Source organism: Quercus lobata, chromosome 5, assembly GCF_001633185.2.
Source record: "Quercus lobata isolate SW786 chromosome 5, ValleyOak3.0 Primary Assembly, whole genome shotgun sequence".
NCBI classification, from domain to species: domain Eukaryota; kingdom Viridiplantae; phylum Streptophyta; class Magnoliopsida; order Fagales; family Fagaceae; genus Quercus; species Quercus lobata.
The window spans coordinates 13,188,308-13,260,241 of NC_044908.1; the positions used below are offsets into that span (position 1 = coordinate 13,188,308).

General features: G+C 37.3%; 5 protein-coding genes and 1 pseudogene across 10 annotated transcripts; 3 read left to right on the forward strand and 3 right to left on the reverse strand.

The window, feature by feature from the left end:
• Positions 1–743: 743 nt before the first annotated feature.
• Positions 744–2,469, forward strand: LOC115989456. Its single transcript, XM_031113146.1, has 3 exons — positions 744–863; positions 940–1,340; positions 1,420–2,469. Exons 2-3 carry the CDS (start codon positions 942–944, stop codon positions 1,954–1,956), a joined length of 936 nt encoding a protein of 311 aa, XP_030969006.1. The 5' UTR covers positions 744–863; positions 940–941; the 3' UTR covers positions 1,957–2,469.
• Positions 2,470–12,239: 9,770 nt separating this feature from the next.
• LOC115989453 (vacuolar sorting protein 3-like) lies at positions 12,240–23,958 on the reverse strand. 6 transcript variants are annotated; one of them, XR_004091933.1, is made up of 9 exons: positions 23,660–23,958; positions 22,710–22,822; positions 20,450–20,561; positions 19,577–20,343; positions 19,316–19,406; positions 18,803–19,195; positions 17,610–18,316; positions 17,361–17,488; positions 16,985–17,245 (listed from the first exon to the last, which is right to left on the reverse strand). XR_004091933.1 is itself a non-coding variant. In XM_031113144.1 (8 exons), the coding sequence occupies exons 2-8, from the start codon at positions 16,980–16,982 to the stop codon at positions 12,445–12,447; spliced, it is 1,278 nt and encodes a 425-aa protein (XP_030969004.1). In that variant the 5' UTR covers positions 16,983–17,245; positions 17,361–17,436; the 3' UTR covers positions 12,240–12,444. The 6 variants fall into 6 exon arrangements, 5 of the variants coding, with proteins under 5 accessions (XP_030969004.1, XP_030969005.1, XP_030969001.1 ...); XM_031113144.1 differs by lacking the exons at positions 17,610–18,316; positions 18,803–19,195; positions 19,316–19,406; ... (2 more) ...; positions 22,710–22,822; positions 23,660–23,958 and adding exons at positions 12,240–12,629; positions 14,049–14,121; positions 14,229–14,501; ... (1 more) ...; positions 16,021–16,217; positions 16,391–16,666 and having other exon boundaries at positions 16,851–17,245; positions 17,361–17,436; XM_031113141.1 differs by lacking the exons at positions 16,985–17,245; positions 17,361–17,488 and adding an exon at positions 16,531–16,666.
• Positions 23,959–29,014: 5,056 nt separating this feature from the next.
• Positions 29,015–34,079, forward strand: LOC115989454 (annotated as a pseudogene).
• Positions 34,080–44,151: 10,072 nt separating this feature from the next.
• Positions 44,152–53,899, forward strand: LOC115989984 (receptor like protein 21-like). The gene is made up of 6 exons (XM_031113847.1): positions 44,152–44,566; positions 47,914–48,035; positions 49,247–49,334; positions 49,616–49,690; positions 49,822–49,968; positions 51,624–53,899. Exons 1-6 carry the CDS (start codon positions 44,152–44,154, stop codon positions 53,897–53,899), a joined length of 3,123 nt encoding a protein of 1,040 aa, XP_030969707.1.
• Positions 53,900–58,292: 4,393 nt separating this feature from the next.
• On the reverse strand, positions 58,293–59,330 carry LOC115989985. The gene has a single exon (XM_031113848.1). It carries the CDS (start codon positions 59,328–59,330, stop codon positions 58,293–58,295), a length of 1,038 nt encoding a protein of 345 aa, XP_030969708.1.
• Positions 59,331–62,407: 3,077 nt separating this feature from the next.
• LOC115989986 (protein MAIN-LIKE 1-like) lies at positions 62,408–63,268 on the reverse strand. Its single transcript, XM_031113849.1, has 3 exons — positions 62,787–63,268; positions 62,591–62,678; positions 62,408–62,416 (listed from the first exon to the last, which is right to left on the reverse strand). Exons 1-3 carry the CDS (start codon positions 63,266–63,268, stop codon positions 62,408–62,410), a joined length of 579 nt encoding a protein of 192 aa, XP_030969709.1.
• Between the last annotated feature and the right edge of the window lie 8,666 nt (positions 63,269–71,934).

Genomic DNA, 71,934 nt, shown 5'->3' on the forward strand with positions numbered 1-71,934 from the left:
AGCACTGGAGTCCGTTGTGGGTGCTGATGGACTAAGGCAGTTCATCATGTTACCAGAGTGGACAGTGCATAGGTTCACGTCCGTCATCCGGGAGAGACACTTCAGTACCTTTAGAACCAATTTTCAGATACCAGATTACATTCCAATCCGTCTCCCCTACGTGTCGGAGAAATGTTATTATGACGGGGTAGAGGGCGTTGGAGTGTACGAGCAGGTGTTGAAGGCTGGACTTCGGTTCCCGCTCTCTACACTCCATAGAGAACTCTTACATTACCTGGGACTGTCCGTCACCCAGATTTCTCCGAACGCCTGGAGGGTCTTCATAGCAATGGAGATTCTTTATGGTGCATGGTCAGACGGAGAAAGGAGATTGACGGTCCGTGAATTTCTTCACTGTTACCGTCCAGATGAGATTGACAGATCAAGGGGGTTGTACCGTTTTGCTAGTCGAAGTCCCCTGTTGAAGATTATCTTTGAGACCCCAGACTCAAATAGAGACTGGAAGAGTCGCTACTTCTTCCTGGAGGGTGACAGATGGATGAACCGTCCAGGAGAGACGGAGTACATGCCCGTCGATACAACTTGGGGAATAATAAACCAATTACGTATACATCCGTCTTACTTGTCCTTTTTTACATATCCGTACACTTTTATGTGCGTATTTTGACCGTCTGTCTTTGCAGGTAGACAGCGTCCGCAGATTAGCCTCGAGGAATTTAGTTTCCTTGAAGAGATTTGCAGAAAAACTAGGCTAGAGGAAAGGACCTGGGCTAAGTTAGTGAATCCAAAGACAATACACTGGTATTGTGACGGTCCAGAACCTACCCGTGAGGCCATTGCATACGACGAAAGAATACACAAACGTGAGTCCGTCTACTTTTACCCTTGAAATTGAAATTTTATTTTTGAAAAAATATCATCATCCGTCCTGTATTGCAGAAATGGACGACGCCAAGAGAAGGGCAATGATAAAATCTCTAGCCGTCGAGCAAAAGAAGACGGGTGAGATCGTTGTTCCCAGTGTGCCGGGGTCATCGGGTAAGAGGAAGCAGCCACCAAAGTCCGACCGTCCACTCAAGCAGCCAAAGGTGTCAATGGAGCCCGTGGTGGGCTTGATGGCTGAGGGCCCTAAGGCCGTCACCCAAGTTAAACAAGGGGCCGGTAAGGGCCTAATGCATGCTCCACCCGTCAGCGGGGAGAAGCCCCCTCCCCTTCTCCGTGAGGACTCGAAGTTCGCTTTGGAGAAGCTTACGTCCATACTTTCTGCAGAGGATTATGAGGATCTTGGGAATCATTCGACGGAGGTGATGGGGGAGACGGGGTTATTTGCCGTCGGACAGGTAACTTTCCTTATCCTTCAGTTTATGTCCGTCCACTCCCTAGTTTCATTTTTGACACTTCTAATTTTGTCTATTTCAGTCCTTGGTTATGATGAAGGGCTTGATGGACCGCTGCCTCAACCGTGAAGCGGCTCTGGAACGGGTACGGTCAAAACTTGGGCAGACGGAAGAGGAGCTTAGCCAGCTGCACAAGTGGAAGGCCACGATGGAGCAGAAGTTCGAACTCTCTGAGAAGACGAGAGAAGAACTTGAACAGAGGACGGAGGAGGCTGGGAAGGCCTTGAAGGTTAAAGCAGACGAGGTGAAGGATCTGAAGAAAAAACTCCGTCATGCAAGGGATGACGCCGTCAGCGAATATCGCAACTCCGAGTCTTTGTTGAAGGAGCTGGCAGGATCGTTCCTTCAAGGCTTCGACGATTCGCTCCGTCAGGTGAAGAAGGCCTACCCAGATCTGGACTTGTCCATGATAACACTAACTGATCAAGGTCAGACGTCTGCTCTACCCGTCGCCTCCGAAAATACGGAGGATCTCTTTGGAGAAGAGGCAGCTCAGGGTGACGGAGAGTCCGCTATGCCGAATGAGGTCGCTGTTGTCGACCCCAATAAAGCAGAGTAACCCATATAATTGTTGATGAGGATCCGTCTCCCTTTTTATGTATTGTTAATAATTTGTAGACGGTTTGGTTGAAGTTTCATTTGTACTGAACAATGCTTTTCATTCATTGTCTTTTCGTGATCTGTATCCGTTAAGGATTTTCTCCGTCTACTTTTATTTTGAATTTTAATTTGCACAAGCTCGTCTGTTGATCCGTCCACTTATAAGCTAAACTATTGAAGCTGACTTATATCGTCATGTTGTCCGTCCACCTTGTGGGCGTTTTAGAGCCGTCTGCTTTATGTATGTACGTAATTTATTCACCGTTTTTGCTATGCCGTCCATTTTACAAACACGTAGTATTACTAAACGTTTTGTTGGTCCGTCCGCTTTTCGGACATGTAGAATTATTCACCGTTTTAGGTGCGTAAATATCTCTAATTTTAATTACGGTGATCCGTTCGCTTTGAGACTGATACCGTCTAAATTATGGACTTGTATAATTATCACCGTCTTGGTGATCCGTCCACTTTATGGACATGTAAAATTATTAAACGTTTTGGGTGATCCGTCCACTTTGAGGAGTACACCGTCCAATTTGTGGAATTGTGTAACTACTCACCGTTTTGGTGATCCGTCCATTTTATGGACATGTGGAATTATTAACCGCTTTAGGTGATCCGTCCACTTTGAGGAGTACACCGTCCAATTTGTGGAAGTGTTGAATTGCGGTGATCCGTCCACTTTGTGGCGGATACACCGTCTAATTTATGGACTTGCATAATTCTCACCGTCTTTGTGATCCGTCCACTTTGTGGAGGCTACACCGTCCAATTTGTGGACTTGTATAACTACTCACCGTTTTGGTGATCCGTCCGCATTATGGTGCATATACCGTCCACTTTCCGGCCTTGTAGAATTTACTCACCGTTTTGGGTGATCCGTCCACTTTGTGGACTTGTATTATTCTCACCGTTTTGGTGATCCGTCCACTTTATGGACATGTAGAATTCTCACCGTTTTGGTGATCCGTCCACTTTGTGGACATGTAGAATTCTCACCGTTTTGGTGATCCGTCTACTTTGTGGACATGTAGAATTCTCACCGTTTTGGTGATCCGTCCACATTATGGACTTTAAACTAGCATTCGTTAAGTTCGAGGACAATTGTAGTGACATCAAAGTAGAAGAAGATTATAATGGTATCTAATTGCGTAAAGGAAAAGTGCCTGCCCCCTTGGGCTTAAAAAAGGCACGACAGGATTGTAGCAAGAGAAACACATGTTAAAGAAAAAACTTATAAATAGTTAATAAAAAAGCCAAATGGAAAATTGGTTGCCGTTCGCCGTGTTACTATCACTGGTAGTATTTCCTCAAATGCTCCGCATTCCATGGATGCGGTAGCTTCTCCCCCTCCGTAGTCTCCAAGTGGTATGTTCCTTTCCTTTTCCATGCCGTGACTCGGTAAGGTCCTTCCCAGTTGGGGCCGAGCTTTCCCTGTGTAGGGTCTCTAGCTGCACCCATGACCCTCCTGAGTACGAGGTCTCCTACTTGGAAGTCTCTGTGTCGGACCCGGGAGTTGTAATGTCTGGCCATGCGTTCCTGGTATCTTGCGATCCTTTGCTCCGCTGCCGACCTTACCTCATCTATCAGGTCCAGCTGTAGCCTCATTGATTCGTCGTTCCTGCCTTCGTCATGGTTGTGAACCCTGTAACTTGTGAGGCCAACTTCTGCGGGGATGACCGCCTCATTCCCGTATGTCAGTCGAAATGGCGTCTCTCCTGTCGGAGTCCTCGCCGTTGTCCTGTACGCCCACAGTATGCTCGGTAATTCTTCGGGCCATATTCCCTTTGCCCCCTCGAGCCGAGTCTTGATAATCTTTAGCAGGGATCGGTTCGTGACTTCAACCTGGCCATTGGCCTGAGGATGGGCGGGTGATGAGTAGTGGTTTTTTATTCCCAGCTGTGTGCAAAAATCCCGGAAGTGGCTGTTGTCGAACTGCCTCCCGTTATCCGAGACAAGGACTCTAGGAATACCAAACCTGCATACGATGGACCGCCAAACAAAACTTCTAACGTTCTTTTCTGTAATGGTGGCCAAGGCTTCCGCTTCTACCCATTTTGTGAAGTAGTCAATACCCACTACCAAGAACTTGAGCTGCCTTACCGCAGTTGGGAAGGGTCCCATGATATCCAGTCCCCATTGTGCGAACGGCCATGGAGCCGTCATAGGGGTCAGTTCCTCAGCTGGCTGTCCAATAAAATTGCTGAACCTCTGGCATTTGTCGCAGCTCTTAACGTACGACTCGGCATCCTTCTGCATGGTCGGCCAGTAATACCCAGCTCGTACCAGTTTGTGCACCAACGACCGCGATCCAGAGTGATTCCCGCATATCCCTTCGTGCACTTCCCTCATTACGTAGTCTGCCTCTTCAACCCCGAGGCATCTTAGATAAGGGCGGGAGAATCCTCTCTTGTAAAGAACGTCTCTTATCAAGACGAATCTCGCCGCTTGGACTTTCAGCTTCCTCGCTGCCTCCTTCTCTTGTGGCAGTAACCCGTCCTTCAGGTATGAAGCTATCTGGGTGGTCCAGTTTCTTTCGGAGCGTATCTCCTGCATATTGTCGGGGTCTATTAGTGGAAAGAGTTGAACGAAGGAAAGTACATTACCCGGTGTCATCACATGTTCTGCTGAGGCGGCTTTGGCTAGCCGGTCGGCGAGCTCATTTTCTCCCCTGGGGATTTGGACGACCGTCGCTTTTAGTCCGTTGACTCTCGTTCTCACTTGATCAAGATATCTCTTCAACCTTTCCCCCTTGCATTCGTAGTCTCCGTTTACTTGATTGGTCACGACCTGAGAGTCGCAATGGACGGCCACACTTTCAGCTCCGGCGGCTTTGGCTAGGTCGAGTCCTGCCGCCACCGCTTCGTATTCTGCTTCATTGTTGGTAATGGGGAAGTCGAGACGGACCATACATTCGATCTTGTCCCCTTCGGGCGACAGCAACACTATGCCGGCCCCTCCAATTCGCCGATTGGATGACCCGTCGGTGAAGATGCTCCACTTGGGGGGTTCTTCTGCCCCCTTGTCCTCGTCACGCGTAAACTCCGCTATGAAGTCGGCTACAGCTTGTCCTTTAATGGCCACACGCGGACGGTACTTGATATCAAACTCACTCAATTCTATTGCCCACAGTGTCAGTCGACCTGCGGCTTCAGGATTACTCAGTGCCCTTCGCAAGGGCTTGTCGGTCATTACGTTCACGGTGTGGGCTTGAAAGTAATGTTTGAGCTTGCGAGCCGCCGTTATCAATGCGAAAGCGAGTTTCTCCATAGGTTGGTATCTTTCTTCGGCGCCGCGGAGCGCCCGGCTGGCGTAGTATACAGGTTTCTGTGCATTATCCTCTTCTCTAATTAAAGCAGCGCTGACGGCGACAGAGGAGACAGCCAAGTAGAGGAAAAGTTCTTCGCCAGGTTGCGAGGGACTCAATAGGGGTGGTGAGGATAGGTATGCCTTTAGTTCCTCGAACGCTCGCTGACACTCGTCCGTCCACTCGAATGATTTCTTTAATGTGCGGAAAAAGGGCAGGCACTTGTCCGTGGCTCTCGACACGAATCTATTTAACGCCGCTACCTTGCCGTTAAGGCTTTGTATCTCCTTCACATTTCGCGGGGGTGCCATTTCTAGTATGGCTCGGATTTTGTCCGGGTTAGCCTCAATCCCTCTCTGGGATACCATGAAGCCTAGGAATTTGCCTGCCGTTACGCCGAATGCGCATTTTCCCGGATTGAGTTTCATGTTGTAGGATCGTAGCGTACCGAACGTCTCCTTAAGATCTTCGAGGTGGTCTTCCTCCTTCTGGCTCTTCACCAGCATGTCGTCGACATAGACTTGAACATTCCTCCCGATCTGCTTCGCGAACATCTTGTTCATTAGCCTTTGGTATGTTGCCCCCGCATTCTTCAGGCCGAATGGCATTACTTTGTAGCAGAATAGTCCTTGGCTGGTTACGAACGAAGTCTTTTCCTGATCGGCCTCGAGCATGCGGATCTGATTATAACCCGAGAAAGCGTCCATGAAGCTTAATAATTGGTGTTGAGCCGTCGAGTCTACTAGGACGTCGACTCTTGGAAGGGGATAGCTATCTTTAGGGCACGCTTTGTTAAGATCCGTGAAATCCACGCACATACGCCACTTACCGCTCGCTTTCTTTACCATTACCACATTCGCCAGCCAATCGGGATAGTAGACTTCCCTGATAAAGCTTGCCTCTTGGAGTTTGCGGACTTCCTCCGCTATTGCTTGGTCTCGTTCCGTTGCGAACACTCTCTTCTTTTGTCGGACGGGTGGAAATGAGGGTAATACATTCAATTTGTGTACCATGACGGAGGGATCGATTCCCGGCATATCGTCATGGCTCCAGGCGAACACATCCTTATTGCTCCTCAGAAAAGCTACGAGCTCTTGACGGATTGCGGGTTTGGCAAGCGTTCCGATCTTGGTTGTTCTGTCCGGATTGGAACTGTCAAGAGTTATCTCCTCCAGCTTCTCTGTTGGTTCCGCCACCGTTCGGTGCTCTTCTATGTTCAAGGCCTGGATTTGGTCTTGCATCTCCATCATAGCGACGTAGCATTCTCGTGCGGCAACTTGGCTTCCGCGTAGCTCTCCTACCCCATACTCCGTTGGGAACCTGATCATTAGGGCGTAAGTTGATGTTGCCGCCTTCCACGAGTTGAGCGTAGGTCGTCCAAGGATAGCATTGTAGGCGGACGAGCAATCGACCACCAAGAATGTCACGTTCCTGGTGATGTGTTGGGGGTAATCTCCTACTGTCACCCGTAACGTTACCGAACCCAGAGGGAATACCTTACTCCCTCCGAAACCAACGAGCGGGGCGTCTGTCGGTATTAGCAGGTCCCTGTCAATCCTCATCTGCTGGAATGCCGGATAGTACAATATGTCGGCCGAGCTGCCGTTGTCGATCAACACTCGGTGCACGTTGTAGTCTCCTGTCCGCACGCTGACGACGAGGGCATCGTCGTGTGGATGGTGTAGGCGCCGTGCATCCTCTTCCGTGAACCCAACAATAGGTTCTTCTCCGTTTGCTATCCTTGGCACTCTGCTCGTCAACTGGACATTCTGTACCATCCGAAGGTATGTTTTGCGAGCCTTCTTTGACGATCCGGCCGCAGTAGTCCCTCCGACTATCATTCTTATGTCTCCAATTGGGGGTCTTGGTCGCTCGTTTTCTCGGCGGAGGTGTTGTTCTTGTGGGGGTTGATCCGTTCTCCCCTTGTTGACGAACTTCTGCAGCTTCCCTTGTCGGATAAGTGCTTCGATTTGCTGCTTCAAGTCGTAGCAATCGGCCGTATCGTGGCCGTGGTCACGATGAAAGCGGCAATATTTGTCTCTGGACCTTTTGCTGGGGTCACTCTTCAGCTTTCCTGGGAACGTCAGGGACCCTTCGTCCTTAATCTGCATTAGGACTTGATCAATTGGTGCGTTGAGCGGGGTGAAATTTGCGAACCTTCCGCTCATTGGTTTTGGACGTCTGTCCTCCCTTCGGTCTCCCATCCTTCCTTTCTTCCGCCCCTGGTCCTGTCGGGAATCCTCCGGTCTGTCTCTTTTCTTGGGTCTATCTTCTCGCGATAGCAGTGCGTCTTCAGCGTTCATATATTTGGTGGCCCTGTAAAGGACCTCCGACATGGTCTTGGGGTCGTTTTTGTATAGTGAGAACAAAAACTTACCCCCCTTCAGCCCGTTTGTGAATGCTGCTACCAATATCTTGTCGTCGGCTTCGTCGATCGAGAGTGCTTCTTTGTTGAAGCGTGATATGTAGGCCCTTAACGTCTCCTCTTCCCGTTGCTTGATATTCATTAAACAAGCCGTGGATTTCTTATACCGATGTCCTCCGATGAAATGCGTAGTAAATTGAGCGCTTAGCTCCTTGAAGGTGCTGATGGAGTTGGGTGCTATCCGGCTGAACCAAATCCTTGCTGCGCCCTTCAGGGTTGTAGGAAAGGCCCTGCACATGATCGCGTCTGCCACTCCCTGAAGGTGCATCAGGGTCTTGAAGGTCTCTAAGTGATCTAGAGGGTCCTTGACTCCGTCGTAACTATCCATACTTGGCATACGGAACTTACTTGGCAGGGGGAAGGAGTTGACGGCTGCCGTGAATGGCGAGTCAGTCCGGTTGACAAGGTCGTCAAGATCACTTGACACTCGCCCCTTGAGAGCGCTCATCATCACATCCATCTGCTCCTTCATCGCCTGCATCTCCGCGATGATGGATTGTGGAGCAGTGTCCGTCGGGGAAGGGATGCTTACGTCCCGTCGTACTGGTTTGCTCGGGGCGTTACTCCCCTGTGGTCCGTCCTGATTTCTCCTTTCGGCGCTGTTCCCCTCTTGATCCGCTCCTTGGTTATTGACCGCGGCATTCTTTTGGTTCAGCTGCTCTTGCAGGTCGTGGTTTTGCTTGGTGAGGCGCTCCACGGCTGCGGCGAGCGTCCTGACCTGTCTCTCAAGGGCCGTCGTAGGGGCTTCTTCCTGAACGTCATTCGTGGTTGCCATTGAGCGAGTGAGTACCATGTAACTCTTTTGTCTAGGAATCTAGGGAGTACTATACGTCTCTGATTCCCACAGACGGCGCCAACTGATGACGTTGAGAATTGTCACCAATAAGTCACACCGTACTCGCGAGTCAACGAACCTGCACAACAAGAACAAACGGAAGAAAAACCCTTAGAGAGCACCGGTGTGGTGCCGGCCAAAAGCCCTCCGAAGGTCAAGTCAGAATTCGTCCCTTGAGTTATTTTGAGGCGTTAGAGAGGGTCAAATCATCTTACCTTGATTTGCGTGAATATTACTCCTTTTTATAGTGGTAGAGAGTTGCTTTTCTTCTTAACCTCCAGATCTTTCCAATGTGGGACTTTGATACAATTTCCCTTATTGGATCTTAGGGCTTTTCTAGGCAAATAGAGATTTCGGATCATGGGCCCTTGCCATGTCTGTGCGATGGGCCTTCAGAGCGCGTGGGCCCATCTTTACAAAGACCAAACAGTGCCCATCCGTCAAGCCCATTTAGATAGGCCCATCAGACTAAATTTTACTATCTTCAGCCTTCATAGGTTAAAAGTTATGCTACATGGTGTATGCAAATTAAAAACCAGCAAAAGTCATTTATCAAGTAGAAGTCACATTACGTATCTTGAGATATCGCTCAAGCAAACATCTAATTAATGAGAGTCAGGAGAACTCTCTACTTGGCTTAATTCCTTACTCAATTGTATCCAAGTTCGGATTAAGCAAAACTTGCAGCTGTGCAATTCTTCAAGCAACTCTTCACAGTGAATATCATTTAACTTAAACATGCTTGTTACAAACCTTTTTAATACAGAATTTGTCACAAGGAATTCACCAAAGCTAAACCCTAACTAATTGTTTGATTGAATGCATAATTATTTTAATTATTCCCTCTAATTTAAGTGTATAATTATCTTTTTATTATTAATATGCTTGTGCGATGCATGGCTTAATCAGAAGATATATGTAAACTAAATAAAATCTAATTAATTTTATCAAGAATGTTCTTGATAAAATTAATTACATTTTTCTTATGTTATTATAGTTTTATTCTATCTTTTTGTAATATAAGTAATAAATTTACTTATATTTGCTTCCTCTTTAGGCCATTCAAAACATATAGATGCTGAATCATTTGTAAAGAGTACTAAAACAAATTTCAACCATACATTACATTATTTACAAATTACCTAGTCTTATATAATAATTGAATATAAAATGCATTATGTTAATTTTGAAAAAAAAAAATTTCAAATATCAAATATAGATAGTTAATTATAAAATCTAGTATATTATATCAACTATATATTGTTAGAAAATAATCATATTATTTTAAAAATGGTTTGAGACTAACACTTATAAGTCTTACCTACTATTTTCTTTTTTCACTTAACAAAAAAATAAATTGTCAATTTTTCCCATGTATCGCACAATTCTGCGACTAGTATGTAATAAATTATGAATTCCCATGATCCCTTGAGGTATGTTCACTGCATTGGCCGAATAGGAAGGGTTGTGGTGTTTTCATGCATGCAATGTGTGTACTTGATTACTGAAATTGACTGTTTCAATGAATGTTAATCAATCAGGTCATGGGGGTTTTCGAGATCATGGGAGGGGTGGTCGCTTATGGAACTAATTAATGAAGGTAAAATAAGCTCACACGTTGTATTTTGGTGGTCAAAATTAAGGTTAACATGTATGATTAGAGCATAGGAGATTAGGAGTTTAGATGTCTTTTGTCCATTGAACTTTAATTTATGTTGATTTTTTGTTTATTTACGTAGAGGACTAACTGTAGTTAATTAGTGTACTGTGTAAGAGAAAACATCTGTTTATATTATTAAAGGTTTTGTGGAAGAACATAAACAATTGTATTGTCAATTTGCTTTGCCCTTATGTAGTTAAAGTATGCATACAATGTTCTTTTCTTATTTAACTTGTCCAAAAAAGAAATTGTTGCTGCCTTTGGTGATGGGTAGAGGGATGTTCTTCGTTTGAGGATGGTGGACATTCTAGTGAGTAGGCAAGGCATGCTTATTTAAGATCCTTGCTCAATGTTAATATGGAGCTCTTATCATTCAAGTCCCAGCCGCGAGTCTCTGTTTTCTTGCACACTCTTGAGCAATCTTCACTCTATCTCACTCACTACCCTTACATCAAACCCACCTAAATACAGGGTTACTAAATGCTGAATTACAAGCAAATTTAGCACGGAGTAAAGCTAATTAGATGGTTGAATAAATTCAACCTTACATTTACCTATTGGATTGTTTAGGCCTTCTGAATTCTATCTTACATCTTATTGATATAATATTTATATTATGAATAAAAACTGTTACACATTTTTTGAACTGAAATCATTAAATGAAAGCAAGATTTCAGTTTTTTTTTTTTTTTGAGAATACAATTTCAGTTTTGAAATCGTGTTTTCAACTTCAATTAAAAAAAAAAGGGTGTGTAACAATACATGTGTAACAAACACTACCATAATATTATATTTCTTTTATTTTGGTGGAAAATGTTTCCTGCATTTTTCGATGTTTGGTACAATGGAAAACGCTAGGCTCTTACTTGGGCCACCGGCCACCTATTAGAACGTTTAAACTATTTCAATTTTATCTTGCAGCTCATTGACATAATTTTATTACTTATTTTTTTGGTGGAAAATGCTAGGCTCTTGCATGGGCCCTTTTACCTATGGGATCTTTTAAGTTGTTTGAATTTTATCTTACAACTCATTGACACAATATCATTACTTTTAAATTTTGGTGGAAAATGGGTCCTTTTTACCTATTGGATCCCATCTGTTTATACAAGAGGCACAGAGTATGTGTTTGTGAATTTCAGACTAGATTTGTTGAAACTTGAAAGGACTCCTCCAAACTAAGATTGAAGGAATTTTCTTTCATCTTCAATGCGACGGTTTATAAGACTTATGCTTGTATAATTTGAATAAGTCACATGACTTATTCATAATGCCTTTTTTTTTTTTTTTTTTTTTTTTTCTGAATTAATGCCATTTAACTAAAAGTACACATGGATAGATCATTCAACTGTCATGTAGTGGGTTGGAGGAAAATTCCACCAAATCATTTAAGGCTCCCTCTTTTTTCTTTTTTTCTTTTTAAAATGAAATTTTATTAAAAAAAGAAAAAGGGAAGGTCAAGTACGAAGATGTTAATCAATCCCTTTCCAAATACAATCACAAAGACAAAGAATTGAGGCTACCTCATCAAAGTAACCTGCTACATGCTCATGATAGATGAGAAGGGCAATTTGAAGCAGTACTATTTTCTGACTTTCCCTTCATATATCATTTAAGAAGGCATACAACAAATTCTGGACCAGCATATTGGTGCTCTGACACCAGTCCCAGAGTCTATGGATCTTCACAATTCATATAATTTAGCTGCTCTCTTAAGTAGGCTGGATATCATGGCCCCATATCCAACCTACAAGTTTCTTAATGAAAAACACACAGCCACAAAAAAAAAAAAATGGCCTTTTATATTGAAAAATTGAACATCAGTTTTGACAGCAAGGTTTCCTCCCTCCCCTTTTTTTGAATAACGAGTGTAGAAATCCAGACTTGGCCAAAGGCTACCCAACAAGCTTCATTTTTATTTTCTTTACAGTTTTTTTTTTTTTTTTCATCAGTCTTTACAGTTATTGTTTCTTTACCAAAAATCAAAATCAAAATAACAAAATAGAAATTGTAAACAATATTAACAAGCATCATTGCATGTTTACAGCAATGGCTAAAGCTTATGGATCTGTAATCGGGCAAATAATAACACACAAAAAAAAGGAACAGAAGTAATTAACTTTTTACGAACATAATTCTTATTTTACAAGTATAAATATGATCTATTAGCTTTAGTTCCAAGTGGGAGCTTTGTGGTCTATCTATCATCGTTTTACAAAGCTAAAAAAGTGAACGAATCAAAATGAGAGAGATCCCAAGCAGGTGGAAGATGAGAGGTTGAGCACCCTTTGATATAAATAACTTCATACAATTATACTGCAGCAAAGCTGGGGTGCAGTGTATGTGATGAACATACCTTTGAAAAATTTCTACCTTTCTTGGATCAATTGCTGGAATAACTTCATCTGTGATAAGTAATGAAATAATATATTAGACCGGTTACAACAAAAACAAAAAGGAAAGGAAAAAATTTACATAGGCCTGCAGCTAGCAAAATTTAATGAACTCTTTTTCCTTTTTTTTTTTTTCTTTTTAACATGATGATATCTGTATTAATAATTGAAGTGTAAAACAATCTAGGATGACAATTTAAGCATACAGGCTATATACTCAACTGCTGCTAAAAAATTTAAAAATAAAATTAATCCAAGAAGTGACACAAATCAGAGGGTCGACACTCATCTTGCTACAGCCAAGAAAATAAAGTGATGAAAATGCAACCTTTATCTTATTGAGTTTTCATAAGATATTGAACTATCTTATCAAGTTCCCTATATTTAGTTTGATGAGTTGCTTGTATAAAAATATTAGCAAAAGTATTGGCCAACAGACTTTAGATGGTGTTAGGGAAGTTAGTATCTAAATATCAGAATACTTTTGTCCGAGGATGACAGATCTTAGATAGCTAATGAGTGCCTAGACAATAAATTAAGGGACAGGATACCTAGAGTGGTACTCAAATTGGATACAGAGAAGGCTTATGATCATGTGAAATGGAGTTGCTTATTGTGACTATTAGAACGAAATGTTTGAGCAGTTGTTGCTGCATTGCACCATTGCTAGGGAGCTGTGGTCTTTTGCATTTATGGCTTTTGGGGTACTTTCGGTGATGCCAGGCCAGGTCATTGATTTGTTAACCATCTAGAGAGGGGCATTTAGAAGTCATCGTAATAGGGTTGTGAGGTAAGTTACACCACATTGCATTATGTGGACCCTATGGAGAAAGAGGAAACATCAGATCTTTTGAGAACAAAGAGAAATCCATACAAGATATTAAAAATATCTTTTTGAGATCTTTGTTCGAATATTGTACTTCGATTGGCGGGGTGTCTTGTAGTTCTATTGTTGATTGTTTGGACTTCATGAGTGTCTGTTTATAATTCTTTAAGGGCGCTCACATTTGAGATTTCTTCTTCCTAATAAATTATTCTCCTATCCACCACCACCCCCCCCCCCCAAAAAAAAAAAAAAAAAACAGTTCCCTACATTTAAAAAATAATTATATATTGGTACAAAGTGATGCTTACAAAAATTTTCACTGAAGGATTTATAAAAAGAAACAAAGAGGAAAACCAGTGTGATGTGAAATAAATTTCCAAACATTACAAAACACAAAATAGGATGGCATGAACCACCTGTGATATCCACATGAGAAAACAAAAAATTATTGGCTAAAAACCCATGGCAGGAGAAAGAAAGATTGGCGCCCATTTGAATCAATATACACAAACATACATTCATATGTGTGTGCGTGTATAATAAATATATAACATCAGAACTAAAGTTCATCATGACATGACCATTCTTATAGGCATAGGGCCCACCTGGGGAAAGTTGATTGGCTCTTTTTTCCGATGTTAAAACTTGAACAGCAAGCACCTGGTTGATATTAGCAACCTAAAAAGAGACATCAGGAAGATCCTGATTAACCATTGAGTACATCAAGCACATTCATTATTAGGCTTCTTCAAAGATCGCCAAACTCGTATAAGAAATGTGCATACCCATCCAAGATGTTGTAGAACCAAATCTTGATCAGAAGATTCCTCAAGAATCTTTGATGCCTCAATTGCAACAATCTCCTTACTGGAGATACCATTATTACTGGTATCCTGTATGTCATTCTCCAGAGTGGGGTCTTTCCAGAGACCAGTTGAATAATTCCTTGCCAAAACGCGCCAAATAGCAAGAGCTTTTGAGCTAATCCCTTTACTTGCATAGAGGAAGGCAAGCATCCGTAGGTGGCCAGAGTCATCTAATAAAGTTTCCAACTCCTCCTGCACCGTCCATGCAAGTTGACCGGTCATCCTTCAAGCAAGCTCCAGACAACGGACTCTGTTTTTCAATGCATTGGAATACTAAGATTCCAGTGTACCACCAACCTCACATATTGCATTGTCTTGAGGTCTATAAAATAACTTGATCCAGACCCAACAACTAAACAAAAATGCAATGTTTCCAAATCCATAACAATTTTAGATGGATCTGATGGTCAACCCTTCCAGTTCAAACCCTATACTGTTTTTGAAGAAAGCGCCCCCCCCCCCAAATTTCTCTCTCTCTCTATCTCTCATAATTGTTTGTTTTTAGAACATTAGCATGAACACAGGTTCGAATTCAGGCCACAGGGACCAAGCTGATGAGACCACTGTATAGTTGTCTGATAAAAGAATGTCAGTTGACTTAATCTCCCTCTTCTTTTTTCCCAGTACACTACTGCTTAATTGTTTTGTGTTCTCATTCTTAATCAAATCTTATTAAAAACTTCATTTCGTTTGTTTGATTTACAATATACATCTTAATGGAAAAGCCAGGCATAGCTTGATTAGTGGTTGAAATCTAAAACTGTGTAAGAAAAGCATGGATCTAGAGTGACAAAATTAGTTTTTGTTTGTGATCTTACTGTTCGTTCAGTCACTTCTTCCTAGGATTTTCTTATCTAATAAATGTGAATTTTCTGATTTTACTTTCTTTTTGTTTCTCCTAGAAAAGGTAACCAGAATAACTGAGAACCATTTTTCTAGACAAGTAATTTCAGAGAACTTTTCTCATCCATTTTCCTCAAAATTCTATTTTATTAGAAACCATAATTCAATGTTTCCAACTTCTTAATGCTCAGGTTTTCTAGTTCTTCTTTGACTCCCCTCAACAATTATTTACACATGAAGAAATCAGTTTTTTTTTTTTGGAAAGGGGAGGGGGGGATGCGGTTCTGTCATAAGTCCCCTATTAGTCTGGACAAATAATGAATATATTAACTTAAGAAAGCAAAGGATATACAAAATGTATGTATGTGTGTGTGATCAGACAGGTTTGTGTGTGTGATATGTATATATTGGTACATACCACGATACAACTGTTTTCTGAAGATGCCAGCTTTTCCATGTCATTAATACGATTTAAAGCTCTATAAAGGTACATTAATAGTGTGTCAACTCCCTCTCTCACTGGCAATGTTAACTCTTTCTCCCGACAAACTTCCAAATACCTATAGTAAGAGCAATAGAGTTAAACAATGACACCACTACTCAGATCACATGCCACAAAAAAAAAACATTAAAAAAAGTATTAAAACAATCTGATGAGGGAAAAAAATGTGGATCATTCTTATCTGAATGCTAGCACAATTTAAATTGAAAACTAGATAATCCAATACCTGATCCTGCAACACCCTCCCCCGTTTACTTTACCCCATGGCACTGCAGTGGTTAGGGAGAGAGGCATGCTGCAGCAATTACACAAGGAAAAAAAAAAAAAAAAAAAAAGAAGACACACCAACTCAAGAAATGTGAGCACCTGATAATGTTCTTGATTGCTGACTCCAATAAATCAGCTCTACTTGGTGGATTCAAAAGAAAATCATCATCTATTAAAGTTTCTACACCTGCTTTTCTCAGGAAGGTAGCTCTTTGGATAGCCAACAACCCATCATCTACAACATCTTCAACAGGTTTAGGGGGTGGATGCAAACCCCAATATCGGTTTCTAGGAACCTGAAAGTATGGTATCATCAATTATTAGGCAGATATTGTATTTTTTATTTTACATTTTTGGTTTTTTTGAGTGAGTTTATAGTTAGAATAATCAATGGTATGAGGTAGAAGCAATCTTTGACAACAGAGTACGTACGAGTAGACCAAACATAGACATTAGAAAAGATGTATACCAGCAATGACCAGTGATTTGGATCTCGCATTATAAATGGAAATATTTCAGAAGGTTGCATTGTCTCTGACAGCAAAAAGTGATTTACTGCTTCCTCAAAATGCAGGTCAAACAGCAATAGAAACCCCACTTGAGCATGAACAAAGGAGAGCATATCCTTTGACAATTCACCATCACACTCAAGTTCCTCCACCAAGGCAATGGCTTCTTTAAAGTTCTTCTTTCTCAAAACGTCTTTGATTTGTTCTTCAGAAGGTAATTTACGATAGCAAATAACCTAGCAATCATTTAACATGAAACAGGAGAATTTATCAAGACCCCTCGAGAACAGAACTAAAAAAAGCTATTGGTTAGGGCATAATGTGAACATCTAAATACAATACAACATGTACCCTTTACATAACAAAATAGACCATCAATTGTAAAAATGGGTGAAGCCCCATCAAGCTCGTTTTACATACTTTGTTGGATGTTGCAACAGCAACAAGTTTCCCACTCCCAACTTCCTCATCAACAACAACGCTAGCTCCAACTCCCCCACCAAAACTTATCGATTGAATACACCTACCCGACTTCTTATGATACACCTCCATTTTCGTGGACCTTAGAGTAGGGTCCAAGGAAACTAATGAAAAGGCTGATGAGGTTCTAAAGTAGGATATTTTGGATTGTTGGACTCCAGAAAATCACTATAAATGGTCTAAATCTAGAAATGTTTAACACTTAGATTCAGTCCATCGATAGTGATTTTCTGGCTTCCAACAATCCAAAATATCCTACTTTAGAACCTCATTAGCCTTTTCATCAGTTTCCTTGGACCCTACGTACAGAGCAAAGTTCAAAAATAGATACGGTCCTGATAAACAACATAATCATACAGCACATTTTCAAACTCCCCAACTTCATGAGGCTTAGCCCCTCTAATTGGCCGCAGTTAAATACATCACAAATTAATAAGTTAGAATCATTACCAGCCACTTCAAAATCGACCTAAAATCCACCTTCTCCAAGCTTATTGGCATTAGAAAAGTTATTTGTTGCTACTTTTATTGTGCGAACTTGAATTTCAGTGCTTCCAGCCTTTTCATAGCATCATCATCTTCATGAAAGTAACAAGCGAACAAACCATAATGATTAAGTAATTTCCATCGGAACAAAGAATGCTTTTTAGCTACTCATATATTGTAAAATAAACTTTGAAAATGTATCATTTCAGTTACCTTTTTTGGACCTTATGTCGTCTCGTATAATGAGGAAGAGGTCTTGCATGTCCTTCGTCAGATGCCTCGGGCCCAGCGTTGTATCCATGTTTGTGCCCCCCTGTCCCACAAGGAGGTGCCTTTGATATGCGTTTCGGCCGACCTTCTGGTTGAGCAGGTAACCCACCAGCCTGCTCAACCTGAACATGGGGTGGGTTGATGGCTGATGAAGGGCCAATAGACGTACTGTCGGAGGGGGGCTCCTGCTGCATGTCAGGTAGGGTTAGATGAATACCCAAGTCAAAGGATGGAATGGGTGACACCTCGGGAAATGACCGTGGGGTGGGTGGACGAATGTCAAACCCAGGACAAGGATGTGGAGTCGGTGGAGGGATGGTGGGACTACGGGATGGATGTAAGGTGGGTGAAGGGATGGTGGGGCTAAGGGATGGATGTGGGGTGGGTGGAGGGGGATTAGGGGTAGGGACAACTCGAGGGGTAAGAACAAGCAGACGTCTGGTAGGAGTTGTGCTCGTGCTTAGGCTCTCAGTAGTGCTTGGCCTCTGAGTAGTTGCTGCCGCAGGAGTAACTGCCTCCTCATTCGGGACCTTAGGGTCTGGAGGTCGTACACGGCCAATCGCCTGCACTACAGTCAGCACATTAGTAATGTCCTGGTGGTCCTCCGTGCCCACCGAGTGACGGCTCAACAAATGGAGGTATCCTTCAATCTGCACATGGAAAAACCAAGTATATTAGTAATGCAATACGAAATCAACAATGCGAATGAATAATAAAATAATAGTTTGAACAGTAACTAGTTCTACTAGCAAGAATTGCAAATTATAGGGAGACCAAGTATTACCTTTAACTAAATTTAAATTATCTTTTCTATTAAAGATGTAGACAAAAATGCTAACTAAAAATTCAAATGAGCAGAAAATAAAAAATGATAAGAATGGGAAGAAGAATGTATACCATAACTCTAAAGGCTGAAATAAGAAATATGACCTTCGATTTTGAAATTAGATTTTGAAATCAACAAAGTTCTCTATAAGGTAAATGAACAAAGTTCTCTATGAGGAATCTTAAGTAGACAACAGCTTTATGCTGCTTCTTTGATGCTAAGCATACATTGGACCACATATATCATGTTTTATAAATAGTGGTTTCATGCTAAGAAGTACGGTAATATGTAGAAGACATGGAAAAGTTACCATTAAAATCAATGTAGCACCAGGAATATCGATGAACCTCCGAGTTACCCTTTTGAACCAGTCGAAGTATTGATGCTGTGGAGGCATATCATCAAGCACTGCTTGACAACACTGTTGAAGGCGGTTACCCCAATGCATGATATGCAGAGCATGTTTCCGCATCCAATCAACGCCCACCTTCCCCCTCAAATCAATGGCATGAAGTACGGTGTCAGTGTCAACATTGCCGAGAATTTCTTGGATCATCCCAAATTGACGAACGACACGATCCGATGTATGTATCTCTACTAAGTGGAAACATACAAGCGGCACCGTTGCCGTCCACACAGCCCTCCCTACAACGCACCATGGCAGAAGGTCCTCAAAATCGGCTTCATACAGCTGCCACACCACCTACAGTAGCCCAAAAACAAGTACGCGACACATTAGACAACTATGTTTATATTTCAAAGTTCACCAAACATATATTTTGTTCCTAAACATGTTAACATGTTAAACAAGGCATTTTCATACCTGGTCTAGCAACATTGAAGCTATTTGCTGGCGATACCTATCCCTAAAGATGTGGGCAGGCCTGTTTTTCTTGTTTGGGACCCACAACCACCTACAACAATCAAGAACAAAGAATCAATATCTAGAACTTTCCTACTAAGATAATGTCATGACTAAAACTATAATGTTATCACATATAACTACTAAGATAATGTTATAGATATTTACTCAATTAATAATATCACTAGAATAAGAAACAATCCTTATAAGGTAGAGACTTACTTCAGGTACAGAGGACCACGCACTGGAGGACCATAAGCGCCCACTGGCGGGCCACGCTCAACTGCCGGGCACAAATAGGGGAACCTGGCCCATACCCAATACTGGACCAATAGTAAGCAACCACTAATTTGACTGGTGTCCTTATGGCTTGCCCTGCATAGCTCTCGGTACAACCATGCAAGGCAAGCACTTCCCCAACTGTACCTTCTTGGGTTGCGAAGGTCTTCCAACTGCTGCACCGACATTAGATGCACCTTATCGCCGGATTTTGCCATGAATATTGTGTCCCCCAGTAGCGCTAGGATATAGCATCATGCATACTTATGCAGCTCATCCTCTTCGACATTAGGCGGCAATGGATTAGCAACTTGCTCCAAAAGTCGTTTGATGAGAATCCTTTGGCCATTAAGTTCCTTATGCTGCTCTTGATTTATAGGTCGAAAGCCAAGGAAATCCTCGCACACATTCACCCAATTTTTCTGTGTGCTCCCTATTATAGCGTCACCATCAACAGAAAACCCGAGAATCACCTCCACATCCTGCAATTTGATGGTGATCTCACCATGTGGCATGTGGAAGGTGTGAGTCTCGAGCCTCCATTGCTCCACTAAGGCTGTTATTAGGCCATGGTCAAGCTCTCTGCCCAGTTGCCTCAGGGGTCCCTCCAAACCCAATGCCTTAATGATGTCAACGACTCGATCGTCCACCATTGGCTCTCGGTTGGAGAACTCTTCAGTACGGCCACGGCAAGTAAGGGCCCCTAGATCCTGCACAAAATGGAACCCTGGACTAACATATGACAAACGTCTGCATGTACATTGTATGAATTAAATACGTGTACATTTGACATAAATATTTACTGCTGTGTTGTACCTGCCCATTCCAAATAGCTTCTGACCAATGGGTGGGTTGCAACTTTAACACCGACATGTCAATAGGGCCAGGCTGAGTATGGTCAATCCGTCCAGCATTTGCAGCAGCCATACTGCACAAGAATGATAAGCAATTAGCACGTAATAGACAGGATTCCCAAAAAAAAAAAAAAAAAACTAAGAAAAATACTCAAAAAACAACTTATATCTGGCCATTACATTATTTTCAAAACTTACTATCCAAGTTTATAACAAAACTCTAAGTTCACAATAAAACTTATTATCCAAATTCATATAGCGTAAAGAAGTCAAACTTTATTAATATTTTCATACAATATGTCTATATCAAAACAAAACTCTAATGATCACTCATTTTACTATTCTGGAATACATGAATCCCTGTTTTCAGGCCAATTTTTTTCCATCTTAATGATCTACCTAGATTGATTCATGTCCAATTTTCTTGCTTAGATATTCACAAGGAAGCAATGAAGAAAAACTTTGAACCACAACTCAATGAAGAGAACAAGATGTCAACAAAATAAATGATTCTAAGGGAACGATAATGAAGACATATAGGCAGTTCTTAGATTCTATGGCCACTAAAAAGTTTATATTTTGATTGAAGACTCAAAGAGAAGTGATGTTTCACAGCCAAATAGGCAGCCACATGCTTCTCAAACAGTAATCAGTATTCTCAAATACACTCATCTGTTTACCTCATTAAAACTAAATGCATAATTCCTGTACTTGTGCAACAGTTAGTGTTGTCAATATTTATTCATCATATATCTCACAATGAAAAAAACTGTTCCAATCTGCCTTGTGGTATATTACATATGCAAAAAAAAAAAAAAAAAAAACTGTCAAAAATTCCATATTGAGTGTCCTACAATTCCCATTGGAAACACTATCAAAAATCATATGTTATCTTCCCCAATCCCACAGCTGTAATCAGTGTCTTTTTTCAAAATAGATCACATAGATTCTTCAAATCAGTGCACACCACATTTCTACTCTTGAAAAAGTAGTACTCTAGCACAGGTTCTCAAAAAGAACTATCAGCATTTCAGCCAAAAAAGAAAAAAGAAAAGAAGAAGAAGAAGTAACTGCCAACAGTCTCACACCTTAAACCAACCCACTTATCAGGTAAGTCTTTTTTTTTTTTTTTTTTTTTTTAATGTGGGGTGGGGGAAGGGGGCCGGGGAAGGTGGTCCAAAATGAGGTAAGTCTTTAGTTCTAGCATATTCTTAGCATATAAGCCTAGGAATTGGCTTCAACATGATGTCTACTTTATGCTCTTAACACAAGGAAAGCTATACATGCTCTATTTTATTTTAGATTAAAAAAATAAGAATTTCTAATTTAAAAAGTGGAAGCTCTAAAGGAGAAGCATCCAAGATCTTACAATCAAAGGTGTAAGGTATCACAAAATCAACTATAGATTTACATACACAACTACCGATTACAGCCCTATAATTTTGTTTCCATTTAATCTACCATAGAAGTCATTGCTATTATAAAGGAGAAGCTTCCAAGATCTTACAATCAAAGGTGTAAGGTATCACAAAATCAACTATAGATTTACATACACAACTACCAATTACAGCCCTATAATTTTGTTTCCATTTAATCTATCATAGAAGTCATTGCTATTATACCCCCATATTTTATATTAAAAGATATTCTAGAATTCTCATTCGCTTCAAAAGAAACTCAAAATCATAGAGTCGGTTTACAAAAAAAAATGACAACCCAGCAGCTGCAGATATGAGGTTCTAGGCATTGACTAGTTGTTGGGTAAATCTAATAAAACACATTGGTGACTGATATGCATTTCACCACCTCCAAACTGACAAAAAGACCATTTATCTCTACTTGAAATGCAAGATGCAGTGCTTTTGACAATGTGAACTCATCAAGGGGAAAAATGTCAGCAGTAGCAATACCAAACAGTTCATGCTTGCATCAAACCATTGAAGAAAATGGTAAACTCCATCACAATTAATGATGTAGGAGTTGCTAAACACATATGGAATGACTTCATTTTAATTTGTAATGTAGAACATGATGATTCCCATGTAATATAATGACACTAAACTCTAAGTGGAAGACAATTGTATGTAGCAATTGAAATTTCATGGGATTTCAAAATAGCCTTAATGAATGAACAAAAAAAAAACTAAACAAACAAAGTGAGGGACTAAAACTTCAACACAATCACATGACAGAAAGTTTTATGAAGCAGAGATTTTTATTACCGCAATAGCAACCGGTAACAATGGCCAGATTAGTAGCACAAGTAGCACAAATAATTGCTAGACCATGAACGTTTCAATGCTTTGACACCAACCCAACTCCTCCACCAACAATCCTAGCCCAAATCCAAAAAAAAGAGGTCAATTTCTCAAATTGTCAACACCAAATAAATTCCTTTACTTTGAGCCTAAGTCCCTAAACCCAACTGAACCAAGTATAGCAAATTGGTTTAGAAATGTTTCGCTTGTTTTCAAGTAAACAGAAATATAAAACTTAAATTCAATACCAAATAAACTACCTTTAATCTCAGCCTAATTCCATAAACCCAATGAACCCAGTTTAGCAGTATGATACAAATAATTGGTTTCACTTGTTTTCAGGTAAAAAGCACCAAAAATATTTCATTTACTCTGAGCCTAATACCCTAAACCCATCTGAACATTGCAAGTTGGTTTAAAAAAAAAATGGGTTTCACTTATATTCAAGTAAACGGAAATATAAAATTTAAATTCAATACCACATACAATCCCTTTACTATGAGCCTCACTCCCCAAACCCAACTGAACTATATAGCAAATTGGTTTAGAAATAATGGGTTTCACTGATTTTCAAGTAAACAGAAACATAAAACTTTAAATTCAATACCTACACTCCCTTGACTCTGAACCTCACTCCTCAAACCCAACTGAACCCAGTATAGCAAATTAAATCCTCAACAAATATAAGCAAACCAAGAAACATAATCCGATTCCACAGCAAACATAAACAAACCCAGAGACATAATCCGATCTCAAAAAACAACAACGCTTCGATCTTTTTTAACAGTTCTATTAGAAATTCAAAACAGAAACCAAAATAGAAAAAACAAATTGAAACCAAAGTTTCTTTGATTTTTTCCACGGTTTCCCGGCAACCAAACGGTGAAAAAGAAGAACACTTTGAAACAACTCACCTTTTATTTTAGTTTTGAGAAACCGCGTAGATTGAGGAACTCAAAGCCGTTTCAGTGAGAGTGGAGACTTTATCAAACCTCTGTACACCTCGATCAAATCTTTCGAGCTAGGTGATGAATGTCAAATGGACTGAGTGAGAGAAGAGGGTGATCGGCGAACTGATGACTGTTTGACAGAGTGGGAGAAAGAAGACGATGATCGGCGAAGTGATGACTGTTAGACGGAGTGGGAGAAGAGGGTGAGTGGGAGATGCGCTGAAGAGTGAGAGGGAGAGGGTGAGACTGGTCTGGTGTGTGTGAGAGAGACAGTGAGTGAGACAGTACTATTAGTGAGGCGTTAATTTAAAAAAAAAAAATACCCCTACTTGAAACCGAGTCTCTAAGACTCGGTTTCCAGGTCATCCACATGATTCGCCACGTCACAGCCAGATCGCGACGTGGACGCCACGTGGGAAATCGAGTCTTTAAGACTCGCCAAACCCAACTGAACCCAGTATAGCAAATTAAATCCTCAACAAATATAAGCAAACCAAGAAACATAATCCGATTCCACAGCAAACATAAACAAACCTAGAGACATAATCCGATCTCAAAAAACAACAAAGCTTCGATCCTTTTTAACAGTTCTATTAGAAATTCAAAACAGAAACCAAAATAGAAAAAAACGAATTGAAACCAAAGTTTCTTTGATTTTTTCCACGGTTTCCCGGCAACCAAACAGTGAAAAAGAAACACACTTTGAAACAACTCACCTTTTATTTTAGTTTTGAGAAACCGAGTAGATTGAGGAACTCAAAGCCGTTTCAGTGAGAGTGGAGACTTTATCAAACCTCTGTACACCTCGATCAAATCTTTCGGGCTAGGTGATGAATGTCAAATGGATTGAGTGAGAGAAGAGGGTGATCGGCGAACTGATGACTGTTTGACGGAGTGGGAGAAAGAAGACAGTGATCGGCGAAGTGATGACTGTTGAGAAACAAGACGGTGATCGGCGAAGTGATGACTGTTTGACGGAGTGGGGTAAAGAAGACGATGATCGGTGAAGTGATGACTGTTTGACGGAGTGGGGGAAAGAAGACGATGATCGGCGAAGTGATGACTGTTAGACAGAGTGGGAGAAGAGGGTGAGTGGGAGATGCGCTGAAGTGTGAGAGGGAGAGGGTGAGACTGGTCTGGTGTGTGTGAGAGAAACGGTGAGTGAGAGAGTACTATCAGTGAGGCGTTAATTTTAAAAAAATACCCCTATTTGAAACCGAGTCTCTAATACTCGGTTTCTAGGTCATCCACGTGGTTCACCACGTCACAGCCAGATTGCGACGTGGACGCCACGTGGGAAATCGAGTCTCTAAGACTTGATTTTTACGTGGCATCCACGTAGACCTCCTGCCTGGTCAGGTTTTATCAAAACATGTAAACCGAGTCTTAAAGACTCGATTTATTGGTCCAAAATCGAGTCTTTAAGACTCGAGATGTTAGTTAGTAATATTCTTAGTGAACTAGACCTACTAACTAGATGGTTGGCCAAATATGGCTAATTACCCATTTCGTCCTGTTTATTTTGTATGCAAAGTGATTAAATTTATAAAAAGGTGTAATGGGTTTTAAGATTTCAACTTCAAAGATTTTTTTTTTAAGCTTAGCAGGTGCTTTTCATGATGTTATTGTTGATGGGTACTCTGTTGTTAGGATAAGGGTTATGGTTTTAAATATCTCATTTTTGGAGGAATCCTTGATTAAATGGGATTTGGTGTTCCATGGTTGGGCTTGTATGGGATTTATGATTCTCCTTAGTTGAGGAACTGTGTGATAAGATGTTGATTCTAGCCTCTGTGGATTTAGATCTTAATTGGTTATGTCATATGTGACTCTAATTACTAATATGCACTAAAGAGTCTAGGAACGCAAATGTGTAAAGAGTGGTGATAAGTAATGGTTTTGGCTATTTATCATGGAAAACAACCAATGATCAAGTAAAAGACTTGTTTGTCTATCATTCTAAGAATAATCATTACAATAGGTGGGAGAAAAAGACACACAGAATGCAATTCTTGCAAAAATTTTAACTGGTCATCTAAAGCTCTACTACTTGATATGATTAAAATCATATACCAGTAATTTTTGGCTTTATCCATGTCGATGATGAGCAATATGTTGGATAGACAAAGTTAGTATCAATTCCTTAGGGTGTGCATACTGCATAGTATCTTGCATATTGTAACAGTAAGTTGGATGGATTCATTCAACTGGCTCATTAGGAACTTATAAAGTTATAGGTGAGTAGCAACATGTACTATTTGCTCAAACTCACTTACCTACTTAACTAATTGTTGAACAAATATTAATGACTTTATAAGTAGGGGTAAGGATGCCTACCAATCACCACTTTCCAACCCCACAAAAATGCAATCTTTGTGCACTAGGTATGATCTTTTTAATATATAGGTCCTACATCTGGTGATCATTTTTAATGACTTGTTTGTCTCAGTCAGGTTTGAGAAAGAAAAAGTGGAGTATAAAAGAAGGCTTCAGGGGTGGTAAACTGGTTTCGTCACATTGACATCGAAGTAGACTGAGCGGTCTCATAAAGGAAATATATTCTTTATATGTTATGGTCCTATATAGTTTGAGAGGTATTTATATCTAGGTTTGTGGTCAAACTTGGTCTTTTCCCCCTCTGTTTGTGTGTAATTTTTCTATATAAGTTGTTAGTCTTTTATTTTTTAATCTAGATAAGTTGTTAGTTTAAGCTTCTGTTAACACTGTCTTGAAGCCTATCACAAAGTTGTCTCTAGGGCTCTAAATATGCTCCTTAAGAAGTTAAGAGTTTCTGTGAACTTTTGTAGCCTACCTCTTTGTGCGGACAAAGAAGAAAGATGAGCACATAGAAGAAGAAGGTGCAACTCCAGTTTCAATCTCCGCTGCTAAAACTGCTCCTATTGCTGAAAAAACCTTACACTCACCATCCATCACAAAACCTGTGAAGTTGCGGGAGCCAATTCTAGAGGATCAGCAGCGCGAACTTTTTAAGTGGATGTTGGAAGAGAAAAGGAAGATCAAACCAAAAGATCCTGAAGAAAAGAAGCGCATTGATGAAGAGAAAGCCATTCTCAAACAGTTTATCTGAGCGAAACATATCCCTAGTATCTAATTATTTAACACTTGTTCTCAAATTTAGAGATTACTAACATAAATATTTTCTTTCTTTTTACATGAAGTTTAGTTTATCCTTATGTAAAATCTCTTCTAAGTTCTTTAAATCATTTTTGTTCAATGCAAAGGATAATGTTGATATTAGTCAGTAAAAGATTGCACCAAGTCGCAACTGGATACATCTGCTCTGCTAATTGAAGAGCAGATGACTCCTTTCTGTTTTTCATGTAACAAATATTGCATCATCTGATATTCTGTTTTAGGTGAGGACTCAAGGGGATCATATTCATAGAGGGTAGGGTCACAACTTAGCCCAAATCACTCAGATTGATGGCTAAGCCATCAGCCCTCAACTAAAAGATAACAACTGAAAATGATAATAACAAATAGCTCTCTGCTTCATTGTTTTCAATGACCTTAGGATACAATTGCTGACAATTACCTTTATCAAATGGCCCAGCTAAGCCCACAATAGTTACCACTATTAAGTTTATGTTGGTGGGCTGGACTGGGATTAATTTACTATCCTCTTTCAAACCAGCTCTTGCACTGTACCACTCACATCGACGAGATCTAAAAGCCTTTGGGATTAATTTACTATCTTCCTTCAAACCAGCTCTTGCACTGTACCACTCACATCGAAGAGATCTAAAAGCCTTTTGAATCCTAGCTTAAAGTAAAATACTAAAATGATGTAATATTAATAGCAGAGGTTATTTTTTTTGTTCAAGAGATTCAAAGCCATTCATTATCCAAAATTCGACTATGCATATTTAATTAATGAATATTAATAATTAAAAATCAAATTAAAGAATTTTTAATTTAATTAGAATTTTTTTTAATATTGGATTGCTTTAACCCACGAGAGTCAATATTATTAGCTCTAAACTAATTAATTTAATCTTACATGATTTAATTACTCAAAAAAAAAAAAAAAAAGAGAAGAAAAAAGATAAAAAATAGTTTTTTTTTTATTCTCTTTCAATAAGCTAAAAAAAAAAAAAAAAATCTTTTTTGAAAGAAATTTTTAAAATTTTGAGTTTTCACATATGTATTTTAAGAAAAATTAGAATTAGTTTTAAATTTTGCTTCTTTTTTTTTTTTTTTTCCTTTCAATATCTGTTATAAAATTCAACCTAAATATTTTCTTTTTGTGTAATAGTTACTAATTTATGCTATTAATATCTGTTTGTCAAAACCATTTATTTTATTATACTTTTTTATTTCTTTAAAAATATGAAATATTAACTTTGATGTTTAGTAATTTTAAAATTTCTTATGCCACGTGAGTATACAAATTTTGTGAAAAGTAAATATTTATGAATACAAATCCTCTACACAATTTTTTATATATCATTCTATATTCCACTAATCACTATTTGTTATGTTTTAATTTCACTTTCCTTATAAAATAACTGAAGTTTAAAATGAAAAGCAATCATACACATGAAAAATAGTAATTGGTAGATCATAAAGTGGTACAAAGAATTTGCATCCAATATTTATCCATGTTGGTTTCTGTCCACTTTATAACCAAACTGAGAGCATCATTGTATAAATAAAACGTTTAAAATTATTTTTGAAAAAAAAAAAAACATAAATGAAGAATAAAACAATAACTATGACAAAATTTTAGTCAAAATTACACATACAACTTTTAGCTATGGGAAGACTTTTGCTCTAACGATGAGGATAAATTTTTGTATGAGCTCGGCGTATAAATTGTTTGTCACTTCACTTGTGACTCGCCGCCTTACAAACACAGTCACAAAATTCACTCTCTTACTTCCACTGTTGCGTATAGGTACCTTTCTGGCTTCCGCCCCTCCGGTCGCCGGGGCGGGGGCGGCGGCGGTGGCAGCTGGGTTTCACAACAACAGCAGCCATGAACTCTGAGACTGCCATTTTAGAGAAGAAACCTCTAGATGATGCTAAGAAGAAATTCAAGATTCGTCCTCTTTATTCATCGATGAAAAAGCAGCTCGATGATGATTCTAGTTCTGAAGATGAAAGGACTGACGATGCTAACTTGCCATCACGAAATGTTGCAAGTTCTGTCCAAAGGCACTCTGCTACTGCTAATGAGAGTTATAGTGGATCATCAAAAAAGAAAAGAAAACCCGAAGATCTAGTCTGCACTGTGTCTAAAGAGGTAGAACTAGATGTTGATACAGTTGATAATACCAAGGAGATTGAGGAGGCTAACAATTTTAATGAAGCTGATCTTGCAATTGCCAATTAGTAATTACTCTATAAAGACATTCATCACAACCTGGAAGGAGCAGTGTTGGTATGTTAATTCTAGTTATACATTATGATTCACACATATTTCTTTATCTGATGTTGAGAATTTTTGCTTCGTATGATTTATGTAAAGAATATATGTGTAAATTCATTTCTTTAAAATGATTTCGCAATAGTTCTCAAGGTTTATAAATTTTAGAAATCTTCTTTCATAGTCGTAGAGATTTTTACCACTGGGGGTTGGAATTCTAATGATTTTAACTGACAATGTAATAGTATTGCAAATCCTGCATATCTAGTAGTGGGTCATTGACTTATCCTCAACTTGCAAGTTATTTTTTTCTTTTTTCGACATTGGTGAGATAATGTTTATACCTACTTGTCAACAGATTATGTTGTTCAAGAGATTACAAAAGCTGGCTTTGTCGAACCTACCCCTATTCAAGCTCAAGGATGGCCAATGGATCTAATTGGTATTGCTGAAACAGGGTCAGGGGAGACACTTGCCTACCTGTTGCCTGCCATTGTCCATGTTAATGCCCAGCCAATTCTTTGTAAGGGTGTAATGTTTGGGTTGATTTATTCTTAATATGATCTTGATATGCCTCTGTTTATATTTTGTCAATCTCTGGAAATATGTTTCGTTGATCCCCATTATATTTTTCAGTTCCTGGAGATGGCCCAATTGTGTTGGTATTAGCTCCAACCCCTAAACTTGCTGTTCAAATACAAAATGAATGTACTAAATTTGGTGCATCATCAAAAATTAAAAATACATGCATATATGGTGGGGTTCCAAAGGGACCTCAAGTTCGTGATCTTCAGAAAGGTAGGTTGTCAATTGAGTTTTAGACAACTTTTCATTTCTTGCTGTATTTTGATTTCCATGAACTGGCTCTCCTGTGATAGGTAGTTGACTTAGCTATTTTTTTCTTACTTTCATGTGTAGGTTTATATAGTTGCTTACTCTTTTTGATTTTGTTAATGTCAAATTTATTCCTTTTCTGGACCAGGCGTTGAAATTGTAATTGCAACACCTGGGAGGTTGATTGATACAAACTTGCGAAGGGTTACATATCTTGTGTTGAATGAGGCAGATCGGGTGTTAGATATGGGTTTTGAGCCTCAGATTCGAAAGCTTGTTTCTCAGGTTTGAATTGTGCCTTGCTGTTTGAAACTTATGTCATGATCATTACTGTACTTTTATCTCTGTTACAAAAATAATTTCTGACAGATGATTGTTTCCCCTAGTTCTCATATTTCCTCTTCCTCATGCCTTTCTGTCTCCTGCTTTCATTTGTGGATTAGATCTGTTAGAAAAGAAGGGCAGATTAGCAGATGTCTGATCTGAAATAGCTTGGCTAAACTGAGTTCTTGAACAGTGTGGAAGTTCTAATTGTTGGTTTAGAATCCCAATTTGACTTCTAGTTCTTAATTGCAGGTCTTGTCCAATAGAACTTAAGCTTGTAACAAGAACTTATTAGATTATTTTTTGTATTATTTTATTTTATTTTATTTTTATTGGAGTTTTCGAAGGCCATATCATTATTGAAGGCTCTTGCTTATTTCCCTACCAAAGGGAAGATATGATGTAGACAATAAAGAGATTGAGGAAAAGCAAGATTAAACAAAAAAAGATAGATTTGTGGTCTCGTTTTGATGTGGGGTCTTCTTGGAACATTCCATAGGCTACTTTAATTATTATTGAGTTTTAGTATTAAGTTTCTTTAGGATAGAAAGCTACTGGTTTAGTTTTAATTAATTTTTACTGGAATAAATCTCATAAAAGAATACATGTGGCCTACTTTGACTAATTTGTTGAGAATCCATAGCCAATCTCAAATAATTTGGGACTATGGCTTGCTTGTTGGTGTAGAATAACGGCAATCTATTAAATTCCATTTTTTCAGGAATGGCTGTTCTTGCCTCTACCAAAGGCCCATGAGTCTTATTTTGTGTTTTGAGTCATTTTTGTATTTGGTTTAGAAGTTCTGGAGTACCTTTTCTGTTATTAGTAGTCAAGTGTTTTTTTAGGAGTCCTAGTGTTTTAGGAAAAGATTTTAGATTTAGCAATTTCCCTTATTTTAGTCAATAACATTCATAGTGAGATTGATTCTAATAAAATTCCAGAAGCATCTTTTAAGGTTTAAGGAGTGTTGAGGGTGTGATTGCCTTGTGATTGTTTCAGACAGTGTAGGTATGGTTGCCTACTATGTGGTTGTGTAGTGTTTATCTTATTTCTTGTTCAACCCACTGTTTTAACACCTAACAGCCATCAAACATATTCAAAATCCAATATTTTTATTACTGAAACCTACCTAAGAGAGTGTAAGTCATTGGTTGAATTTTCAAATTTTCACTAACAAGGGGAAATCTCTAAACATTGCTTACCCTCCAGTATTTTGCTTAATTTTGTTGCCTATTCATAATATTAGCCATATACTCTTGTTTACTTGAAAAGCTATTGGCTTTAAAGACTAAAGTTACCAACATTTAATTATATACATGCACATACTTGTTAGTATTGTGCAATACGTATAATATGAATGGTAGGTATTATAGGTGTGTATCGACCATGCTTATGAATCTGATGATACATATATATGTATTGTATGAATCATATTGATTTTGTACGATTTTTAGATATGTGAGTTTAAATTAGGTTTTTTTTTGTTAAAATTTGTGCTTTGACTTGAGTCCAACTAGTGATTGGACTTGTTTTTAACAAACAATTATGGGATACTTGGTTGAGGCCAATAAAATAATGTCCATGGGTTTTTTTTTTTTTAAATTTTATTTAATTTTATAATTTTTTAGATTTAATAAATGCTTCATTCTAGGATTGACCCTGGTCCTGGAATACTGATTGCTTTAATGATCACTTCGTAATGTTTATGCCCAGTTGCAAGTAGTACAAATGTGGTATTTTGAAGATGCCAGCTAATCCACTGTTAAGTTTCACTGATGGCAATGCGATGGGCCCTTTACTTCCCTCCTAATGTTTTGTTCAATGCAGATTAGCCCAGATCGTCAAACTTTGTACTGGAGTGCTACCTGGCCTAAAGAGGTTGAACAACTTGCTAGACAGTTTCTTTGCAACCTGTACAAAGTAAGGTGTTCTAACTTAATTTTGCTACTGCCTACCGCAGTTGTGGGATTTCTTCTGTTAGGATATATTCTTTTCTGTGTTTCTTTTTTATTTTATACTTTTGATGTGTGTAGTTGCCAGTCATAACTCATATGTCATTTTACTCGTTTTGAGGCAGCTTGTTTTTTCTGAATTTTCCCTACTCCTCCCCCCTCTTTCCTTTTTCTTGAAACTGAGGGTAATTTCCCAGGTTTAATGGCTTGGTTTGTAATTGCCAGAGTTCTGGAGGGCATATGCGCTTTTTGAAAGTTCCTGCTTTTGTGGTATGTGTATCTGTTTGTAATGTGCGATTATGTTATGTGATTGGCTCTTATCTTGGACTTTGCATAGGTGATAATAGGATCTCAAGATTTGAAAGCTAACCATGCTATACGCCAGCATGTTGACATTGTTTCTGAAAACCAGAAATATAACAAGTAGGCCCCATTTCTATTTTGTTCTTGTATATTCTAATTTCTTCAAGATCTCATCATATGAGATTTGATGTGGTCAATTTACTGATAGGTTTGATTTTCCAGATTGGTTAAATTGCTGGAGGATATCATGGATGGCAGCCGAATATTGATCTTCATGGATACCAAGAAAGGATGTGATCAGATTACCTGGCAGCTTCGCATGGATGGCTGGCCAGCTCTTTCAATTCATGGAGATAAAAGTTAAGCAGAGAGGGATTGGGTCCTCTCAGAGTTTAAAGCTGGCAAGAGTCCTATAATGACTGCTACGGATGTTGCAGCTCGTAGTTTAGGTATGGGGATAAAACTCTTAAAGCTTGTTCAAAGAGTTGATAGAAATTATATTTTAGTACAGGAAATTGTGTAGGTAAACGATTTACTAATAGCACTCATCATCAACATCTCATTTTGGAAGGAAATTATAATCTGATCTTCTTGTTGTCCCTAATTTAAGTCTTCTTTTAATTTTATTGGATGGGCATTATGGTGTTATTTTTCACATGGATTCTACTTGTATATTTGTTTGAGCCACTTGTTTTCATGTCTATGGATATTGGATATTGCCTTTGAACGTTTCCCCTCTGTGCATAATTGTTGCCAGAATATGGTTTTTGGGGGTATTCATCTGACATTTTGTGTTTATTTGCTACAACAACACACTAGCATAAATGCAGAAATGTGTCGAGATCATAGATTCATTGATCTAAATAAGCTTCTGATGTGAGAGATTGTTGGCCTAATGCATTTCTTATAACTTATAATGCTCTTTTGTTTTGTGGCAGATGTGAAGGACGTGAAATATGTGATAAATTATGACTTCCCTGGATCCCTTGTGGACTATGTTCACCGTATTGGTCGAACAGGAAGGGCCGGGGCAAAACGAACTGCACACTTTCTTCACTGCCGCAAATGCTAGATTTGCAAAGGATCTCATCGGCATACTTGAGGAAGCTCGACAGAAGGTCAGTCCTGATTTGGCTGCAATGGGGCGTGGTGCACCTCCTCCCCCGTCAGGTTAGTTGGCTAGCTTGAATATTCTTAGACACGCGCGCATACACGTGCATGCTTGTTGTGGTGTTTACATGTATGAGTGCGTGAATTTGATTACTAAAATTGACTGTTTCAATGAATATCAATCAATCAGGACATGGGGGTTTTCGAGATCGTGGGAGGGGTCATGGTAGTGGTCGCTCATGGAACTAACTTTTGAAGGTAAACCGGTTCTTACCTTGTATTTTGGAGGGAAACATTTAACATGTATCATTAGACCATAGGAGTGTACATGTAAAAGTCTTTTTTCATTTATGTTGAATTTTTTTGTTCAACTACGTGGAGGACTAACTGTAGTTAGTGTTGGACCATGTAAGATAAAACATTTGTTTATATCATTAAAGGTTTTGAGGAAGAAATAAACAATTGTATTTTCATTTTGCTTTGCCCAAAAGTGGTGAAAGTATGCACACAAGAAAGTCTAATTTAACACTCAGTATCTCATTAGGTTGATATCAAAGCAACCCTGGTTTGGATCATTGGAAAGTTGCGAAAAAGGTTGAGATACTTACAAGTAACCAATGATTACAGGTTGACTTGCATATTAATCAGTTGGAGGTGATTGGTTACCCAAATTCCAATTTTACCGGATGTGTAGACAAGAAAGTCTACTACAACATATAATTTCCTTTTTATTTTTTGTAGGTGATATATCTTAGAGAATTACTATATACAATCGTTGCTTCATCTACCGTGGAGGCTATTGAATACTAAGCTAAAACACATGCATTATTTATGGTTAAAATCTTTTTATCACAAATCTCAAGATTTTCAATTCTATATCAAGACCTTTAAAAATTCTGGCACAATTTATTTGATTGCAATTTTCTTCTCTAAGAATAATAAAAATGGAAGCCAAAGTAAGCATATTGACATAAAGTACACTAGTGTTAGAGAGAATGTTAAGAAACAAAAGGTGTCCATGAGCTCTTGATTATTGACCCCAAAAGGTCATAACTAAAGGTTTGTTGGCTGAACTATATAAAGATCACGTGGAACATGTGGGACTTGTTAGCTTATAATTTGATGTTTTGTTTCACAACACTTTCATAATAAATCATAGGTGATAATGTACTAACTTTTTATTGGTTTTGACTTGAACATATCATTGAAATTACTTTGTTATTCACCAATAACTACTTGTAACAACTTGTCACTTAAGATTTGTTGTGAAAATGTTGTGAACATAATATTTCTTTTTACATTTAGGCCTTTATTTGGTTATTTATAGAGAATAAGGCAAAATGTTTTTTTGTGCACATAAAGCATAAATATAAAGAGAGTTTTATTTGTGGTGGATATATGAAGGGGGACTTGAATGGCTAATAGGTAGTCTATTCATAAAAAAATTGATGGCTTATAAAGTACTCGCATAGTACCATACATTGTATTACATGGAAGACAATACTGGTTATGATTAAGAGTTTTACCGCTATGCTTTATGTATTGGATTGTTTATTAAAGTGGGAGAATTTCACAACTAGATGATAAAGGTAATATCCTAAGTATATTACAATGATCGTCACTCATCAAGTTAATTAAATGCCATGTGGGCCAAGTAAGAGAATGTTAGGAGACCTATTGTGGTCCTCATACAAGTTACTCTAATTGATTAATTACAATATGCTTAGATTTATTTTAGAGTGATAGATAAAGAACTTCTTTTAGGAGTATATTTGTTAACATCACTTCAAATGTCATTAGTGAAATAATGAATTCAATTGATATTGTTAATTATTATTAATTTAAAATATAAATAATTTATTTATGTTATTAAATAAGTATAAATTTAATTGCTTATTACGTCACAAATTTGACCATTGATTAAATCCGATCAACTGAAAAAAAATGAGAAACCATTTTCTTGTTTGGGCAAATTACAATTTACCTACCAGTAGATTGCTTGAAATTTAAGTTACTTATCTGTGATTTAAAAGTTGGCACTTTGCCTACCCGAGGTTCACTTCATTAGACTTTCATTACCCACCTCTGTATTTTTACAGTTAAAAACACAAAAAACATAACAAAAACATAAAAATCAAAATCTAAAAATATATTTCTTAAAATGGTGAAGCTTTGGCTTAAGAATATTTTTCCTCTTGATAAGAACATTCTTAAGCCTATCAATCTGAGTAAAACTCTCAAGGGGATATTCATCAATGAATGTCTAAATTTTGCATGTCTTGACTTATGGATGTTGTGCAAATCACAAATGTTAGCCACTTACAAACTAATTTTTAGGCATATTTTGATATGATAAACTTATTTTGGACTACACAAAACCAAATTATTATATTTTGGGAGAAAGGCCATGGGGAGATTAAGGCTTTGGGCCATCTAATCCAACTGGTTCATCTCCAACTCTACTATTGTGCTTGAATGGAGTTCATTTTGGGTATTATCAAGAGTTGATGAAGATGAGATAGAAGCGGTAGATGCAATGATTTTTAATTTCATCATAATTTTAGTATTACTTCAAATTTTTATGAAATAATGAATTTTTAAATTTTGGATGTAGAAGTCAGAAATGTACTTATTTTTTAAGTTGCTGGTGTGATGTACTCCATGTAAGACTCCACTTTGTATATTGTACTCCTTTGGCATTTTCGTACTTTCAAGAGGATTTCTATGTTTATCTTGTTGTGAATTACAAATAAGTGATTTGCAGAACATCCATTAGTCAAGACATGCAAAATTCAAACATTCATTGATGATTATCCCTTGAGAGTTTTGTTTAAATTGATAGGTTTGAGAATGTACTTATGAAGATGAAAAATGTTCTTAAGCCAAAACTTCACCATTTTAACAAATATACTTTTAAATCTTGATTTTTTGTAATGTATTTTTAATGCTAAAAGTACAAAGGTGGGTAACGAAAGTCTAACGGAGTGAATTTCAAGTGGGCAAAGTGCCAACTTTTAAATCATAGGTAAGCAACTTAAATTTCGGTCAAACCACAGGTGAGTAAGTTGTAATTTGTCATTTTTGCTTCTTATATTCTCTGTTTGATCTGATTTTTAAAACCTTTCTAAGGGAATAAATGAAATTGGAGTAAAATCAATGAGCATAATTTTTTTTTTTTTTTGAGGAAAAAAATCAATGAGCATAATAAAAACATTATGAAGGTGAAATTTTTTTTTTATCAATATTAATTTTTAGGTGTATTAAAAATTTATTGATGTGTTAACAAGGATGCCACTATTAATGGTTTACTTTAGTCCACCACAACCTACAAGGAAGGCACACTATTTTAAAATTTATTATTTTGTGTAACGCTTGTTTGCAAATATACTTCTTACATGCCAATAGATTTACAAAATGTTGTGGGTTTCAGTTAGTTCAACTGATAAAGTTTCTTATAGTTGAATAAAAGAATAGGGATTCAATTCACGTATAGAATAAAAATCAATTGATGTCTTGGTCTGATTATAAAGAGCGCAATCATTAGAAGTGGACACCATATATTGATATTCTACCAAAAAAAAGAAATGTTTGATGTAATACCACCTCTCATCAAGGTCAAAGGAATAAGGAATTTGCTTCTTGCAATGAAAAAAAAAAGAAAAAAAAAAAAAAAAGCTTTAATTCTTCTTAAAAGTGACACACGTGCTTTAAACGTGAGAGGCGGCCAAAATTATTGCGGCGCCAATCAATACAAAAGAAATCAAGCAACTGATTGCTTGAATTCAAGAATATTGTGGAGCCCAAGTGCCGAACAAAACAAAGAAGTAAATTGTTTGGAAGGAGGCAAGCTGATCACGGTTGTTGGCTTGTTGCCATGCATCCAAAAAATTGGTTGGAATGTCAACTAAAAGGTAAAGAACAAATACAAGCATTTCAATTTTTTTCGTGTAACAGGAGGAGAATATCTTTGATTTTTATTTTCGTGTATTTTTCAAATGAAAGATATTTAAATTAAAATTTTTTTTTTCAAAAAATATTATTTTGTATTAATTTTCATTTTTTTTAAAAAAAAAAAATGCAAACTATGTTATTTTGGAGGTTACTAACGATGCAATTCTAATGGAGACTAACAGGAGGCATGAATTAAATAAACTTGAAAGTTAAAAAATTTTATTAAATAAAAATAAAGTTAGAGGAAATGAACTTTAATCAAAGTTAGAGAGTCAATATGTAATTTAGTCAAATATTAAATATTGACAAGTAAAAAGAATGGGAGAGATGGGGAAATTGGAATTTGAGTTGTAAACACTAAATTGTAATAGATTTTTTTCACAAAATATGTAGAGACAGCTCAAAACTTTTCATTGTTCATTTCAAATTCCTAAACTTTAGGATTTTAATCTTAAGACTTCGCTATAAAATTGCCCCTACTCAAAGTCACATATTCTATATTTTTGAAAAAGTGGAGTCACTTGAATAGCATGTTTACCGCATCAAAATAATACTACAAAATCAACATACCAAACATATTATCTTTTAACAAGTTGACTAAATGTAAGCAATGTTTTAAATAGTATTTTTTACCCTTGCTCTTTGGTCCTGCAATAAAAGACAATGGCCGTAGAAATTTGACAAATAGAGGCGTGGTCATGAGAATGTTGGCACCCAGAAACAGGCCACTTGGAATCTATTTCTCTATAATCACTGCAATGGCCAATTGGTCATAGAAGCAGACCTCATGGGGTGTGCTATGGAATATAGATGCTCGGCATTTTCAATCTGGCTTTTATCCTTACGAACAAAGATGGAGTCAGGACTTGAAGTTAGGACGGAGTAAATTCCAAATTTTGAAACGTTAGGATATAAAATTAAAACACTCTCAAACTTTAGACTTGTAATTTGCAATTTACCCTTTATTTTTTTAACATTTTAAGTATATGGCAATCATCATTGAAATTGGCAATTTTATACCATATTGATCAATACAGGTTGGCAATTTTCATATTGGTCACTAAGCTGGGAACGATTATGCCCCTACTACATTTTAGATTCAGTTCTTCTAGGATGACATCATTTGCCACAATAGTTACCGCATCTGGATGATATATGCAATTTTAATCGGTGAACTGTCACTTTCAAATAGACTTAATACATTTTTTCCATAACTCACAATTGCACACATATTGTGGCAAAAATTATGGTACAAACGTGTTTCCACGTACTTTCTCTTTCAATTTAAATGCCAGCCATTTCAAGTACAATTATTCTAGCAAAGTTTCACCTCTTTTTCTTCTTCTCTCTCTCTCTTCTCCGTCAATTGCGTTTCCGGACTCCACACATATGAACTTTCCTTGTTCTTTCTGTTTAGTTCTTTGTCAAATTAATGGTTGGTTGGTGTGTGTGAATGTATATGATCTTTTCATCCTTCTTGTTTCCATCACGTTATGTGTAATATTTATTTATTTATTTAGTGCTATATACGTTGATGGATCAGGCCACATGTAATTGGCTGGCATATTAGTCTGGGACATGTGTGCATGTGTTATTTATTTATTATTTGCTGAATGTAAAAAGGAGGGTCTCTGGTGTAAGCTTATCGACCCCACGTCATGTGACAGTAATGAGTAATACCACGGGACTTACTGGGGCAATCGCTTGAACCGCTTATCTCTAGGAGTTGGGACCATTCTGGCCCTAGACATTTTGGGGTCTAAGGTGAGAACTAAAATAGGGCATTTTTTAAAAATATTTATTTATTATAATATATTTCATTTAAAATCTAATTTTCTTTCCTTTTGAAATGCAAATTGACTAATTAAAATTTTGTTCAATGCGAAGGTGACGTCTTTATCTCGAACCACCCCCACTTCGTACTCCCATATGAGTCCCATTCTACTCGCCTCTTCTTCTGGGGGCGCTTTGAAGGCTGCCTTTGACAACATGTCGCTCTTCCCTTTGAAGTCTTGGGAGTCGAGGACAGGGTCATCCTCGGCTGCATCTCTAGGCTATTTGGTCTTTCACCACTTGTCCTCGGCAACTACTCTTCTCGACACGGGCCCTGAGTCCTAATGGAAAGTGGGCCGGGTCATAAGTTCTCTGGCCCCACAATAAATATTTGTAGGAATGTATTTTGACATGTTATTATTATTTTTATTTTCTTCTAATTGAACATCATTATGGTGAACTTGTTAATTTGTGCCATTTTCATCATTATTTTCATTTTATTCTAAATTCTTTTGAAGTTCATTATCAAGATTTGCTGTATTGCAAAATTGAACATCATTGTTATCTTGCAATTGTATCATTTCATTATCTTCTAACTCATTTTGGTGGATTTCTTGCTCATTTGTGATATTTTCATCTAAATTTTGTGTTGTATTTTGTTTATTACTAATATCATTATTACGTTGGTGTAATTTGCTAATGTCATTCATTATGATAGAAAATAATACTTCATAGAAAGGGAACTGTTAACGAATACCGTAAGGACATTTGTTAGTAAACTATTTTAAGAAAGTTTTATGGGAAAAGAGAGAGAGCAATTAATATTTGATAGTTTTTTCAATTTCTCGCGTGGAACTCACATGTCAGTGAGATATGGGTCTCGTGAGCATGTCTCAGGAGACACCTTCTCTATTCTTTCTTTTAGTTTTGTTTCTTGGGGTTGCATGCCATTGTGCTGGCTTTTATGTACAACTTCCGGGTAATGGGACGAGTACTTTTCTTCTCTATTAATATACTTTTATCATTTTTGTCAAAAAAAAAAAAATCAATAAGGCTAATGGAAAAAAAAGCGTAACAGGGATTTTTCTGAACCCGTTAAAACATAAATAATTAAATAGAAAATTCGATGAGTGCTTTACTTGAAACTTACTAGACCAAAAAAAAAATAAAAAATAAAACAAAAATGAAGAGAACTTTTTTTATTTTTATTTTTAATTTTTCGTGAGAAACAAAAATATAAAATTGCAGAGAACCTAAATGAACATGCAAATGAATTCCGGCGGAACCCAATTACACATAACCCATGAGAGACATATATCCATACACATAGTTCCTTCTCCTAAGTCTTAACTATTACTAAAATATATATAAAAAAAAAAAATTCTTAACTATTATTATAAAAAAAAGTCATAACTATTTGTTGCTAAAAAAGTGTTAACTATTTGTTCCATTACCCTTAGCACCTACTCATGAGTTAGTATCATTAGGGCCAAAAGGTACTAAAAAAGAGCTTTAGATAATACACAAAAGTTTTAAAAGATAAAGAAATGTTTGTCCACAACATTTTCACAATACTTTCATGACAAATCTTAAGTGACAAGTTATTACTGGTTGTTATTAATTGGTAGGCTGAAAAGTAAATTTAATGATAAGTTCAAATTAGAATCAATAACAATTTACCATATATGATTTGTTGTAAAAGTATTGTAAAAATATTGTGAACGTAAAACTTCTTTTAAAGATAACTATTAGCATCTACGATCTAGGCTCTATAGAATGAAATAGTAGTTTTTGCTTGATATAAAGAAAACATAAAGAAAAAAAAAAAAAAAAAGAAATTTTGAAAGCTTTGTAGTTTAACTGGTTGACATTTTTTAGTGTTTTTAAACATTCAAGTTTTAAATTCCCCTTTCCTTGCCATCAAATTATATATATAAAGATAGACACATATTTAATCATAAAGCAAATAGTAACCGCTTCAATTAGTCGTCACAATTGAGCTTTTTTTTAACCTTATAAAATAAAATATAAATAACTACTTGTCTAGCACGATATATATATATATATATATATATATATATATATATATATATTGTGAAATAGCAGAAATTCCAATATTCAATGTTGTGTTTTGAGACTAGTAGAAGCGCATTCACAAGGACAGAAAGATAAACTATTAAATGAAACAACAATATTTAACGTGGTTTGATAAACTCTATACCTACATTCACATGCAATGCAACACCAGCTAAATTCACTATTAATGATATGGATTACAACAACACTTAATCAAACTAACTCATACACCTTGCAAATATAAACAAAACCCACAACTCACAAACCTTATTCTCACAAACACAAACTCACTTACAAACCTCACACACATATACTCACAATCCAAAAACCTCAATAAACTAAAAAAACTCACACGCTCACAAAACAAACTCTTAACTGATACCATATGTATCTTTCAACTCAAACAAATTTACCAAACTGCTCTAAGGAACCCACCTTATGTTCTTCTAAGAGTCTTCTCCCCATGTGGAAGAATTTCAAAAGTCACCAAATCCTTTGCAATAATATTTATTTATAAGGTTTTGATTATATTTTTTCATGTACAATGAATATCCATATTCCTCTTCAATAAGATAATTTTTTTTTTTCCTTTTATATCAAGAAAAATCCACCTCTTGTTAAGAAACCTAAACCAAATCTAATTAGAAATTTGATGCAATATTTAATGGTATATTTATACAACACTTAATTGATATAACAATGAATCATATAAGTAAGAAAATTTATATTTAAACACAAACAAATATTTAGGTTAAATGAAAATAAGTAAATAACCCAATTGAGAGTGATTCTATGAGGTATATCTATTTGTTTGTTTAGACCTCTGAACACTCAGATTGTTTAACCTAATTAATTAACCAAGTTAACACTTAGGTTTACTCTTCAGATCTAGGTTAAACAGCAATAAATCATATCATGTAGTGCGGAAAAATAAATAAGACAACGATATAATTACCTAGGAAAACCAATGAAACCAACCTTTTCAAGATAAAAAACCTGGGGAGGATTTAACCTGACCTATCCTTAAGGCAAACAAATCCACTATGATAGAATGAAAGTTTACAATAGATTTTCTTCCTAAAATCTAAAGCTACCTCTTGTAGAACTTACTCATACGACCATGTGCAGCTCCGAATCCACGGACTCTTCTATCTTGAATTTGTTGCACACAAACACCATGTTTGTAACTTTGAGATCCCACTCAAAGGTTTTAAATCACCATCAGTGGTGGATATTGTATGCAGCAACTTCTACAACACCGGATCTTGAGATTCTTCAAGGAATATTTCCTGTAGAAGACTTTAGAGAGTTTTGGGTACAAAAACCCTAGATCTACAATTGGAGGCACATGATGCACTCTTTTCTCTCTAAAAACCCCATCTAGGGTTAGCTTATAATGTCTTTTAAATACTGCAAAAAATGGATCGCGATTTGAGCTTCAAACGGACAAGTTATGGGCTTTTTACTTTTGCTAATTTTTGTTGATTTGCGACTTCTGATCGATTGAGCTTGATCGATCGAGCCTAATCGATTGAACCAGTCTGATTTTGAATTTTTGAACCTGCAGCTTGTATGTTCTTTGAATTTTGACTTGCAGCACTTTGAACATTGTCTAATATGGAGTCATAGACTCTAAGATCTATATTTAGACAAGTTTATATTCATGGTTTGCCAATTGTTCTAAACTTTTAGAACCTAATAATATCAATGCGGATTAGGATCCCATACAATATCTAGGGTATTGCATGGGCTCATTCGTCTCACACATGATTTTTATTTCTTTAATTTGTAATTTTATAATTTGTAATATTTTATTATTATTTAAAGATTGAGATTGAAATTAAAAAAAAAAAAAAAACTTTAAAATTCTCAATCTCAACAATAATTGAGAGCAATTGCACATGGTAAAATACCCCTTAACTTGATCGGTGTGAATGCTGTCATCAATAAAGAAGCTGGTGTTCAGTGGAGGTTGAAAAACTTCGTTTCTGACATTCAAGATTTAATTTAGAATCAAAGCAATGTGAACTTAATAAATGTTTTATTGGGCTTGGCCGGCCGCCCCTAATTTTTGTAAAGTCAATTCATAAGGATTGCCTAGGTCTTGCTTGACAAGAAAGATTCCTTCTCTATTGCATGGAATGTTTTGCTGTTTTGTTTCTCCCTTTTCCAGCGATAAAAGTTTTTGTTTCAATTAAAAAAAAAAAAGAAAAAACCCAAACCCGAAAAGCTTTATGCATTTAATTAATGAGAAATATTAGTAGAGTAATACTATAACCACAAACTATTTTACAACATTTTTACAAATTGTTGTTGTGGGTAATTTCTTATTGGCTTTCATCTAGACCTACCATAAACATTACTTTTTTCATTTACTAATAACCTGTCGCCATGTCAACGGTTGGTAAAATTTTGGATCTTTAGCATTACTCATTCTGGTAAGAATGTAGGTAAAAAAACACTATGCTTTAATAAATGCTTTATTTATTAGATTCAAGAATTATTATTATTTGTTTTTTTGGTTTGTGGAACTCATTATTTTATTTTTCCAGTTTTTGTCTTCATTTGACGTAGAGGAGAGTAAACATGAGATTGTGTTTCTATGATTTTAGTTGACACCGTTTAGGTGACAATTTTGACTTTAACTTTTAGAAATAAAAGGATCAAAATGTAAGTTAAATAAACCTCAAGGAGCGTTATATAATTTTCTCTAAACTTTTCTATATAAGAAGACTTAGCTAGAAATGAAAGTTGGTGCTTCACAATATTTCTCAATGGAGTGGCCTTTAGTGAGGTCTTTACTGTGGGTTTTAGTAATTTTTGCTCACATTCATGAGCTGAGAGCTTGCATTGAGGAAGAGAGGATGGGTCTGCTAGAATTGAAGGCATATCTGAAATCCAATACTAATTATACAGAACCCCTTCTTCCATCATGGGTTTACGACCTAAAGAGTGAGTGTTGTAATTGGGAGCGGGTCAAATGTAATGACACCACTGGCTACGTGATCAAGCTTTGGCTCTCCAATATAAACCATGAAACTTACATCTATGCTGACAATGAAAATTGGTTCTTGAAAGAGTCCTTGTTGCAGCCTTTCAAGGAGTTAAGAATTCTTGATTTATCTCGCAATGGAATTCGTGGTTGGCAAGGAAATAAAGGTATGTGAGCTCTGTTTCTAATTTAAAACACCAAAAAAAAAAAAAGTTAAAAGAAGAAGAAAAACAATCATTGTAACTCTAGTTGGTAACATATACAATGCACAAGAAATTTTATTCTTTGTCTAAATATGAAATTTGATAATTATGCTAGTTATTAACAGTCTTTTATTTTTGTCTAAATAAGAAATTTAATATAGTAGTTATTAAAAAATAATTGTTATAGTTATTAATAGTCTTTTATTTTAATTGCGGCAACAATTTACTGCAGATTTAAATATAGAATATGATTTAGACTTAATCAATATATATATTAGAATAATGACATGTAAAATTGTTAGGTCTCAAAATCTTATATGACAAAATATATAAAGTCAACAAACATCAAATGTCCTTGGTTTTAGAGTAATGCTACGTTTACAAGATTTTTATAATAAATTTTTAAAGAACTTTTCTTAAAAAAATTTCAATGTTTTTTGAGTTAATTTGTTATTCTTTATTCTTGATTTACCTTTCTCTAAACTTGAAAACTATTTTGAGATTGAGAAACATTTGAAAGGAAACTCAATCTTAAGGGGGGACAACCCACAATGTGTACCAACCAAGGAAGTCAATACTATACTGGTACAGGCCATACTGGGAAAATATACTGTATTGGCCATTAAACCGGTACTGATACTTCTCCAAAACATACCAAAAAAATACCAGGTTGTACTGGCTTATTTTGGTTGTATTGGCCTGTATCGGCGTTTCGGTCAGTACAATAAAAAAAAAAATTTACTTAATCTAATATATTTGTTAATATATTTAAGCTAATATGTAGGCTTATAAAATATGTGGATTTAAATTTTTTTTGTTGATAAACATAAAAATTAATATATTCATACTTACATAAATAATACAAATATATATATATATATATATATATATATATATATATTTGTGGGGGAGGATTTTGTTCCAAGCCCACAAGCAGTTTATTTGCTCTAGGGCCGAAGGACCCGCACGGCTTTGTTCCTTCAAGCGACATGAGCAGTTTTTGAGACTTGCTCCCACATCGAAAAAAGATGCGCTCCATTCATGCCTTATAAGCCTTAGTTGAAGGCAAAAGTGTACCACTACTACCCAAACAGCCTCCAGTACGAAATTGACTCCCTTGGTACCAACTCCATCATTTCAATCAAACCTATTTCCTCACAAACATCAAAAGCTTAAAGCCAACAACTCATTTTCTTTATAAGCTTCATCCAAAACCCCAAACTCATCTATATTCCCAAAGCACAAAAGGGAAAATTACACTTTTCCACCCTAAAATTTACCTCAATTTACAGGTTTTTTTTTTCTTTTTTTTTTTTCATGTACTATCAAAACACATGATCGACCCCTAAATAAATTACTTTGTAACACTTAAACTTCTACCATTTGGTTTGCTTTTAAATATAATGAAATTTAGTTTTAAAAATCCATTTTACTCCTCTACTATCTATTTTGGAGAGAGAGAGGTAAATTGGTCTTTTAATACTAAATTTTGTCAAAGTTTGCACCAGAATAGATGGTAGGGAGAAATTGAAATAGAGTTATAACTTTGGAGAGTTAATCGTGCATTTTGATATTTCAGGGAATAAAGTGTAAAATGAAGGGCAGAAAAATGTAATTTCCGGTACAAAAAACCACACACAGACCAAACATCAAACACCTCACTTTGAACAAATCCATAGCCAAGACTGAAGCCACAAGTTGAAACCATGCCATACCAGTCAGGCTCATCGCTATCATCGTTGTTGTGACAAAGCCAACCATGCCTCTAAATTTCACCATTTTTCATTTTAGTCCTATAAGTTTGGATTTTGTCATTTCAATCCTCTAGGTTTCATCTCTTCCCAATTAAGTGTCTGTTTGGCTAGCTTATTTTTTGTCAACTTATTTTACTATTTAGCTTATTTTTGCTATTATTCATGGGTTCTACTACACTTTTTGGTACTATTTATGGGTCTCATTGTACTATTTTAACTAACATTTACCTTTATCTACATTATTTTCAGTAAAAAGTTTTCAGTTTTAGCAAATTAAGCAGATTCTAAACAGACTCTAAGTCCTTCGTTAGTGTGCTGTTAGTTTCTACCGTTAACATTTATTTTATTTTTTTATATTTAATTTATTCTTAATTTTAGAAAAACATTAATTAAAAAAAAAAAAAAGCCAATTAGATGGACAAAGTCTTTCCAATCCCTCCCACGCCTGAGTAACAAAAATGAAACCAACATCTACATCACCACTACTTTACAAAAAGTACCACACCTCAAAGGCTACATTCCACAACAAGCCCTCAAAACCCAACCCAACCAATTAGACCAAAACCTATTCTACCACCTTTCTCATGGTTTCTACATCTCCCACTCCGATGTCGTTCTCCACCACTGTCGTTCTACATCTCCCACTCCACTCTTTTTAGTCTTCTTTTGGAGCAGGTCATGAGTCATGACTAAGGAGAAGCGCATTAAAAAAAATTGGTTTTTCTTTTTCTTTGTTTTTGACTATGCTCCATACTTTCATAATTTTCTTGGGAAAAGTAAAATATTACTTGGTGTGACCGGTAATACCCGGTGATTTCAACTTGCACCACACGTGCGTTCTTATCCCCCGTCATTGTAATATTCGGTTTTTGTTTCATTATTATTCTTTTTATGTTAAGGCAGTTTTTTTTTTTTTTTTTAATTATAAATTTTATAAGTGTTACTCAATTGAATCCAAACAATTTGTTGTACTGATTAATTAAATAATTTTTTTTTTAAATATCCATTCAATTTAACCAAGTGTTTTTAAATTCAATTATAAAACATAATGTACTACATTTAAATTTACTCATTTTATGAAATGGAATATGTTAATTGCGCTTGATTACAATTGGTAAAATGGAACCGAACAAGTCAGGCTAAATTTATAAATAACAAAAGTTAATTAAAAAAAAAACCTTTTAACATAATGTTATACAAGAAGTTGGATTTGATTTGGTGTGCTATTGCACCCCAAAAATAGCGTGAGAAATGAAGGTTAAAAAAGTTATAAAAAAAAAAAATTTGATCCAAGAATTAAGGCCAAATATACTTTTACTTTTAATCTTAACCCTTCAATATGGTATTGTATAATGCAATAACCTTAGCTTGTACTTGACTATTACACCGGATCTTAATTGGTTATACAACTCTCAAAAAGATGAATAAATTGTAACAAAAAAATTATTTCTTCCTTAACACGTACATTTTAATACTAGTTCATCCTATGCTTATAAAATTTATGGCAATAAAACTTTATGAAAAGTTAAAAGTATTATTTCTTTCTGGGAGTTGAAGTCCCTGCCCTGCCCGTCGTGGTGGTTCTCTGGGACCTCTATGGTGTGCATCAGACATTTGGTGTTAAAGCTGGTTACAGAGGGTTCTACTCCTCTAAACTTGCGGAGCTCAATCCTAAGCTAGTACATAGCTGGCACAATAAAGGTGGCACTGTTTTTCAGACGTCGTTCCTCTGGCTTTCTAGTTTTTTATTTTATTTATTTTTTATATATTTTTTTATTTTTTAAATTAATGTATTTTTTCTAAAATTAAGAAATAAATTAAAAAAATAAAAAATAAATAAGAAAATAACAGTTAACGGTAAAAACTACCACGAAAGACTTAATTGAGAGGGAATGGAACTAATTAGAAGAATGAAATAACAAAACTCAAACTTATATGACAGAAATGAAAAATAGTGAAATTTAGAAGGTAAATTTTATATTTTAACCTATTATTTAATTATGTGAAATTTTTTTCAAAGTTATTATTGCCATCATCATGTTATTTTTGTTATTACTTCTCTTGTCACATGATTTAGTTTTAGGCCACGATACCATAAAAGCACTATTTGTTTGAGTTATCATAATAAATTTGAATAACAGTACCATGTCCATTAAATAATTGATTAAACAAATATTAGCTGTTATTTACTTAGTAGTGACTAAGAGCCCATTTGGAATGTACTTATTTGTTTAAACTTATTTGAGTTTTTTTTTTTTTTTTTGTATTATTTATGGGTCCCATTGCACTTTTGGTACTATTTATAATTCATGGATTCTATTGTACTGTTCAGCTAATTTTTTTTACACTTTTAGTAAAAAATTTTCAGTTTTAATTAAATAAGCTGTTCCCAAATGGACACTAAGTGTGTGTTTGGCAAAAAATATTTTTGCCAACTTATTTTATTATTCAGCTTATTTTTGCTACTATTCATGGGCTTCACTGCACTTTTTGGTACTATTCATAGTCACATTATACTATTTCAGTTAACTTTTACCTTTGTCTATAGTATTTTCAACAAAAAAATTTTAGTTTCAATAAAATAAATGGATTCCAAACATATCCTAAATGTACTTAATGCGTGTGGATTTCTTCCACCTTCCCATGGGATAATTTGATCACTGAATTTGTCCTCGGAGGAGTGTAGACTATTTTTATCGATGAAATTATTTCAAAATAAAATGTTTATTTATTTATTTTGTTTTTCCCTTTAAAAAATATTAAAGGGCACCCTTTTTCCATTGCGTTCTAAGATTTAACAATTGGTTGTATACTTTCTTCGGAATGGAATTCTTTGCCTAAATTGAACAAGCTAAAGCACATAGATTTAAGTTGGAATCTCTTGCAAAAGGACATTTTAAGATTTTTGGGTGCACTCCCAGATCTTAAATATCTAGACCTAAGTTACAATGAAATGCAAGGGCCTCTTTCTAGCAAAGGTACGTACATGTAAATTTGAATTTTTCTCAAAATTTCCCCCTAAATTTTCTTCAAAAAAAATACCATGAAAAAACTCAAACAAAATTGAAATCTTATATGCCTTATTGACCTCATCTACATTTACGCTAATTGTACATGCTTTCTAGTGAATATTTCAATGCATTCAATAAGATCGATTAAGATTCTCTGGAGTTTTTAGGGTACTTTATTACAAAGAATTCTTTAAATCCTAATTTTTCCTTCAATATGACTAATGTAATTCTCTACACCTATGATTTAGAACTGAGTAATCTAAGAAATTTGGAGGTACTCATCGTGCGAGAGAATCGACTCAATGGAAGCCTACCATTCAAGGGTAAAATTCCATCATACATTTTTTAACGGCTAAAACAATTTACCTCTGAGAAGAAATGTCTTTTAGTATCCACAAGTACGCCATTTTAAAGATTTACTCTTTACACTATCTCTTTTTAATTCTCTTGGCAGATATGACAAATTTCAGAAGTTTGGAGATTTTAGATATGAGTGGTAATACGTTCACTGGAATTCTTTCTCCATATATTGGGACTCTATCTTCTCTCAAGGCTATATCATTATCTCAAAATAAACTCCACGGGAATTTACATGCTAAAGGTAAGAATCTACTATGAAATCTGGCATTTATACTTTGTTAATGTTACCTGTACTTATCTGACATAGATTAGGAGTGTAAAAACTAAAAACAAACGAAGAAGAATGACTGAAATATAATTATTCATGTTAGGAATGACTGAAATATAATTATTCATGTTAGGTTTTATTGGCACATTCCATAACAATATAATCTTGTTTGAATATGTAATGTGTCACCAAGAGTTCAAAATTACGAGACCAAAATGTAGTTCAAAAGAGACACCTGTTTGATTGATGATTGATCAATCAAACAAGTGTCTTTGATAGCCATTTGATCGTAGCTTGACCGATTAAAAGAGGATTCTCGAAACTTCCTTGATAGCAACTCGATTGATTGAAAATCTTGAAACACGGATTTTGACATGTTTTAGTTGAGTTAGTGCTACCTTGTTTTTCATGCCTAAACTGCAAAAATATATAAGATACTTAGTGACGTGCTACAAAAGAGAAAACCTAAACCAAGAAATCATCAACCCGTGAGTCGAAAGACCTAAGATAATTATCATCTGCTGTGTTGCTACTAACATGGTGCGGATCAAGAGTTGAAGCCACAAAGCCATCTCAGTGTGTTGTGTTGGGGATTTTACCAAATCAAAGCATAACAATGAGAGAACAAAATGAACACATCAAGTAAATAGAAATTAGTGATTGACTTGGAGGCACAATTGAATGTTATCTTTAGACAATATTTGTTTTCATACGCAAGTTGCTAAAGGGTTTCTACAAACTTTTCCCCAAGATACAATCAAGTTTATTGGTTCTACAAATAGCAATTTTGGAGAATACCCACATGAATTATTGTGTTTCTCTGTAACTTTCTATTTTGGAGAATACCCATAGAATACCAAGTCATATTTTCAAGTGAACATTAACCTCTATTTATACCCATAGAGTTATAACCATTCAAAAGGTACGTACAGAGAGTTACGATGCCTCAAAAAACCATTTACAAGATTTAAAACCTTTCCCAATGTTCATAATGGTTATCACAATTTTGCAGAAAATTCTGCAAAAAACAGTTTTTACGGGGCTCAATTGATCGAGAGGAATCGAGCATCAATCGAGTTAGGCAGAAACTTCAAATCATTTTTCTTGTTCAATTTGATCGATCGAACAAAAGCTTTGACCGATTGAACATCCTGAAACTTGAATTTTCACAAAGAAGATTCCAAATCTTGAAATTCAATTTTATTCATTTTACAAATGAATAGTCTCCAACCTTATATCATTATTACAACCTATCCTTGTATATACCTTTATATACAACATGTTGTTACAAATATAAAATCTTCAAGGTTTTATGCAACCCCTATAGCGTTTTTATCTTTCAAGGTTCTCCATTAATTTTTCACTTCGTCACCATATTGCTGAATTTATCATGAATTACTTTTTACATAGGGTGACATGCTTGCTTGGGGTGATTAACCTATGATAATCTTGTTTACATAATTTTGTTAATTGGCGTAAATAATTTAATCTACTGGTGGATAATCCAAGGGGTCAAAACATATTCTTTCCAATTACTATTCTGGCTAGTAAACTAATTGATTGTCTTGTTGATTTTTACATTGGCACATAATTAGGATGGACACTATTAATGTTATTGCTTTTGACAGATTTGGGTATGCTGAAAAAACTTGAAGAGTTAGATCTTTCTGAGAATCACTTTGAATGGATCCTCCCTCCATGCCTAAGTCGTTTGACATCTCTTAGGTTATTAGATCTATCTAAGAACCAATTCAGTGGAAATTTGTCTTCATCTGTGATAGCCAACTTGACATCCCTTGAGTACATTGATCTTAGTTATAATCGTTTTGGCGGTTTATTTTCATTCAGCTCATTTGCCAATCACTCTAAGCTCAGAGTGATTCGATTGAAAGGTGAAAACTACCGGATTGAAGACGGTAACAAAATTGTGAATGAAAGCAACACATTTGAAATTGAAACTGAAAATCCCAGTTGGGAACCTTCGTTTCAGTTAAAGGTGCTAGTGCTGCCTGACTGTGATCTGAATAAGTTATCCTCCAACATTCCAAAGTTTCTCTTTTACCAGCAAGAATTGGAATTGGTTGATATCTCTCACAATAGGTTGAAGGGAAGCTTCCCCGTTTGGTTGATTGAAAATAACACTAGATTGCAATTGCTAAATCTTCGGGATAATTATTTTGGGGGTCAATTTCATTTGCCAATAGATCATTGCAGTAATCTTTCTTGGTTGGATTTCTCCTACAATAACTTTCATGGGCAACTACAAGAAAATATTGGAAAGATGATTCCAAACTTACAATATCTAAACATATCTCAAAATCATTTTGAAGGTTTTCTCCCATCCTCAATTGGTGACATGAGTAATTTGGAGAAATTGGACTTGTCCAATAATAATTTTTCAGGAGAGGTGCCAATGAAATTGGTTGCCAATTGCACCTCCTTGGTAGTTTTGAAGTTATCTTATAATAAATTTCATGGTGAAATTTTCTCAAAGGGATTCCGATATTTTAACAGTAGCTTACGTATTTTGGAATTAAAAAACAATCAGTTAACAGGTACTTTGCCAACCATGGTACCAGCAACTGGTAGTCGGCTGGGGCTCCTAGATATTAGCCACAATGGCTTCTCAGGTTTAATTCCCAGATGGCTAGCAGGAAATCTGCGGTACGCATGGTCTGCAGACATGAGTAATAATTTTTTCGAAGGTCCAATTCCATGTGAAATGCATGCATTTATTTTAATAGACCTTTCTCATAACTTGCTTTCTGAATGGTCACCTTCTTGTGTTGATTTATATACTATTCAACATCTATTTTTACAAGGCAACAAACTCACTGGATCATTACCGAAACTTTCTTTCAATTTTTCATTTCATCTGGTGACATTGGACATTAGAGATAATAAACTTTCTGGTAGAATCCCTAATGCAGTGGGCGTACTTCCAAATTTGAGAATATTGTTGTTGAGTGGCAACAATTTTAGTGGTATGATTCCGAACAAGTTGTGTTGGTTAAAGAATATTGCGATAATGGATCTTTCCAGGAACAATTTTTCTGGAACAATACCGCATTGCTTTCACGACCTAAAATTTGAGAAGATAGATGCTTTTGACGGCCTTACTGAACCAAATTCCACTTTTTTGGAGTTCAGAGATATAATTGTCCCATATCAAAGTATCCTCAAAAGGAATTTTGAAAATTTTGAGGTAGAACGAGAGGTTGCTGCAGAGATTGGGATTGAGTTTGAAATGAAATATAGATCTTACTTCTACAAGGGTGGCATTCTTGATCTCATGTCTGGATTGGATTTGTCAGTCAACAAACTAACAGGTGGCATCCCTCCAGAGTTAGGACAACTATCTCCAATTCTTGCACTAAACTTGTCTTACAATGAATTGACAGGTTCCATTCCAAATACATTCTCAAAATTGACTCAGTTGGAGAGTTTGGACCTTTCTCACAACAATTTGAGTGGAGAAATTCCTTCAACATTGATTGACCTGCACTTTCTAGCAGTTTTCAATGTGGCTTACAACAACTTATCAAGTAAAGTTCCAGACATGAAAGGACAATTTGGAACATTTGAAAATAGCAGTTATGAAGGAAATCCATTTCTTTGTGGACCACCACTAGAGAAAAGTTGCACCAGGGTTGATAAATCACCTCCATCACCAATAAAATCTTCAAATGCAAGTCACGAAAAATGGTATGATGTGGATCCTTTAGTCTTCTCCACAACTTTTATCGTATCATACATTATTTTCTTTATTGGTGTAGCTTGTATTCTTTATATTAATCCTTATTGGCAACAACGATGCTTCAATTTGATTGAGAATCGAATGTACTGGTGCTATAATTTTGCATTTTATAAGCTAGAAAGGTTGTCAAATTGTATTTGTCATTAGTTATACTTAATAGGTGATGATGGACACCTGTGTGTCTATTTGGTTATGAATAATGGTTATTATGAATATGAAACAAAGTGTTCTGTTTACAATTTTCCAATCTCTATTGTAGTTTTGTTTTGAAACAATTAGAAGGAAGTTTTTAATAGCCATGTGTAATGCTCATCTGCTTATAAAAAAACATGTAAGTCATTTTGTGGCATATGATATCTTTAAATGGGAAACTAGTTTCAATTGTACAACATATCATTAAGAAAAAAGGAAAATTAAATAACATGATTTATTAAGAATAACATAGATAATGTGAGTGAATTGTGAAAATTCTGTTTTGACCCCTAACTGTTCTAATTAACATACTTGAATTTCACTTAGACGCAACATCAATGCAAATAGTTGTAAAAAATTGACATTGGTAAATTAAATACTCATGCATCACCACAATCAATAAAGAAGTAAAAATAAATCATAAAGAACACAAGGATTTGGTGACGTTGTGGAAAGCTTCTGAAGGAGTTCTTCAAAAAAAAAAAAAAAACAACTCCGAGGGTAGACCTATCCCATAAGGAATCCTCTATAAAAGAAATTGTTATGAGACCGACTTACAAACCTTTTCGCTAGACTTTGTTAATCAAGCAAATGACCCTCTGGCTACAAAATCTGTAGACCAATGTTATTAATTCTGTTTCGGACTCCATTTCAGTTTGTCCAATAGAATAAAATATTTTGATATCAGCTTATTTTTGCGTATAGTTTTAGGGTGTTTTGGAGTTCCTAAATATATATATATATATATATATATATATATTCTTATACAACATAAAATTATTAATTCAAAGAAGTAAATATCAAATAATACAAATCATCTAGTCTTAAGTCTTAAACATCAATATAATAACGTCACACAATAAGAAGATTTATATAACAAGTCACTACTCATTACATAAGCCCATAATAAGCCAACAAAGTTTATAACATGATATTACTCCTCATCATCATGTGTGAAAAAAGGATCAAATTCATCATCAAAGAACTCCCACAAGTACTACAAGGACCCATTAGAAAATTTTTCAAAATAGTACAAATACCTGTATTTGGACTCTTAAAAAAAATTGAGAGCATATAAAAAAAAAAATAAAAAAAAAAAAGAAAAAAGAAAAAAGAAAGAGATTATAGCACATCTTTCAGTTGGACTGACTATGCTGCAACCCAAACGTTTTATTTTTTGTTCAGCCCAACTGTTGTAAAATGAGCAACCCAGATGACTTTTTTTTTTTTTTTGGTAAAAAGGGAATATCATTAAACACTAAACAACCAACAGAGAATCAGGACAAAGCCTTTGGACAAACAGACCAATGGCATTAGCCTCCAAAAAACTAAGTCCACAGGCGAACTAGAAAATACAGCAAAGTCACTATCAAGCAAAGAGCCTATTCTAGCCAAGCAGCCAGCACACTTGTTAGCCTCCCTATAGATATGTCTAAACCTCTTCTGGGGAATACGGGTAGCCAAGCATATACAATCATCCATTAAAGAGGAGACAATAGAATTGGAAGAGGATGGAGAGTTAAAGGCATCCACAATGGCTTTAGCATCTAACTCAATAACAACAGATTGAGCATTGATTTGTAAACACAGCTGCAACCCATCTTGGAGAGCCCATAATTCAGCCAAGTAGCTCGATGTATTCCCAATCCTCCTTGCAAAACCCATAACCCAATCACCATTTTCATCTCTGACTAGCCCACCTCCCTCGGCTGGACCCAAGTTGCTTGCTACAGAACCATCAGTGTTCAAGGTGATCCAACCAGCCCTCGGTTTCCCCCATCTAATGTTCTTCACAATCATCCTTTTGGTGGCCAAGGCTTTGTTTGCACAAAAGAAAAACTCAACAGCCCTATCCATAATTTCTCTACTCAAGTTGGGATTAGGATTTTTATGCTTGAAGACGCACAAATTCCTATCTTTCTAAATCAGCCAACGACTAAATAAAAACATTTGGTTCCAAGGTGGACCTGAATAGTGATGAAGTTTAGATGTGGCATTAGAGAAAAGCCATTCCTGGAGACTCAAGGAAAAAAAATTGGAACTATTTACCTGCCTTCTGAGTTGATGCCACACGTTCTTGCTTAAGGGGCAATCCCGCAACAAGTGAAGAATAGACTCAACCTCGCAATGACACCGAGGGCAGCAGGCATCCATACTCTCTCCTTTAGCCACCAAGCACTGATTTACCCCAAGACTAAGGTGTATACACTTCCAAACAAACATTTGAATACTGGGCAAAATTTTCAGCTTCCAAATCCATTGCCCATTAAAAGGAGCATCCCCCAAAACATCCGTAGCAAGCAAATATGCACTTTTAAGATCAAACACCCCCTTGGCCAAATGCTTCCAGGCCAGCCTATCCTCAATTCTGGTAGAAAAGGGGATTGGAGTGGCCATAATGTCTCTAAGTACCTCATCTGGGAAGAGCATTTGAATTGAAGACCAGTCCCATCTACCTGTAAAATCCACTACATCTTTAATCTTCAAGCTGGCTACTTCTTTAGACAGTGGACCCTGAATAGTACTTCTTAACGAACCGAAACTAGTCCAATTATCATTCCAAAAGTCCAGGCTACTTTCAAAACCCGGAATCCATTTAATTCCTTTCTTGAAAGTATCTGTACCTCGTATCATCCCCTTCCAAGTTCTAGAGCTAGGAAGCTTACTTAAATTTCTTGAATTCAATCTCCGGGGGCTGCAATATTTCAATCTAAGAACCTTAGCCCAAGGTGCCTTTTCTTTGGTATGGAACCTCCAGTTAAGTTTTGCTAAAAGCGCTGTATTTCTTCCTTTAGCTGTTTGAAGCCCCAAACCCCCTTCATCTTTAGGTCTAGTAACCCTTTTCCAGCCCACCCAATGCATTTTCCCCTTGCTCTCAGTCGAACCCCACAAGAAATTTCTATTAACCTGGTCAATACCATCCAACACCTTACTAGGCAACAAATGACTCTGCATTATGTAAGCGGGAACAGCTGAAGATGAAGCTTGAATCAGAACTGCTCTCCTAGCCATGGAAAGAAGATTGGCCTTCCACCCCGCAAGCTTACTCTTAACTCTATCCAAAACAAAACCAAAGTCCTGGTTATTATTTCCTTGGTGTTTGATAGGAAAGCCTAAATATTTCCCCAAGTGCTCCGTTTGATGGAAACCAAGAATATCACTGAAAGCCTCCCTATCATCATGATCAATATTCGGCGAGAAGTAAACCCTTGACTTAGAATCACTAACTGTTTGCCCGGAGCAACTACAAAAGGTATCAAGAACCTCTCTAATGGCATTACAATTAACTGCATTAGCCTTGGCAAAGAGCACTAGATCATCCGCAAAAAAAAGATGGGAAAAGGAAGGACCACTCCTAGACGCCTTAACCGGACACCACACTTTGGCTTCTAACTTTTCTTGAATGAGCTGGCCCAAGAAGTCTATACAAAGGATAAAAATGTAAGGGGATAGCGGATCCCCCCGCCTTATACCTCTCGAAGGCTTGAAGGGGTCGAGACTCCCTCCATTAAAAAGGAGAGACGTCGAAACAGAAGAAATGCAACTCATAATGGTCTCAATGAGGTTATCAGGGAAATTATATCTAATCAACATGCTCCTTATGAATCCCCATTCGAGTTTATCATAAGCCTTCTCCAAGTCAATTTTGAGAGCCATATAGCCACATTTTCCCTTGGCTCTCCCCATAGTGTGAATTATCTCCTAGACGACAATCGCATTATCAACTCCCTTCCGCCTTGGAACAAATGCTATTTGGCATGGGGAAATTAGATGCTTCAACAAGGGTCTAATTCTTCCAACCAAAATCTTGGACACTATCTTATACACTGAGTTGCACAAACTAATGGGGCGATAACCACCAATGGTTTCAGGTCCTTGGGTCTTTGGAATAAGCACAATGTTGGTGCTATTAAGGTACTCCGGCATTTTTTTCTCTCTAAACACAGCCATCACCTCCTCTGTAACCGATCTACCCACCATAAGCCAGAATCTTTGGAAGAATCCGGCATGCAACCCATCCGGACCAGGGGCTTCAAAGGCTTTTAAAGACCACAGAGCAGCTCTAATTTCCTCCTCTACCACCTCTTGGCTAAGGCTGTCTTTCTCTTCACAAGAAAGTATAGGCTGCCATTGCACACTGTACTCAAAATCACGGGTTGCAACCTCCTGAGAAGTAGTATAAATGTCAATAAATCCTTCTCTAATATGCTTTGCAACCTCTCTTTCCTCAGTCAACCAATCCCCCGTGTCGTTCTTAATAGTAGTGATCAAATTCCGCTTCCTACGAGCAAGAGCAGAAACATGGTAAAAGGAAGTATTCCTGTCTCCCAAAATCATCCAATTAATTCTAGATTTTAAAGCCCAAAGGTCCCTTTTCTTGCTCTAGCACAACATCCAACTCCTTAATAAGATGATTCTCCAGTGCTACTAGAGAGGCAGAAGGTTGATTGGCCAAAGCCTTTTGCACCCCATCCAGCTGGGCTACAATCCTTTTCTTTTTTTGGAAGATATTTCCAAAATGGTTTTTGTTCCACAAGCTAGCCTGCTTAGAAAAAACTTCCATAGCTTCCAGCAACTTCCTAGGCTGCTGCCACGCCTGGTTAACCACATTAGGAAAGGAAGGATCGGACAGCCAAAAGGATTGGAATCTAAAAGGTCTCAAGAGATGCATTTTCCTATTGGGATTAGTTTCCATTAACACAGGGCAGTGGTTTGAATGGCACCTAGTTAAGTGCGACACTTTGGCATCCGGGTATAACAGACACCAACTAGGATTCATAAAGAATCTATCGATTCTTTCTTGAATAAGACTGCTAACCTCCCTTCTATTCATCCACGTATATTTTGGCCCACTAAAGCCCATATCCACCATGTTACATTTATCCAAGCAATCTTTGAATAGCAACGATCTGTTTATACTAACTGGCCGACCCCCAAACTTATCAACCTCAGCGAGGGGTTCATTAAAATTACCCGCAATTATCCAAGGTTTACTATGAAGATCAGTAACTTTAGTAAGGTTTTCCCACAACACTTGTCTCTCCCCAATTCTAGGACTAGCGTACATAGCAGAAAAAATCCAAGAAAGGTTAGTAGGTAATACCTTTACTTCGACATGAATTTCTTGCTCTGTGCTCACGAGCAGCGAAATCCCAACTCTGTTTGAATTCCAAAGCAACCAAATACCGCCCGCGTAACCCATTGACTCCGGGTGAATAGCACCATCAAACGAAAGGCGATCACTAATCTCCTTTGCTCTGTCTCCCCCAATCCGCGTTTCCATAACCACCAAAATAGCAGGATTATGATTCCTAACTAACTCACTAACATACCTCTGAAAATTGGGCTTCAGAGCACCCCTACAATTCCACACTATAACATTCATAACTAAAAGGAAAAGAAGGATCAGACAATCAAACAGAAGAGTCAAAATCTCCTCTTCCCACTTCAAACTCCATCCCAACCAAGCCATCCTCTCCTTTGAACTTCCCTTCCTTTGGAACAGAATTATCCCCTACTTCAACATTTCCAAGAACAACTCCTTCAGCCCCGTAACCTTGCTGAATATTGGCACTGGCTTGATTACCAAAATGGTCTTCGGGCAGAGTCGAAACCCCATCATGAGGATGAGTCCGAATAGAGCCACTCGCCTCCCTCACTCCACTATTATCTCCACTAGGCTTACTTTGCTCCTCCCTGGAATTGTCCGCAGGAAAATTTCCCTTAAACTGTCCGCCGTCGACTGGAAGAGCTTCCTCCACACTAGCGCCACCAGCCAGTCGGACAAACCCATCTCGAGAACGAGCAACACCTCTTCTGAACTCATCGTAGCCCTGCCGACAAGCTTGAATCTCCACCTCGGTTCGGCCACTAGCTGTAAACTGGAAAGAGTCACCGGCGCACTCACCATCGCCTCCCTTACCCAAAGCAATCCCACCTGAATAGTTATTCACAATGAAATGACCCATGTCTGGCTTAGACACCACCTGAATTGCCCTATTCCTTGCTAAGATTCTTTTGCCCTTAACTGAACGGCTGAATCGGGCTTCATGATGCTCATCCACCTTATTTCTACCATTGTGTAAAACTCGGCCCACATTCGAAGGCCCAACAAACTCAGCACCCTTTTTAATATCAAAAACACTCCCCGTAACTCCTTTCGATTCCTGCCTAAGCCCATGAGCTGTCTGGCCCAGTCCGTGTCCAGCATGGCCCTCAGTATTACCTGTAAAGTTTGTTCTCTTCTGCCCAGGTTTTCTACGTGCCACTAGCATCCAAGGGCCGTATCCATCCTCCTCTGTGCCAGTACTTCTGTTATTCGACGTCCCACTACCTGTGTCAGTACTATGCGAGTCATGCGAGCCACGCTGATCCGGTCCTTGGTTCGTACTCTTCTTCACACCACCACCAATCGGACCACCCTCCACCGATGTTTCAGGCTTTTTAATGATGAGCGGGCAAGCTTCTATCCTATGCCTTATCCTCCCACATGAGAAACAAAGCCTGTGAATCCCTTCGTAAATCACAGGCTGCTCAAATCTACCAATGAGCACAGTGTTGATAAGTGGTTTGGTAATGTCTAGCTGGATACAGAGTTTAGCATATTTCCCCCTGGCTTCCATGGCGGTATGGGAATCAATCCGAAGGATCCTCCCTATGGCTTCACCAATTTGTTTAGGCACTTCCGTCTCATACAACTCCATAGGTAATGCATGAAGCCTAACCCAAATCGCGATAGACGAAACACTGGCACAATCTGGCTTGAAAAAAGGTTCCCAAGGCCTAATGGACAAAAAATGCCCTGTAATGAACCACGGTCCATTTTTGAGAACTGCCTCCATATCTTCTTTCAATGAGAATCTTACTGAGTAGAACTCCTTACCGAGATCAACACAGTCCAATGACCCAGCCGGTTTCCATAGCATATTAAGTTTACTCTGAAGAACACCGAGTCCAATCACTCTGACGTAGAGCTTAATGATCAATGCTTTGGACCACAGTTTCCTAATACGGAGTTTGGTCTCCCTCGTAAGCTTCACTGCTGCTAGCCCCTCACGAAGCTGTTCCACCTCATCATTTGAATCGGCCTCCATGTCCATAAGGTCCGAGAAATCGAAAGCCTTTGCATAGGCTCCTGGGATCTCTCCCACCAGTTTATCTTTGAAAGTTTTCTTTGCATCCCCCCACGGGGTCTGGCTTCCCTGCGAATGCCCACTCTCACTTAAACCATCGTTGAAATCAGCATGATGACCCTCTTTAACTTTTTTCTTGCTCCTGGATAGCTCGGCTTCCTCCTCTCTAGACAATACTCTGTTTTTCATCTCCGCTTCAGAGGCAAGAGCAGAGGCAAGAGCAGTGTGGCACCTTTGGGTTTGGCCCGTTTGGGTAGAGCTGTCCTCTTTTAACATAAGTTAAACTTTCCAGTTGGAGAAAATGATAGCCCACTAGATTTTCTTCTCTCTCTCTCTCTCTCTCTCTCTCTCTCTCCTTCTTCTTCTATTTTTTATTTTATTTGTTCTTTCTGGTGTAGCAACCCAGATGATAACTCCAAAATAAAAAACTAATAACCAGCTGGGTTCACGTTCCACACAAAGACATTCAAGACCCTTCCTTAAAAGATTTCATAGAATATGCCCTCCACCATTTAAAATCATAACCGTCCATTATCCACATTCTCAGTCTTTCTCTCCACTTGGTTAATTCAGCTGCACGCCCTTCCATCAACACCTCAGTTTTCTTTTGATGTGGATTTTGTGTCGGCAAAAAGTTTTGAAAGGTGGTAAAGAAGAAACAGAGAATTATGGTCCAAATGGAGATTAAGAAGGAATGGTAGATGGTAGTGAAGGGCAGCAACTCAGATTGTTAGAATGTCAGATATGAAGTTGAAGGTAAAGAAAAAAGAAAAAGAAAAAAAAAAAATCCCAAAATCCATACCGGCCGAAGTTTTAGTTTCGGCTGGAATTTACCGAAATGCCTCGGAATGCCCGAAACACACCGGAATGGCATGGAATTTTGTTCGAAGTGGAACAAGGGCCAGAATGGAACGGAATTCATAACATTGCTTTAGGCTTCTTCTATATGATTTCCACCATGAATGTTGTCTGCATGAAATCAAAACTCCGGGAAGTTGTGGTTTCAACTAAGCTTACGCTCTTGAAGGTTCTTGCACAATGGTTCATGAATATAGGATCAAGAATAAAAGGAACCTCAGCTCCTTTATTTTGCATTGAAAGGAAGGCTTTTCTAGATTTTCTATGCTATGGTATGGCCTTCTTAGGTTAAAAGTTATGCTACATGGTGGATGCAAATTAAAAACCAGCAAAAGTCATTTATCAAGTAGGAGTCACATTACGTATCTTGAGATCTCGCTTAAGCAAACATCTAATGAGAGTCAGGAGAACTCTCTACTTGGCCTGCCGTACAATATGCGAGCAGGGAACCCAAATAATTTTTGTACGGCTCCTAGACAATCTGCAATGATCCAACAGATGCAAGCAACCATATTAACAATATAATTAGAAAAAATGTGTAACGAATGTGAACAATACATATAACTCTGAAATAAAAAATGTTTATTCATTCCAAAGTGAATTGTAAGTACAAAAACTACATGCCAAAGCGGTTCCCACTTGTAAGGCACGATACCTGATTTGGCCGTAGCGAAGCAAGCGACACATGATAGGCACGTAGGACGTGCATTGCATGTTCAGTTGTTATCTTAGCCCCTTTCCATCTAGCAAACAACACAGACATAACCTTCCTATTAGTTACTTACATAATTCCCATGCGAAAAAAGTTAATGCGGAAATGTAAAACGGTAACTATCTAAGATGCTACATACCTGATAGCAAGTGGACCTGGGGGCAGTGCTTGGTGTGGATGCCTCATCATAGGACATATGTGTGGAAACCTCGCCCACACCCACAACTGCACCAATAGCAATGCACCGCCAATCTGCTTAGCTGTCTTCTCTGATGCCTTACAAAGATGTCTATAGAGCCAACTTAGTGCTGCACTACCCCAACTATAATTCTTTCCGTTGTTGATTGGATTGCAAAATTGCAGATACATAATTGAGATCCGTTCACCAGACTTGTCCATAAACAACGTACCACCTAACATCTCTAGTATGTAAAACCGAGCATACAGCTGCACAAGCTCCTTAGGGGCGTCAACCGGGAGAGGGTTGCTAAACCAATCCTCAAGCCATTTGGCTTTTACCCTCGGCCCTTCCATCACTGCAGTGTTCTTATTACTACCAACTTCTCTGTTCGGCGGCCTATGCCCTAGCAAGTTGCCGCAGAGTTCGCCCCAATCGACCATCTCGGTATATCCCACCACCGACTAGCCATCTACAGGTACCTCCTATTATAACCTCCATATCTTGTAGTATGATGGTCATCTCACCATGGGGCAAGTGGAATGAGTGCGTCTCCGGCCGCCATCTCTCCACCAACGTCGTGATCAATGCGTGGTCAAGGTCCATATGTGGGACCCGAAGTAGTCCATCTAACCCTGCATCTGTGATATAAGCGGCAATTCGTGGATCTAACCCACCTTCAAGTAGACCTTTCTCTCAGTAATGACAAGTCAGTACACCTTGCACTTCCTGCAAATAGAGCAGCTTAGTATTAATAATAATTAGAGTAGCACGTAATAATTACGCTTCAAACTTAAATGCCAAAAATCTTTCTACTACATATATTGAACAAGTGCATACCTCGCCTTCCAAAGGAGCATCCCAAAGCAAACTTGAACGATGCACATCCTGCCTCATCAACAAAGTCTGTATAGAGGGTCCTGCTCCATGTGGGTCCATATCTGGCATTTGGTGACAACAGCATGACAGTCTTATTTATTTATTTTTAATTATAAACATATTTGACTGAAAATGGCAATAATATATATCTAATGCAGCCTTCACTAATTTCATAAAAAAAATGTATTAAACTTTAGAATGTTAAGTAGATTACAACATATTCAGCTAATAGAAATAGAATATATCAGTATACAAGATAAAACATTTTCACCCCTAAATAAATAAATGAGAAAGCCACAACTTTCAGATGGAAGAAATTTCTAAAATGAAAGTCTCTCTATTAAAAAAAATTACACCACAAAATACCCATATATACCCACAAATACCCACATCATATTAATTTTGATTTTGAAAATTACAAACTAAAATGAGAGATCATATTTCTTGTGTTGTAAATGCCCATTATTAACAGTATTCTCTATCATAGCAATCCAATCCAGTTTTGTCAATTTCATCATTGATATTCTTTGATTGGATCATTTCTACAATTAAAAAATATAGGGACTTCCATAATTTTCCATTAATTTGGTTAGGCAGTCAATTGACTTTATGCTTCTTAATGCAATTGTTGGTTGTTTACATCATTAAATTTCAATAAAGCACTCTTTAATATTGCATTTGCTAACTTACTTTTTCTGTGCTATAAGCGGTCCTATCTAATAAATTTTCAATTCCTTTTTGTAGTAAAGAATTCACAAACCCTCATTCACTTGTCTTATTGATTTCTATTGTTAACTGATTGCCTCAATGAGAACGCTAACTATGTCCCACAATGACTGATTGCTCTAATAACACATGAAAATGTTCATTAAAAACAATAAATAAATAAATAAAATAAAAAAATTACACCTGCTAACAAACGGCTTGTATTTCTACGGTTGGTCAAATCTCCTCACTAAGGACCAAACCTGGTTACATGAATTAAAGTAAACCCTCTTTCATTCTTGCTTCATAAGCCCTCTGTTTTGTGTCAAGAAAGAGCTTCTTATTTTAGTTTTTGGACGAGCAAAAACATGAAGATTTAAGTCCTTACTGAAGCTATTTTAAAATCTTAGTGTCAGTTTAAGGAATCAAAAAGATTTAAGTCCTGAATACACGGTTAATTAGGATTCAGAAAGCATGATCATATGTGACTTGGTTTATAGTTTTAGATCTGCATTATCTGATCTGATTTTATGTTGAGTGGTGTTGGTTAATCTAGGCTGGAGTAGGTTAAATGGAATTGTATAGACTGGTCTTGGTTGGTTTAGTACACTTAGGGTTAGGGTTCATTCATGCAAACATTTTTCCTTTTAAGAAAGAAAACAAAGAAGAGCAGCTTGATTCTATAGGTCTAGGGCTCTAGATGTTATGATCTTCCAGGAAATTGGTGTCACTTTCTGGTTTTTATTGAAGTTTTGGGCTTTTCCTTGATGTCTTATTGCGTTGAACCTTTGCCTGATGCTTCGGAGGATAGTATTGTTTGTTGGAAGCATTAGGTTTAACAAAATGTGGAATTTTTACCTGTAATTTTAACACTAATAATGGTTAAAGACCCTAGTTACTTGTGCATCGGCTTCTCCATGGGGCATACTTACAAACCAATTACTATGTTAATGGTTTGATTTGGCATGAAACACAAGCACTAGGTAAATCCGTGTGAATGGATTAAACAAAATAGTTGACTTCTTACCTTATTTTTTTTTCAATTGAAAAGTTGATTAATCTGGTAAGGCTAGAGCATTTAGGTTATCATAGATTAAGACATGTGTCTAGATTATCATAAATTATAGAGTGGTGTTTAAAACATTTCTGCACCTCTAACTTTGTTATTATATAGTATTTGATTTTTTGAGTCATGAACATATGATCTATTTGTCTGTTTTATTCCTTTTTTTTTTTTCCTTTTCTGAATTAGCATAACATACCCAATTTCAATTTTCATTGATGTTAAGAATTATATAATACAATGTATTTGTTTTACATATGTTCATAAAGGGTGCTAAACTTCTCAACAAATGAAACCCATTTCTTCCCCATAAAAGACATCAATATAGACATGCAGACTCATCTTAAGCCTTCAAAATTTGATGTAATTTTTTTTCAATCATTAAAGAAATCCAACAAACACATCAATACCCGGTTTTTATCAACTCACTCTCACTTTCTCAATTTCGCTACCATCTCTCTCTAACTCTCCCACAAATACCCACAAATACCCAATGCTCAAACTGAAGATGCAAGTTGAGCGAGACATACCTTGTGATTCCAAACTAAAGATGCAAACCGAAGATGCAAATTGAAGATGTAAATTGAGTGAGACCGAGACTGAGAGGGAGACCGAGACCGAGAGGGAGACTGAAAATGAGAGCGACAGTGACACTGAGAGGGAGATTCAGAGCGTGTGGGAGAGTTAGAGTGAGATGTAGCGAGATTGAGAGAGGGAGATTCTGAAAGTGAGGGACGAGATTGAGACAGGGGTTCTTAGAGTTTAATGGAAATAGACTAGAACAGTACTCGAGCTCGTGAAGCTCAAGTACTAACTACAATATTTAAATCCCAGATGCCATGTCATCGTGCCATGGTGGAATAGAAAAGTGGGGTACTCGAGTTTGGTGAGCTCGAGTACTAGAAAAAGTGGTAGATCCCATTTAGTTCCAAAACAGTGTTTTGTTGCTAAAAATTTCAAAAAAAGGTGGTATTTGGCCATTTTGGCCCTAGTTTTTCATTAAAAATAAATAAATGGTCAGATTCAAATGTGTAAAATCTATAGCCAAGATTAAAGGGGGTACCGTACCCCCTAAAAAAAGGGGGGTACAATAGAATGACCCTTGATAATAATGATATCCCAAAGGCTGGAGTAGTAAATTATGGTAACTAATTTTAAATGATATGAAACTATATAAGACATTTAAGATTTTGCACATAGTAAATCTTTATAATAAATTAAGAAAATCTTCATGTAAGCTAGAGAATCTTGAAGATTGGAGAAATATATGAGTATTGCTACAATTACAAACTGTTTTAAAATATTTTTACAAATTATTGATGTGACCAATTTTTTACTGATTTTCATTTAGACCACCATTAATATTACTTTTTCATTTACTAATAATCACTCACCATGTAACGACCCAAGGAAAAGTGGTAACCACATCTGCGCTATACCTCAAAATATCTTTACAAATTATTAATGTGACCAATTTTTTACTGATTTTCATTTAGATCCACCATTAATATTACTTTTTCATTTTCCAATAATCACTCACCATGTAACGACCCAAGGAAAAGTGCTAGCTACATTTGCGCTATACCTCAAAAGGACTGGTCACAATTAAGGCTCCTTGCAGTTGTTAATAAAGCCTAGTTCAACCTAGTAAATACCAGATGTGGGACTCATCACACACCCACACACATCACACAATCAATCAAATTGTGACATCACAATCTCCCCCACTTAAATCCCTAATATCCTCGTTAGGGCCCACTTTGTGGAGTAGTGTCTCTGAGCCCACACGGGATTACCGGGCCGGCTCTAATACCATATGTAACGACCCAAGGAAAAGCGCTAGCCACATCTGCGCTATACCTCAAAAGGACCAATCACAATTGAGGCTCTTTGCAGTTGTTAATAAAGCTCAGTTCAACCTAGTAAATACCAGATGTGGGACTCATCACACACCCATACACATCACACAATCAATCAAATTGAGGCATCACACACCACTTTAGCAGTTTGTAAAATATTTTGAATAAAGTTTGTATCTCTAATATTACTCAAAATTTAAAAGAGCAAGAACACGAAGAGAAAAAAGGAGAAGCAAAACAGAATGTAGTTAGATTAAATAATTAATGGAAGTTACAGTAATAGAATCTGAATCCTAATAATTAAATGACTTTTTTTTTTGTTTGGTTTTCTGTATAATATATATATATATATATATATATATATATATATTGTGTAAATAACAGAATCCAACCTACGTAGCTTATATTAAAATAAATTGGCTGCATTAGCATGAATAACAATAGAAACTAGTGGTGCAACATCTTCCATCCACACAACAAAGTCAAATATTTAAAGCATATCTCGTAATTTAATGAGTAACCTTATAACCTTCTTTCTTTGTATGAGAGTAAAGTAATTTATGAAAAGAACTATAACAACGCTAGACATCGTCAATTAGCAAACCATCAGGACACAATATATCAGAGTCATTTTGTAGGGCTGACATAAGTGAGAGGCGGTCCCCTTCCAAGACAGCGTGAGTGAAGCTAAGTTCCATCGCTAGTTGAAGACCAGATAGAGCTGCTATTGCCTTGATAGCCTGGGGGCTGTAAGCTTGATTTATCGGTCGAGATTGAGACGCCAGGACAAGTCCATCACTATTCCAAATGGCAGTACCAGCTTTTGCTTTATTATCCTTGGCAAAACCCGATCCGTTGAAGTTTATTTTGACAAAACCTAGTGGTAGGGGGCACTAGCGAACTAGAGGGGTAATCAGAAGGGGCTGTGGTGGTGGTTACATAGCCAGAAATTCATTAAGCGATCCTTGGAAACCTGTGGTATGAGATAGAGAGCATACTTGGTTATGCTGATTCCAGATAGACCATATGGTAATAGCAAACAAGTCTGGGTTGCTGTGTTCATTGAAAATCCATGTAGCCAATTTTGTGAAGTATTCAGATTGTGTTGTTTGCTGAAAACCCAGAGCTCTACATTAAACTAGACCACCTCTAGTTCTCAGAATGACCAGAGAGCATGAAGCACCAAAAGGTAGAAACTAATTGGTTTTTGATGTTATCAGAATTTGAATCACAAATTTCTTATTCAATGATAAAAAACTTTATCAGTTGAACTAATTGAAACTCATAAAGAAATTGTTAATTTCCTACCTCAATCGATACACAAATTTTCATTTATATAAGTCATTAAATTGGAACGATTAATGCCCTTATAATATTTCAAGGGTTTGGCTTACCTTCAATACTTTTTTAACTGAAATCTCTTTTGGTTTTAATGAGAAATTGCAACATCACCAACTAACTAAATAAAATATGAAGATCAAGGATGGTAGTTATAGGCAGAGATCAAGGACACCTCCCAGTGAGTCTTTCTCGTATGATGAGGAATACCACCATAAGCGTAGAAACAGAAGCTCATCTTCCAAAGGCCTAGGGAATGATGTGATGCGCAGAACACTTAAACAAATCTTTAGATCACCTTTCACATGCAGGATTGAGGAAGGGAGACTTCCTCGGCGGTTCACTCAGCCCACGTTCACCATATACAATGGTCGTACAAACCCTGTGGAGCACGTAAATCACTTCAACCAGAGAATGATTGTACAGTCTAAGAATGAGACCTTGATGTGCAAGGTATTTCCATCTAGCTTGGGGCCTGTGGCGATGAGGTGGTTTGATGGTCTGGGTGCATGTTTTATTGACTCCTTCAAGGAGTTCACCCAAGCGTTTGGGTCTTATTTTATTACTTGTAGTAGGGTTCCTCGGCCCTCCATGTCCATGTCCATGCGAGAAAGTGAGACCCTGAAAACATACTCGGATAAGTACTAGGAGATGTTTAATAAGAATGATGGGGATTTTGATGACGTGGCTATAAGGACCTTCAAGGTCGGACTGCCCACCGAGCATGATTTGAGAAAATCCTTGACCAAGAAGCCAGTAAGGAGTGTTCATCGGCTTATGGATTGCATTAATAAGTACAAGCAGGTTGAGGAGACCAACAAAAAGGCAAGGGGAAAGGTAAGGTTATCCCTTAGGAGAGGAGAGATTTCAGGTCGGATAGATACAACAATAACAAACCTCGAAGGGATTTTACGGGATAATCTGGATCTATGGCTCATCAGATGGTTAACATTGTGTTCCGAGAACCAGTGCATCAAGTCTTGAAGTAGATCAAGAATGAGCCACACTTCAAATGGCCAAACAAAATAGGAGGAGACCTCTTGAGGTGCAACCAAAGCCTCCATTGCCAATACTACCAGGAGCGGGGGCATACCACCGAGGATTGCAGAACTCTGTGGAACCATTTGGAGCAACTGATCAGAGAGGGAAGGTTAAAATAGTTTTTGTATCGACTTAACGGGCAAGGGGACCAATCAAGTCAGGGGCTCAGGGGAACGCTTCTTCAAGGCCCCCATTAGGCACAATTAATGTTATCTTTGCTGCACCTGGGAGGACTGGTTCTCATCCTTCCAGGGTGATGTTTATAGCTCGACTACTAGTTGAGGACCCTAATTCTGAGCTGAAGAGGGCTGGAGTGGGAATCCGACCGGCATTGAGTTTTTCAGACAAGGAAAAGATGGGAACCATCCAGCCATATGATGATGCTTTGATGGTCACTCTCAGAATAGGAGGGTGTGATGTGAAGAGGGTGATGGTAGACCAGGGTAGTAGTGCAGAGATTATGTACCATGACTTATATAGAGGGATGAACTTAAAGCCTAAAGATCTGATAGCCTATGATTCACCTTTGGTGAGTTTTGATGGGAAGGTAGTTATCCCAAGGGGTTAAATTAGGTTGCCCGTGTAGACAAGTTCAAAGATGGTTGAAATGGACTTCATTGTGGTGGATGCATACTCTCCCTACACTGCCATTGTGGCCAGACCCTGGCTTCATGCCCTAAGGGTCGTTTCTTCAACTCTGCATTTAAAGGTAAAGTATCCATCAGGGGACCGAATTGAGGAGCTTGTGGGGAGTCAATCCATGGCTAGGCAATACCTCGTGGCTGCCATCATGCATCAGCTTGCGGCTGAGTCCTCGGCCTCTGCTGAGGTGGACTCATAGCAATCAAGGATTTCGGTCCTATCTACGAATGCGGTGTCGGGAGAGGCAAAGTGTGAGAGGTTGGAGGAAATTGCCATAAATGGCGATTTGAAAAAGTTTTTTCAAGTTAGAACTCAGTTGCCTCCTCGGGAGAAGGAAGAACTATTAGTATTTCTTAGGAGGAATATTCATGTGTTTGCCTGGAATGCCTATGAGGCTCTTGGGTAGATCCTGCAGCAAAATCCTCAGCCATTGGATCCGCATCATGCTGTAGAATGTGGGGGATAGGGAGCCGTAAAAATTTAATGAAGACGAGTCTCGAATGCCAAAGCATCAGGAGCGTGCCTTGGGCAATTAAAAAGGCGTATTCGCAGTTAAAGGTGGGATACGATGAGCACAGAACAACTACAGTGACATCGAAATCCTCCTTTCTCCTCGAGGAGCTAGGAAGAAGAATTTTGAGGGACTATTGTACGGGTGATAGGCCCAGGAATGCACATATATTAGGTCGGGGGCCCAATCCGAGGATAGGAATAGTTCGAGGACGAGTAAAAACCTTCCTAAGAGTCCGTGTTAGTAAATGAAAAAGTTAGTTTTGGTCATAAGAGCCCATAAGGGTGGTCCGAGGATGAATGCCTCCTCGGCTAACTAAAGCCGAGGTCCAAAGGGGTGGTTTGCTGTCCAGGGGAACGTTCTAGGAAATTCTATTGACACAGATAAGCATTACAGAAACATAAGATAGGGGAGAGTCCTAAAATCTAAGAAGAGAGCTGCTACCACCGCATTGAATGCTCTGCAGTTGAACCTTTGGCTGCATTAATGTGAAAGTGATACTTGAACAGTGGTTTTCAGCCTTACAACTACTACAAAAAGATTTCAATAAGGTGCTGATAGGACAAATATCAACACCAACCATCTGACCTGTATGTGGAGGGTAAAGATGAAAGGGGAGGATAGTATAAAAGAAGAAGGAGGCAATGAGAGAAGGGAATCGAGAAACTAAGGGAAAAACACTATAGCAATCAAGAATTGTATTTGTAATCAAACTTGAGAGAAATATTTAAGAACTGACCTCCTCAGACTGTGCCGAGAACAATTTTCTTTAGTTTAAACTTGTCTATCTTCATTCTCTTGTCATCTAAATCCACTTTAGTTGTTATTTGATTTATTAAAACCCAGTTTTCCAACCCACTCTCTACAAGTTCATTGTTTTGGGCTTTTTGGGCCTAAGTTCATCCACCTTTTTGGGTTAGGAACTCAAATATGGTCTTTACAATTATTATTATTATTATTATTATTGTAGGGTCACAATTTGGGACCCAAGCCCAAAATGTATGGAACCTTGGTTCAATGAGCCCAATACAATAAATTTGTAGCTAATGAATTGGAAACTTGGACCTTAGC

Bases quoted from the DNA above. Each gene is read 5' to 3' on its own strand.
- LOC115989456 (XM_031113146.1), top strand. From the start codon at position 942: ATGGACGACGCCAAGAGAAGGGCAATGATAAAATCTCTAGCCGTCGAG. The intron at 1,341-1,419 runs GTAACTTTCCTT...TGTCTATTTCAG, and splicing joins GGTTATTTGCCGTCGGACAG to TCCTTGGTTATGATGAAGGG.
- LOC115989453 (XM_031113143.1), bottom strand. From the start codon at position 19,851: ATGGCAAAATCCGGCGATAAGGTGCATCTAATGTCGGTGCAGCAGTTG. The intron at 18,317-18,802 runs GTAACTTTTCCA...TTCCATGTGCAG, and splicing joins GTGCTACATTGATTTTAATG to ATTGAAGGATACCTCCATTT. The intron at 16,667-17,609 runs GTAACTGAAATG...AATGATTGCTAG, and splicing joins CGACATAAGGTCCAAAAAAG to GTTATTTGCTATCGTAAATT.
- LOC115989984 (XM_031113847.1), top strand. From the start codon at position 44,152: ATGAAAGTTGGTGCTTCACAATATTTCTCAATGGAGTGGCCTTTAGTG. The intron at 49,335-49,615 runs GTACGTACATGT...CCTATGATTTAG, and splicing joins AGGGCCTCTTTCTAGCAAAG to AACTGAGTAATCTAAGAAAT. The intron at 49,969-51,623 runs GTAAGAATCTAC...TGCTTTTGACAG, and splicing joins CGGGAATTTACATGCTAAAG to ATTTGGGTATGCTGAAAAAA.
- LOC115989985 (XM_031113848.1), bottom strand. From the start codon at position 59,330: ATGAATGTTATAGTGTGGAATTGTAGGGGTGCTCTGAAGCCCAATTTT.
- LOC115989986 (XM_031113849.1), bottom strand. From the start codon at position 63,268: ATGGTCGATTGGGGCGAACTCTGCGGCAACTTGCTAGGGCATAGGCCG. The intron at 62,679-62,786 runs GTATGTAGCATC...GTTGTTTGCTAG, and splicing joins CCAGGTCCACTTGCTATCAG to ATGGAAAGGGGCTAAGATAA.